Source organism: Malus domestica, chromosome 15 (genome assembly GCF_042453785.1).
Source record: "Malus domestica chromosome 15, GDT2T_hap1".
NCBI classification, from domain to species: Eukaryota; Viridiplantae; Streptophyta; class Magnoliopsida; order Rosales; family Rosaceae; genus Malus; species Malus domestica.
In genome coordinates this window covers 49,166,705-49,237,274 of record NC_091675.1, presented here as the reverse complement: position 1 = coordinate 49,237,274, position 70,570 = coordinate 49,166,705, and the positions used below count along the sequence as shown (strand labels likewise).

At 38.3% G+C, this 70,570-nt stretch overlaps 7 protein-coding genes and 1 pseudogene across 12 annotated transcripts; 4 read left to right on the top strand and 4 right to left on the bottom strand.

Moving 5' to 3' along the window:
* Positions 1-2,509, top strand: part of LOC103416266 (phosphoenolpyruvate carboxykinase (ATP) 1-like) — a 7,053-nt pseudogene extending 4,544 nt beyond the window's left edge.
* A 2,831-nt stretch (positions 2,510-5,340) lies between these two features.
* Positions 5,341-7,993, bottom strand: LOC103402071 (G-type lectin S-receptor-like serine/threonine-protein kinase LECRK3). The gene has a single exon (XM_070814825.1). The coding sequence runs from the start codon at positions 7,872-7,874 to the stop codon at positions 5,505-5,507; it is 2,370 nt and encodes a 789-aa protein (XP_070670926.1). The 5' UTR covers positions 7,875-7,993; the 3' UTR covers positions 5,341-5,504.
* A 25,681-nt stretch (positions 7,994-33,674) lies between these two features.
* Positions 33,675-36,275, bottom strand: LOC103402025 (G-type lectin S-receptor-like serine/threonine-protein kinase LECRK3). The gene has a single exon (XM_008340769.4). The coding sequence runs from the start codon at positions 36,145-36,147 to the stop codon at positions 33,817-33,819; it is 2,331 nt and encodes a 776-aa protein (XP_008338991.2). The 5' UTR covers positions 36,148-36,275; the 3' UTR covers positions 33,675-33,816.
* Positions 36,276-38,497: 2,222 nt separating this feature from the next.
* On the bottom strand, positions 38,498-44,052 carry LOC103402024 (pentatricopeptide repeat-containing protein At3g29230). 4 transcript variants are annotated; one of them, XR_524004.4, is made up of 5 exons: positions 41,840-43,980; positions 41,359-41,713; positions 39,468-39,530; positions 39,211-39,299; positions 38,498-38,802 (listed from the first exon to the last, which is right to left on the bottom strand). XR_524004.4 is itself a non-coding variant. In XM_008340768.4 (2 exons), exon 1 carries the CDS (start codon positions 43,680-43,682, stop codon positions 41,841-41,843), a length of 1,842 nt encoding a protein of 613 aa, XP_008338990.2. In that variant the 5' UTR covers positions 43,683-44,052; the 3' UTR covers positions 41,250-41,713; position 41,840. The 4 variants fall into 4 exon arrangements, 1 of the variants encoding a protein (XP_008338990.2); XR_524003.4 differs by lacking the exon at positions 39,468-39,530; XR_524005.4 differs by lacking the exons at positions 39,468-39,530; positions 41,359-41,713.
* A 5,417-nt stretch (positions 44,053-49,469) lies between these two features.
* Positions 49,470-55,077, top strand: LOC103416244 (CBL-interacting serine/threonine-protein kinase 8-like). Of its 3 annotated transcripts, none has more exons than XM_008354501.4 (14): positions 49,470-50,174; positions 50,396-50,458; positions 50,535-50,606; positions 50,710-50,817; positions 50,899-50,973; positions 51,220-51,273; positions 51,398-51,523; positions 51,923-52,012; positions 53,393-53,521; positions 53,608-53,727; positions 53,946-54,062; positions 54,292-54,348; positions 54,441-54,515; positions 54,639-55,077. In XM_008354501.4, exons 1-14 carry the CDS (start codon positions 50,016-50,018, stop codon positions 54,738-54,740), a joined length of 1,347 nt encoding a protein of 448 aa, XP_008352723.1. In that variant the 5' UTR covers positions 49,470-50,015; the 3' UTR covers positions 54,741-55,077.
* Positions 55,078-55,144: 67 nt separating this feature from the next.
* LOC103416243 (pentatricopeptide repeat-containing protein At3g24000, mitochondrial-like) lies at positions 55,145-58,142 on the bottom strand. Its single transcript, XM_008354499.4, has 2 exons — positions 57,950-58,142; positions 55,145-57,702 (listed from the first exon to the last, which is right to left on the bottom strand). The coding sequence occupies exons 1-2, from the start codon at positions 58,040-58,042 to the stop codon at positions 55,504-55,506; spliced, it is 2,292 nt and encodes a 763-aa protein (XP_008352721.2). The 5' UTR covers positions 58,043-58,142; the 3' UTR covers positions 55,145-55,503.
* Positions 58,143-59,595: 1,453 nt separating this feature from the next.
* Positions 59,596-60,520, top strand: LOC103402070 (disease resistance protein RPM1-like). Its single transcript, XM_008340819.1, has 2 exons — positions 59,596-59,795; positions 59,854-60,520. The coding sequence occupies exons 1-2, from the start codon at positions 59,596-59,598 to the stop codon at positions 60,518-60,520; spliced, it is 867 nt and encodes a 288-aa protein (XP_008339041.1).
* Positions 60,521-61,901: 1,381 nt separating this feature from the next.
* On the top strand, positions 61,902-67,958 carry LOC103402023 (serine hydroxymethyltransferase, mitochondrial). The gene is made up of 16 exons (XM_008340767.4): positions 61,902-62,232; positions 62,326-62,376; positions 62,486-62,572; positions 62,821-62,942; positions 63,223-63,299; positions 64,193-64,317; positions 64,774-64,866; positions 65,392-65,484; positions 65,602-65,799; positions 65,920-66,024; positions 66,146-66,211; positions 66,407-66,484; positions 66,965-67,076; positions 67,170-67,280; positions 67,392-67,569; positions 67,673-67,958. Exons 1-15 carry the CDS (start codon positions 62,149-62,151, stop codon positions 67,538-67,540), a joined length of 1,551 nt encoding a protein of 516 aa, XP_008338989.2. The 5' UTR covers positions 61,902-62,148; the 3' UTR covers positions 67,541-67,569; positions 67,673-67,958.
* The last annotated feature ends 2,612 nt before the right edge of the window (positions 67,959-70,570 follow it).

Genomic DNA, 70,570 nt, shown 5'->3' with positions numbered 1-70,570 from the left:
GAAGAGCTGGAGGATTTCGGTACTCCAGACTTCACAATATACAATGCCGGGCAGTTTCCATGTAACCGTTACACTCACTACATGACATCCTCTACAAGCGTAGACCTCAATCTCTCTAGGAGGGAAATGGTCATCCTTGGAACCCAGTATGCTGGGGAAATGAAGAAAGGCCTGTTCAGTGTCATGCACTATCTCATGCCTAAGCGTCAAATTCTCTCCCTCCACTCTGGATGCAATATGGGGAAAGACGGCGATGTTGCCCTTTTCTTTGGCTTATCTGGTACAGTTTTATTGCACTACCATAACAGTGTGTGCAATGATCAATTGGTGACGGATAAATCAATCTTTTGTGTTTCAATTTCTTTCATGTTTGTGTAACTGATCCTGGGATGTTTGTTGCAGGCACTGGGAAGACGACTCTGTCTACGGATCATAATCGGTATCTAATTGGAGATGATGAGCACTGCTGGAGCAACAATGGGGTGTCAAACATTGAAGGTGGTTGCTATGCCAAGTGCATTGATTTGTCAAGGGGCAAGGAACCAGATATTTGGAATGCTATCAAATTTGGGACTGGTACTTAACATCATAATTGAACATTCTACTTTAAAAATGACAGTTAGCGTGAAATGTTTATGTTCTGTGTCATGATTGGAGTGATATTTCAAATTCTTATCAAATATGTTTGCATGTGTATGGCAGTTTTGGAGAATGTTGTGCTCGATGACCATAATCGAGAAGTTGATTACTCAGAGAAATCTGTTACTGGTAAGTCTAACTGACTAATTTCGGTTTAAGCAAACTATCATTTTGAGAACTTTGAAAAAGTTGCTGTGAGTTGTTCGTTAATTCTTATTTTAGGTCCATGTAGCACAAGTAGTAGCAAGTGAATAAGATGTTACAGAGAATGATATGAATCATAGTCCATATAAAGAACATTTGCTTGGTCTTTACAACTATTTATTGTGTCCTGCTGATTTTTGGTTTGACCTTGGCAAACATTGTTACAGAAAACACCCGGGCAGCATATCCGATAGAGTATATACCGAATGCTAAAATACCGTGTGTTGGTCCCCATCCGAAAAATGTCATTCTCCTGGCATGTGATGCATTTGGTGTGCTTCCACCAGTGAGCAAGCTGAGCTTGGCTCAAACTATGTATCATTTCATCAGCGGTTACACTGCTTTGGTATTCATTTGATCTTCTTTCCAGTTTGTAGAAGTGCATGCATTGGATTTTGTTGATGGAACTTCGAATGAAAAAATAGGTAGCTGGAACAGAAGATGCTATTAAGGAGCCACAAGCTACATTCTCAGCATGCTTCGGTGCAGCGTTTATAATGATGCATCCGACAAGGTATGCAGCAATGTTGGCTGAAAAGATGCAGAAGCACGGGGCCACAGGGTGGCTTGTTAACACAGGCTGGTCTGCAGGAAGGTATAAAATCTATAGAAACAGAAATCAGTTGATGCATTTGTTGATGCTCGTTCGGCTTTGGAAAGAGAAATAAAACTAGACCAAGAGCTAGTCAGTGCGCCTTGATTATATAACATTTAGGGGTGGTTTGGGAGTGAAGTGCTTAAAAAAAAACACCCATGAAAAAAAGCTGTGAGGGTTTTAGGTGTTTGGTAAACTGAAAAAAATGGCTTATTTTGGAAGCTGCTGTGAGAATAAGTTGAAATCAAAGGAAAAAGCTGAAGCTGCTATTTGCAGCTTTGGAAAACTGGCTTTTTTTCAAAGCACACGGAGCTGCAGTGCTCCTTTAATGAAAAGACCTACTATCAAACTGTTTTTTTTTTTCAAAAGCACTTTTACAAAAAAGTTTACCATACACTCTGCTGATTTATTTCACAGCCGTTTATTCTCACAGCACAGCCGCTTATTCTCATAGCACAGCAATACCAAATCAGCCGTTAGTTCTTTTGCAGGTACGGAACAGGTAACCGTATCAAATTAGCTTACACCAGGAAGATTATCAATGCAATCCACTCAGGGGCCCTTTTGAATGCAACCTACACAAAGACTGAAATATTCGGTCTTGAGATTCCTGCTGATATTGAGGGTGTACCTTCAGAAATTCTGGACCCAATAAACACCGTAAGTTGCTCTTTTTTTTTGTCTACATATTCTATTGCTGTTTAAATTTTGGCATGCATTTTTTCATTTGTATTGACTAGGTCTGCGTGAATATTTCAACGGCAGTGGTCAGACAAGAAAACCTACAAAGACACACTACTTCATCTGGGTGGTCTGTTCAAGAAGAACATTGAGGTGTTCACAAATCAAAAGATCGGAAAGGATAACAAGCTGACGGATGAAATTCTTGCAGCGGGTCCAAATTTTTTATCAGGAAGCTGTGATTGATGAAAATGAAATGAAATAATGAACCTTTATATATATTTATAAATATATATATATATATTGCTTGTGAACTGATTGATATCCCAAAGTTAATGTATAAATTGCTATCAATAAACTCACCACCTTGTGTAAAAAAAGTGCCATTCGGCTTTCTGTTTTTTTGGTTGTGTTCCCGATTACTGTATGCAACTTTCTAAACCTTAAAAAGCATCAGTTTTCCCCTATACGTACGCTCTTTTCATGCTCGATATGATCAAATTAATGGCTTTACATTCCAAAGTTGACGCGGAAAAGCATTCATTCCAGTGAAGAGATTACAGCGAAACAATTCAATCCTTTCAAAAGAACAATGCATCCGAATCAATCTGAGAGAGGTTTTAAACTCAAAGACAAAGCATAGCTATGTATAAATCTCGGAGGCACATTCCTAAATGGTTATGTTTTTATCGTTAGGGATACCGTCAATATCTTGGAGGTCCATGATATAGACCTTAGTTGCGAAACCTTCGAATTGTTGCAAGCTTACTGCACCTCTCTACGCCACACATGAGAGATATGGTTGAGAGCTCATATTGAAAATACTCGAAGTACCTGCGGTTTTTCATCCATAGCTGAGTTCCAACTACAATTCCTGGAAACAATGTCGCATGTATCGACCAGACTAAGACACGATACATCAACAAAGTCAACACCAAGCATATTGCCTTCTTTTCACATCTGCAAAGCATCAAAAGAAGTCAAGCAAATCCTGTCTCTAGACAACTTTGTCGACCTCACGAAGTCGACTTTCCAGAAGCTTATTCAGGAATTTTCCGTATGCGAAACTATCCCATTTGCAATGCTTATATAGTTCTTATTTGGAAATTTTGTCAAACTTAGAGGAAGTATCCAAAAGTATATTCACTTGACCTTAATGTACACTTTTTCCCTTAGATTAGGAGTATTTTTCCCACTTGGTTTTTGCTACATGATGAGATTTTAACAAGGCATCTATCTTGGGCTGGTCATACCCTTGTGCGCGTTTTACTTGCATCCCAAAGGCGTTTAGCTATGACTTAATGCAACTTTTTACTTTTCTCTTTAGACTAAGGGTTTATCCTACCTTGGGTTCTACCAACCCCATGATTTGTGAGTTTTACTACTTATGCATTCTTCAATTTAAAAACACGATTTCAAAAGTTCGAAACTTTGTGCTAAACTTATAACTCTCGATTCTTCTGAGATTCAGCCGGTGGAAAGAGGGCCAGAGGGCTCTCTTTGGCCCTATAGCACTCCAAGAAATTAATATTTTAATGAACAGTGTCAGACCATTTTTCTTACCGTCTCCAACCGAGAGGCCAGAGGGCCATAGGCCAAACATAGTCATGTGACAAAAAACTATCTTCAACCGAAGGGGCCAAAGGGTCATCAGGCCTTTAACATAATTTATTAATTTAATTGAATTACTATGGTTACTTAAATTAAATTACCTCAATAATTTTACGTTATGGATTGTCAATAATTTTTCGAGACGGAATCTCAATAATTTTACGTCTCGGATTTTGAGTGTCATGTGTCGATCTATGAGTAACTTTGCAGATTTCTTGTCGCTAAGGAATCTCAATAATTTTATGTCTCGGATTTCGAGTGCCACGTGTAAATTTTTTTTAAAATGTTGTTTAAGTTTCTTGTTGTTAATTTTTTTTATGTTGTTTAATGTTACTTAACGTTGTTTAATATTGTTTAATGTTGTTTCATGTTACTTAATGTTATTTAATAATGTTTAATGACTTAGGAAGTTATAGAAAAAAAAAATTGAATTTAAAATTTTTTTTTAAATTCAAATATAACGGCTAGCTGACGTCAGCAAGTAGCGTTGGATTCAAACTGCTGGACTTGGGCTGGCTGGCTGGGTTAGGCCAGCCGGTTGGCCCTTTTCTCCTTTTTTGGCCCTATGGGGCCCAAGAGCCCTTTGGCCTAGCCCTCGGTTGGAGACAATTTTCATGTCATTTCGGGCTATTTTCGGCACTATGACCCTCTGGTTGGATCGGTTGCAGATGGCCTAACAAGGTCGTGATAGAAACTTTGTGCTAAACTTATAACTCTTCTAATTTGTAGTTTTGGCAATATTATCTTTCACTCTCCAGATGTTTTTAGGAGCTTATTTAAAGTACCAGCTTGAAATGTTATATCACCTCTTTCCGAATAAACCTCCTTCGATAGTAATGTGAATTCGTAGTGGTTTTGTGTGTAAGCATTTGATGATTTTTTGAAAATGAAAAGTAATTTGGAATTGAATGGAAGAGAAAGTGAAATCAGAGGTATTCTACATGATAGTATGTAGTTAAGTGCTTTGTTTTTTTTTTTTTTTTATCTGAAATAACCAGGTTAAGAGGGGAATGCAAGCAAATTAGTTTTACGATGATGCTGAACTTAAAGTGTGCTTCAAAAGTTAACATCTTACAACATTCAGAGGTCCAAAGGTTAGCAAAAACGTCAAAAATCTCAAGTTTATATGGTTCCTCGCGTGTTGGTAATCGCAGACAAACGAGGTTAATCCTTGAAAGTTGCTGTGTTACCAGTGAATTAAAGCTATGCATAAATGACTTTCGAGTTGCAACATTGTCTTTTCATGCCTTATGGGTGCTCGGGTAAGTAGATCAAGGCATAAAGGTTATCGCTAGTTATGGTTTACTGAAGCTGTCTGACTACTCTAAGGACTATTTTTTGGTTTTCGAAATGAAAAATGACTCCCGAGTACCCTGTGACTCTGTTGTCTGCGAAGTTTCATCCTGCTTTCTCATTTATGTAGAGTTATGCACTAAGCAGATGGATGGTATGCATGATAGAACTAAGTTGTTATTGATTTTGCATCATCTTTATATTTACGAGACATAACTAATGCACCTGACGTGTTCAAATTTTATAGTCTTGGCCTCCTCTCTAGTTTTAGAGGTTCATTTTCTTTTAGAAGCAGCCTATAAACGTACAATTAGTCATAGAACTGAAAACCTCATGCATATCATTCATGATGACGCAAACACTTACAGACAGTGAAGCTTGCGGTGAAAATCACCATGCTGCTTATTAGTTTTATTACATAAACTAAATGTAAGGTTTGATCAGTTTTCTGATCACTCAAGTACGTATCACTCACTCGACTTTAGATGGTGCTGAGAAAAGAAATAGGATTGGGAGGGATTGGGATGTCTACAGTTCCTTCAAGCATGAGTAAAACCTTCTTCATAGAAGGACGCAACGACGGTTCATCCTGGATGCACCAAAGTCCAACTTTAATCATCCTTTCAAATTGCCTTGTGTTTACCTCTTCTTCACCCACTAGTTTTCCAAGCTCACCCGTCTCGAAACAATGGTAGGCTAATTCATCCAAAATAGCCTCCTCGTCGGGAAGACTCCAATCCACATTCCTTCGACAACATATGATCTCCAACAACACAACTCCGAAGCTGTAAACATCAGCTTTAACTGTTATTGGCATTTTCCTATGCCACTCTGGTGCAACATATCCCCTGGTTCCTCTGAATCCAGTTGTGGTTCTAGTTTGGTCTGCCTTAAGCAGCTTTGCCAATCCAAAGTCGGCTATTTTCGGGCACATGTACTCATCCATCAAAATGTTTTGGGGCTTTATGTCACAATGAATAATCTGCGTATCACACTCTTCATGGAGGTAAAGAAATCCTCGCGCTATGTTGCAAGCTATTCTCATTCTTTCTTCCCAAGACGGCTTCCCATCAGGCGTGAAGAGTATATCTGCAAGTGAGCCATTGCTCATGTACTCGTATACCAAAAGCCTTTTTGGTCCATCAAGACAGTATCCAAGCAGACGGACTAAATTCTTGTGATGGGTTTTCCCAATGACTTTTAGTTCAGTCTGAAATTCTTTTTCGCCTTCAGCAGCAACTTTCTCTAGTCGTTTGACAGCAACTCGCTTTTGGCTGGCCAAGATCACTCCTTTATAAACTGTTCCCGACGCGCCTCTACCAACCTCTTCTGTAAAATTGTTGGTAATCTTCTCTAACTCTTCATAAGTATATGGTCGCAGAGCGATGTCCTCATTCAATTCAGAGTCAAGAATGGGAATATTCACTCTTCCATATGACCACGCATTATGTTTGCAAAACGTAACTACAGAAATCGCCACCAAAATAGATCCGAAAGCAGTAAGTGAGAGACCAATAATCAGGATGTCAGTTCTACCTTTTCTTTTGCTTCCTTTTTCTGTGTCTGGAGCAGTCGTACATGTAGCTACCTTGATGAGCTCTAAGTTTGGAGTACTAACCTCTCTTCTTCCATATCTCAAAGGAAGCCTCTGCTTTCTGCAGCTTGTACCATTGAAAATCGCGGCTTCACAATTACAGTCCTCCAAACAGGCTCCTTTGCAAGCTTCTTTGTCTGATAATGGCAAATCCACATACGAACTGTCTTCCCATATTGTGCTTTGCAGTTCTTCCATGGTGTACGGGAAAGTTTCGTTTTTGTATTCGCAAACATCTGCAACTATCCTCCTACAGCTTGAAGTCTTATTTCCCAGGTTGGCAAATACGAATCCAGGAAGACATTTACACTTCGCGTCAAGATCCATTGAGACACAATAACTATTTAATCCGCATACGCCTTTAGGGTCACACTTATCCTTGGAAGATTCCCATACAATTGACTTACTACCGTTGTGATTCAAATCATGCGAATACAATCTAAATATTCCATCTGCATCAATTCTCATGAGATAAATTGTTGCTTGATCAGCAGGAAGACCTCCATCTGTTATATTCCTGATATTCGAACCGGTATCATTTAGCAAGTAGAGATGGCCATCAGCACCAAAATTAAGTGTCACGTTCTTTCTGCCATACGTTCCAGATGAATAGTAGGCATATGGAGCTGTGTCTGGAGTATTTACAGGGTATTGGACAAGGTTTCCATCGGCTTGCATTTTCAGACGGAAAATGCCAGTTGAGTGATCAGATTCTGACTTAGCAGAGAACAGCTCGTCCCCAGGAGACAGGCTCTGAACCGGCAAAAGGGTGTCAGTCGGGTGCTTAAAACTTTGCCATACTATGTCTTGACGAGCATTGTATATCACAAAATTGCCGGAATCAAGCATGGAAGCCGAAGAACCAGAGGTATACTCTATCACGAAACTTTGGCCTGGTGTTGATGTCAAGGAAAACCCATCACTTGTGAAGTCCAAAGTAACATTGCTGGAGAGCGGAGGGTCGTCTCGGTTTGCAGTCCACACTATAGTTGTTTGGGGGATTCCAGCAAGAAATATCCCCACAGCATAGCCATTTCCTTGCTTGTAAAATCCAAAGGCGTATACACCAGAACGTGACAACCACGAGGAGTTGGTAGTCGGCGTTAAGGAAGATCCGTGGCTGATATTTGACTGCATTTGTTGTGCTTGAGCAACAACAAATGCCATGGCAAGAACAAAGCAAACCATAAAAGGCATTGAATAAGATCTGATCAACGTGAGTTGAGAAAATTGTGGTTGCAGTATGAAGTTTCCCATTTTTGAGTTGCTTTAATATTAGAAAGATCAATGCTTGAAATGATTGATCTGTAGAAGTCAGTTTTTCCTAATGGAATTATACCTGCCAAGTCAAGTCGTTTCGTTTGGAGTACTCCCAGACTTTTCCAGGCTCCCGTCTTTGAAGGGATGTCCAACTGGGGCCCCTAATAGAGGAGAGTAAATTGCACGGAATAAGTTCACTGTCATGTGACATTTCAATTCAATAATATCATATTATGTGGAAAAAAATATACATACAGCATGACATTAATGTATTGAGATGCATGGCAATGAACAGCTTACAAGTTTTTCTCCTAAAGGAGCCCACCACCTTATACTTGAGTTTCATTCGTCTTCACTCTAGGGTAGAAAATGTGGGCAACAATCAAGTTTATTTAAGTTACGGTGTGCTTCTTCGTGGGAATTACAAAAGCGTAATTAGCGCAGATAATTGCTCCATTCATTCACATACTCGCAGACACCATCAGGAAATGGCAAGCTAAAATCAAGAAACTACGTAACTATGTAAAAAAAAATTAAATTAAATTTTTTTTTCTCTTTGATTAGTCAAAAAAGTTAACATCAGCAAAGTGGTCAATAATTAACATAGTTGAGGTACTAAATTTTCGTTGGAAATTGGGATTTGGTTGACAAAAGTTTGATTTTTGGTTGACAAAAAGGGATTTGGATCCTCTCCTAAGCAAAGGAGACAAAGCCTCCTGACCTAAATACACGGACTGTTAGATTTTGATCAAACGGCTACAATTATTATAACTTTTAGAAGTCTCCTATTTGTAGCCGTTAGATCAAAATCCAACGGCCCGTGTGTTTGGGTTAGGAGGATCCGTCTCCCTTGCTCAGGAGAGGATCCAAATCCAACAATATGTAGGCTTTTAGCATCTATGCATGGAAGTTAGTAGTATAGTGGTATTCTCTACACTTATTAGTGAGAAGTTTTAAGTTTAATTTATGTTAATGACAAGTTCTATTCCAAATTATTATTACTAATACCGCAATATGCAGTATGAAGTTTCCCATTTTGAGTTGCTTTAATATTAGAAAGATCAATGCTTCAAATGATTGATTTGTAGAAGTCAGTTTTTTCCTATGGAATTATACCCACCAAGTCAAGTTGTTTCGTTCGAAGTACTCCCAGACTTTTCCAGGCTCCCGTCTTTGAAGGGATCTCCAACTAGGACCCTTAATGGAGGAGAGTAATTTGCACTGAATAAATTCACTGTCATGTGACATATTAATCAAATAATATCACACAATGTGAAGAAAAACGTAGATACGACATGACATTATAGTATCGAGACGTCACGTTGACGATGAACAATATTGCATTTAAGTCGTTCTCCTAAAGGAGACCACCACCTTGTGAACTTCAAATGCGTGTGTTTTTTCAATCATACGACTATTCTTATACTCGAGATTCATTCATCTTCACTCTAGAGAAAATTTACTAATACATTGTTAAGCATCTTCGACATGTTGATAGTTAACAAACCTTCAGAAGGTCTAATCGAATAAACAGCCATCATGGTGATAGTGTAGTCGGAAGGTAGCACATGTAGTAAAAAAAATCAATTTAAACTCTTGTGATAAAGTTCGTTTGGAAATAAACCTAAACTCAAAATTTCTATTTTTCTCCATTAGTCAGTGACTCAAAATGAAAAATGGAAAATGAAAAATTAGGAGTAATACCGTAGAAAATGTGAGCAACAATCAAGTTGATTCTAAGCTACGGTGTGCTTCTTCTTGTGAATTACAAAAGCGTAATTAGCGCAAATAATTGCTCCATTCAGGCACATACTCGCAGACCCCATCTGGAACAATCGAGAATCAAGTTGAGGGACACTACTACAAAAATACCTATAACTGGCGGTTTAAAAACCGACAAGAAATGTATATTACTATCGGATTTTGCTTAAAATCCGATAGAAAATGGATGTAGTGACGGATATAATAAGTGACAAAATTGCTAGCATCAAGAAATGAATAAATAATGAATAAATAAGAGCATTCTTTGTCGGATAAAACCGACAGAGAATATATTAATAATGAATAAATAAGAGCATTCTTTGTCGGATAAAACCGACAGAAAATACTCTAAAACCTACAGAACTTGTGTTGGATATAACCAACATAAAATTTATTAATAATGAATAAATAAGAACATTCTCTGTCGGATAAAATCGACAGAAAATATATTAATAATAAAAAAAATATGTAAACCACTTGGAAGGTTTCCCTGCATATCGGTTTAAGCCAAATATAGTCTGCCTAATAGGTATCTTGCTTGAAACAACACCATCTTTCAACGATACAGAAACCTCTCCTGCTAATCCTGATACTCCTCCGTGTCCTTCCAAACCTTTCGTATCATGAGATCGAGCAAAGGATGTAATTTCTTTAGAGCAAGTCCACCGGGGAACTGATAGGCCAGCACCCAACCAAACAATCAGCTCGGCACCCAGGCTATCCATTTCAGCGGTGCATTTTGACCAGCACCCAGCCCAAGCCAGGCAAGAGACCGGCCTAAAATCGACAAACACACATGCCGGGCCATCTGACGTCAGCCGGCCTTCACGGGCGCCGCTTCCGGATTTCCTGATTTCCTGATTTCCCGTGCGCCTTCACGGCCATCGATCGATTTTCCGTGAGGTTGATTCCGGGTTCCCGTACGCCTTCTTCATTTGCACCCCATCTTAAATCCCTCCTTCCTCTTCCCGATTTCCTGATTTCCCGTATGCCTCACTTCCCCAAGTTCGGATTTTGAAGCCGAACCCATCAACAATGCCTCAATTGCATGTTAAATGCTCTGTTTAATCTGCCCATTTGATTAGAATTTTGGAAATTTTGAGAAGATATATGCTATGTGCTCGGACCTTGGCAGTTTCTTCCCCAGGTGCATAATCAGCTTCCTCATTTGAAGAAGAAAACATGGAGAAAAAAGGGAGGGGAGAGGGACGGTTGGTCGGAGAAATAAGGGGAGAAAGGACCGGAGAGGGAATGGAAGCAATGGGAAGGAAACAGAAAGACCTTTCGAGAGAAAGGAAGAAAAAAGAGAAAATAAATTAAATGATAAAATATTAATTGATATGAATAAAATAATATAATATTATATGGGCTGAGTGCTAGCGTATTTTTAGGGGTGGAGATGCTTTTGCCTATTACTGTTCAATGAGGTCTATTACTGTTCATTTGAGTAGATAAATGTGCTGGGTGCTAGCACAAAATTCTTAAGGGGGACTTGCTCTTAGGATCAATGCCAAAACCAGCATCTTTTACTTCTTTGGAAAGATTATATTCCCCACGATTGCCAGCTGAATTGTACAAAAAATTATACATGACTAAAAAAGGAATCAGAAGTTTGACGCGTATCTTTTCCTGACAAGAATCAACAAATGCATAGCGAAAATAGTAGATTAAGAAAATAATTAAAAATCAGAAAATAGGGCAAAGCACTTAGACACAATGCAAATTAAAAAAACCCACATAAAATCGAAGCAATTAGCAGCATAAGCCGCCAAGAATCCGAAATTTCACAACCAAACACAAATAGGGCATTTCCAGAACACCCGCCCATAACCATGTGGGACCCATCGTGGAGTGTGTGTTGGGAAAGAACCCATTGGTCGGAGAGGGGGTGGTCGTGGCAGCAGCGCCGGTGGCGGTGGTGAGGTGTTGGAAGTAGGAGAAGGGGAGAAGAGAAGGAGGGGGAATGGAGAAGGCACCGACGCAAGGAAGAAATTTAGAGGTTTTAATCTGAAAAATTTCATTGCTATCGGTTAAAACCTACAGAAACATTTCTTAACCGACAGAAAATTTATTACTGTTAGTTAGATAGGAAAAAAATAGCGCCATAAGTCCCCCAAAATTTTAAATTTCCTCCCGAATTTTTAATTCCCCCCTAAATTTTGTAACGATTTAAAAAAATAAAATAATAATTATTTGGTTTAATAAATAAATAAATAATACGTATTTAAATAGAATACATTTTTAAAAATTAAATAAATAATTGTTTGATTAATAGATAATAATCCATGTAAAATATGCAATAAAGAAACAAAAAGATAATTGTACAATGAAAATGTCATCACAGAAACTAAATATTGTCTAATCAATACTTTAAAAACATAAATAAAAATTTAGCACAAATTACTTTTCGCACTTAAAAATTTAGGCAAATTTAACAGAAATATGCATTCTACGAAAATAGTTTCAATGATCTAACCGTCAAACTTGTTTGTAGATAATACAAGATCGCATACGTAAAAAATCACAAAAAGAATAATTCAAACATTAGGTAACGGAAAAAAAGTTTTCGACAGTTATAAACGAAAAATCACAATTTAACGGTTATTTTAGCTCTGATTTTGATGATTTTTCACAGCTACACTTCTCGACCCTATAAGAATGCATTGAACGAATTCAATCTTCAATTGAAAATATTTACACTAGTAGATACCACAAAATCTTATTTTATACTTGATGGAAGTATAATATTAACTCTAAGTGTTTGTTTAACCTACCGTTTTGATGCGATATGCATTTTACGAAACTTTTTTCAATGATCCAACTGTCAAACTTATTTGTACACACTCCGAGATTGCATATGTAAAAAATCGTAAAAAAAAAAACATTCAGAGATTACGTAACGGAACAAAAAATTTCGACGGTTATAAACGAAAATTCACAATTTAACGGTTATTTTAGCTCCAATTTTAATGATTTTTTACAGCTACACTCCTTGACCCTATAAGAATGTAATGAATAAATTTGATTTTCAATTTAAAATATTTACACTAGTTTATACTTAATATAAGTATAACATTAACTCTTAAATGTTTATTTAATCTACCGTTTTGATGCGATACATATTCTACGAAACTTTTATAAATGATCTAACCGTCAAACTTGTTTGTACACACTCCGAGATCGCATATGTAAAAAATCACAAAAAACAAACATTCAAAGATTAGGTAACAAAACAAAAGTTTTCGACGGTTATAAACAACAAATCACAAATTAACGGTTATTTTAGCTCTGATTTTGATGATTTTTTATAGCTACACTCCTCAACCCTATAAGAATGCATTGAACGAATTCGATCTTCAATTTAAAATATTTACACTAGTGGATACCACAAAATCTTATTTTATACTTGATGGGGAAGTATAACATTAACTTTAAGTGTTGGTTTAATCTACCGTTTTGATGCGATACGCATTCTACGAAACGTTTTTCAATGATCCAACCGTCAAACTTGTTTGTACACACTTCGAGATCGCATACGTAAAAAATCGCAAAAAATAAACATTCAGATATTAGGTAACGGGACAAAAGTTTTTTATGGTTCTAAACGAAAAATCACAATTTAACGGTTATTTTAGCTCCAATTTTGATGATTTTTTGCAGCTACACTCCTCAATCCTATAAGAATGCAATGAATGAATTCGATCTTCAATTTAAAATATTTACACTAGTGGATAAATCTTATTTTATACTTAATGGAAGTATAACATTAACTCATAAGTGTTTGTTAAATCTATCAATTTGATAGGATATGCATTCTACGAAACTAGTTTCAACAATCCAACTGTCAAATATGTTTGTATAAACTCCAAGATAGCATGTGTAAAAAATCACAAACAGAAAAAAAAAAACATTCAGAGATTATTCTAGCGGCCATCCAAAATTTTGTTTTGTTCATGTTGGTTATATTTGACAGGGCCATGAGTGAAAAAAATATTTAAAACATGTGTTTATTTATTTATTTTAATCAATATAACATTTTAAAATAAGAAAATCAGACATGATAGAGTACACCAGATGTTCATTTGTGTTTATGTGCCAGACAATGTGCTTTGTGACACATTGAAAAAAATTGTTTGAATTTCTTTGTATCTTGTTGCTTGCCTGTGAGGGAGCATAATCCTTATTACAAAAATGATAGAGCTTAAGATTGTAGTATGTTGTTATTATTCTCTCAGAAAATTTATGGCTTGTGAGAATTGGGTTCATTAGACTTTAGGGTCATGAGTGAAAAAAAATAATTTAATATGGGTTTATTTATTTATTTTTAATCAATATAACATTTTACAATAATAAAATTTTCATTTCTGTCGGTTATAACCGCCAGAATACTAAAATAATAACCGCCAGAAAGTAAAATAATAAAATAATTAATTTCTGTCAATTATAACCGTCACCATTAACTTAAAACCCGCCAAAATCTGTCAAAAATATTTAAAAAAAAGATTCAAAAATACTATCGGTTATAACCGACAGTATTTTTTTATATCCGCCAGAACTTTATGTCAGATATAACCAACATAATTTTTCTAATATCTGCCACTAATTAAATGATGTCTGGATATAATTTATCCAATAGGATTTTTCTAATATCCGCCACCTAAAGCCAACATTGTAGTAGTGGGACTAAGTTTTTGTTGGGCAAAAACCTTTTAAAAAGGTCTAAAGTTTGATTTTTGGTTGACAAAATTAGGCTTTAGCATCTATAGTATAGTGGTATTCTCTACACTTATTAATGAAAGGTTTTAGTTTTAATTTATGTTAATGACAAATTTAATACCAAATTATTATTACTAATACCGCAATATGTGGTTTAGCCTAATCAAACGAAAACAATAGACATAATTAAACAAGAGTGTAAGTGAAGAAAATTTTTCATACGTAGATTGTTCTGACAAAAAAAAGGTGGTTTTTTTTTGTTCCAAAGGAAATGCCAAAATTCTACATAAATTGTCATTCTCCACTTTGCTTCCAATTTTGAAGCCAACAACACAACTTTTTTTTTTATTCTTGAGATTCCTCATCATTCATCTGAGCCTCGAGCACACAATCCATCAAAATTGGTCAAACTCAAAAACTTGCAAGTAATGCTACTTCCCGATCTTCCACTCCCAAATCAACGCCAATAGATCTTAATTATGTGAGAAGAGGGACACGACAAGCATGAAAAGCATTAATTTGGTCGTGTGATTTTCTACTAAGTGCGTCTGCTTCACACGACCAGGGTGATACTCAATTGTGCAATCATAATCACTGAGAAGTTCTATTCACCTCTGATGCCGAAGGTTAAGAACCTTCTGGGTGAAAAGGTACTTGAGGCTTTTATGATCTGTGAAAATCTTGCACTTTTCCCCATAAAGATAATGCTTCCAAATTTTCAAAGCAAAAACAATGGCCGCCAACTCAAGATCATGAGTAGGAAAATTCATCTCGTGGGGCTTCAATTGTCGCGAAGCATAAGCAATCACCCTGCCATGCTGCATTAACACACAACCCAATCCATTCAAGGAAGCATCACTATAAATCTCAAAATTTCCACTTTTGTCTGGAAGTGCCAAAACAGGTGCGTGAGTGAGACAATACTTTAGCTACTGGAAACTCCACTCACAATCATCTTCTACTCGAATTTAACTTCCTTCCTAGTTAACCTTGTCATTGGCAGAGCTATGGTCGAAAAATCTTTAACAAACTGTCGGTAATAACCTGCTAAACCGAGAAAACTCTGTACCTCGATGACAGTTCATGGCTGCTCCTAATTTTCAACTGCAGCTACTTTCTGTGGATCCACCAGAATACCCTGAGCTAATATTACATGCCTCAGAAATGCCACTTGATCTAACCAAAACTAGCATTTGCTGAACTTAGCATATAACTGGTGTTGCCTCAATTTCTTCAAAACCAGAGTGAGATGTCGAGTGTATTCTGCCTTACACTTAGAATATACCAAAATATCATCGATAAGGACAATAACGAACCTGTTGAGGTATGGCTTAAATACTTGATTCATCAGGTCCATAAAAGTTACGGGTGCATTCGTTAACCCGAATGGCATCACAAGGAACTCGTAATGACCATATCGAGTCCTAAAAGCCGTCTGAGGGACATCTTCACTTCTTATCTTTAATTGATAATACCCAGACCTCAAATAAATCTTGGAAAACACGCAGGCACCTCGAAGCTGGTCAAATAAATCAGCTATCAATAATTGATACACAACCTCAAAGTCCTGTCCTTCTTCCATACAAATAATACTGGAGCTCCCCAAGGTGAAGTACTAGGCTGAATGAAACCCTTATCAACCAATTCCTGCAACTGGGTTTTCAATTCCCTCAACTCAGCAGGAGTCATTCGATAAGGAGTTAAGGAAATAGGATATGTACCTGGAAGTAAATCAATAGTAAACTTTACTTCTCTATCTGGTGGTAATCCAGGTAAATCATCAGGGAAAACATCAGATAAGTGCCTAACTACCCGTACATCCTCCACACAGATAGGAGTATCCTCATTCAATACCACGTGAGCCAATAACCTTGAAAACCCTTCCTCAATAGCCACTTAGCCCTCATGGTAGAAATAACGTCGTGTTTCAGTCCACTACACACACCCATAAAGGTAACCACATGCAAGCCCGGGCGATGGAAAGTGAATGTCTTCTCGTAACAATCCAATTTGGCATGATTGTAATGTAACCAATCCATGCCCAGAATAACATCAAAATCAACAATATCTAATGGAACAAGATTAACTGGCATAACGATGCCCTTCACCAGAACAGGACATCCTTGATATGCCCAGCTAACATAACATGTCTCACCCCTAGGCAAAGAAAACTCTAATTCATAACCAATAGGTGTAGGGTAGGGTTGTGTCTTATGGGCTAACGTATGAGAAATAACAGAGTGTGTGGCACCAAAATCAATTAATACTCTAGCAAAATGGCCAAGAGTATTCAATGTACCCATAATAAGATCAGGATTACTCTGCGCATCCTGCAAAGTAATGTGGTGAGCATGGCCCTGTGGCTGCTACCATCCTCCACAACCTCTGGTAGCTTGATTTCCATGTCCCTGCAAACCACATCCCTAACCAAGCTGATTAGGCTACCTCGATGATCCTGCACTACTAGAAGCAACCTTCACATTCTGGGACTGCCCACTTGGATACCAATGTGATCCACCACTTGGATATGGTGGATATGGCATGTAACCTCCTGGATACTGAGAGTAACCACTCTGATGATATGGATCATGTGGATATTGATACGATCCTTTAGAATATAGAGCTATATATCCTTAATAATGATATGCACCCCCATAACCTGTCGGGTATAATCACTAGGCCCTAGAACTTGCTGAATAGGAACTGGTGGTGGAAAAGCAGGTGGCTGAGGCTTCTGCTGGCTTTATGGGCACTGATTAGCCCAGTGTCCCTTCTGACCACAAACAAAACATCCTTTGTTGCCTTGTCTACATTTTCCAAAATGTCGATTATTACATCTACGGCAAAATGGACCACCAGAACCACTAAAATCTCTCTGTCTCTAGAAGCGGAATCCTTCTAAACTGCTACCCCTCTGCGTCACAGTGGAACTCGAGCCCCCACTAGAAGAACTGGAACTAGTACTACTTCTCTTAAAACTCTACGTCTTGCGAGGTCCCTATGATGACTGGCATTTATCTTTATTATCATTCTTCTTCTTATTATTATCTTTTTCTTTTTCCTCATCACTGTCATCTGGAGCATTATCAGAGTCCTCAACCTAAAGTAGAACTTCATAAAACTCCTGATATGTAGAGCAGGGAGTCGTAGTCGCCATAGAACGCCACTTCTTTCGAGTAACCCACTTAAAACGTCAAAGCATCTCTGCAGGATTGGCAGCAATCTCCGGACAATATCGAGACAAATCAGTAAATCTCTGATGATAATCAGTAGTTGAAATTTTCCCTTGCTTCAAACGCGAGAATTCTTCCCTCTAACGATCCAAATACTTCGGAGGTATAAATATATTCTGAAATAAATGCTTAAAAATCTCCCAATTTGCAGCTTCTTCCGGTGTCAATTGAAAAGATTCTTGCCTCCACCATGATGCAGTCTCTTCACCCAAAAACCAAATGGCCATCTCGACCCATCTGTTCTTAGGAAGATTTCCCTGTCGCTGCATCACTCGGAAAGTTTTCTCAACATGATTGATCCAATGCTCAGCTCCCTCGGACCCCTTAGTACCGTCAAAATTATCCAACTTTAAGTGATATACAGTCTCCAAGAGGATTCTCTGGGAAGGATGTAGCGATGACTGAATAGCATTAGCAATAGCTTCACCTAGTTGGGCAATATCTAGGAAATTAGACTCAAAAGAAGTATGTGGCTCTCTACGAGGCGGCATGGTTCTGATATAAGACATCAAAATGATTAGAATACTCACAAAATATGTAGGATTGCCAAACCTAAGCTCTGATACCAAATGGACACACCTCGACTGGGATCGAGGCATGCTGGCCATCACGTAAGGGTGACGTAGCCATGAGTGCAAAGCAAAAGTGATAATGATATGAACATGTGAGTAATTAAAAACCAAAACTAACTAATTTACACTAAGATAACTATAAAAGTGTGCAGAGGTGTTTAAAGTAGTAATGCAAGTACTCAGAGCGTAGGTAACCTAGATGCAGTCCATCCAGCTAAATATTAATTATACAAGACATGAAGGAAATTCCTAAATTATTTGAAGTCTATCAGAACCGTCGTAGAGTCCTTGTAGACCACCAACACATATGTCTAACTAGAACATGGAGAGGCGCAAAACAGAAAACGTGAGTAGGCAAAAACAAAGCTTTTTAAAACCATTTCTCTTTCCAAAAATAATAACCCCTCATCATAAAATCCGTATAATTTCCCAGAAAATAATAATACATACGTATGTAGAAATCATGCTCGAGAGTAGTGAAAACCAAGTATATGCCATGTCAAGTATCTCATTAATGAAATAAGTAAGCCAGGTGAAATAAGTCAATGTAAACTGATATGTTAGTTAGAGTCACCCAACATGACCTGTATAGCTGAGCCTATAGCTCATCCACCAATTCCTACACACGAGTAGGAACCACCTAATGTGGTATGTACGATAGGCTGAGTGTAAATAGATACGCTCAAGTGCTATGATCACGTGAAGGTTGTGAGAAGTATCGCAAGTCACTTACGAGTCGGAACCACCTAATGTGGTATGTACAACAGGCTGGGGGTAAATAGATACGCTCAAGTGCTACGATCACGTGAAGGCTGTGCGAAGTATCACAAGTTACCTACGAGTCAGAACCACCTAATGTGGTATGTATGATAGGCTGGTACATACCTTGGATCCAAGGTGAACGTGTGGTGCGAGAGGTGAACAATCACATGAAGGCTAGGCCCTAGCCTCGGGAAGAGCATTAACACCAAGGTGCAGGATAATAAGCGCTAAATGCATCTAAACATAACCATACACATTGCAATCACTATCATCAATATGCACTCACCTAAAGCTTACATGGGCGTTCGCAGCATCATGCAATAATATGCATATCTATACTAATGCATATACTAAAATGTAATGCAATTGACATGGCATTTAAAAAAACGTAAATCCATTTAAAACAATTTCTGGGAAAATGGAAAACACATATACGTATATATAGAAAACCAAAAGCCCACTCGCTAGTATGTAGCAGGGTCGTAACCCACGAGTTTCGCCTGGTTATGCTCGTCCTCCGGAAACATCTCACCTATATGCGAAACAACTAATTCAACGTTAATTTTAAGCACATAACCAAAACTATTTAATAACTTCTCATATGTTGCTCAATTGGGGTGTTTGAATATACCATTGTGGCCTACTCAACACCATGAGCATCCCCATATTTTTAGAAAAATTTTCCGATGTCCCACGCGCTCTCACATGACTGCCACTCGCAGGCATGCGCCTGACACGCTGATGGAATCTCTAATGGCGTTAGGGAATATTCCGTTAAATTCCTAGAATATTATATTAAAATTACCTGACGCCGTCAGTATATTTCATCAAAGTTGACGGAATATTCCCCTTTCTTCTCTAGTGACTCGCCGGAAACCGACGCCGACCGCCGTCTGTGTCACCTGTTTCTGGAAAAATTTCTAAAGCTTATAACTACTTCATTTCTCAACCAAATTTCATGAATTTTATATAGACTTGAAGCTCTTGAAGAATATAACACAACCATACTTATTTGAGGTCCTCAAGCCAACGAAAAAGGGTTAGAATAATCCTTGGAAAATCTGGCCACCCTTGCAACTTCTCAAAACCACGAGTCCCGACGTCAACTCTGTCCCAAAGCTAGTCTAGCATCTTTAAAGAGTTGAATAAAATCTTCCTTGAGCCTTAAAACCTTGTGAATTGCCCACGATTCACGAGTCTCAAATTCCCACCGTGCTGGAGTTTGTGGAATAACAGCTAAATCTCACCCAAAACTAGAACCTATAGGTATGGTTAGGTTCGAGAGTTTGAGAGGAGTGTGATGATGGTTTCCAAAAGCTCAATCCGTGACATTTTTGTTATGATTGGGTGTATGGGTGCTATGGTGTACGGACGAGGAAAAGTCGAGAAGGTGAGGGAGAGAAGAATGATGCGTACGTGTGTGGGTGTATGTGTGTGTGTGCATGGGATTGGTCAGAAGAAAAATAAACAAGGCCCTAATTGGGCTGCCATGAGAAAGGGAAAGAGAGAGAGAGTTATGTTAAGTGGCCCAAAATAAATAAAACCAATCCAATTTTGATTGGATTCAAGATTGTAGGAGCTAAGGTGACTGGTGAGTAAGGTATAGCCAACCCAAAAACATATTTCTACCCAATCTCAATCTTTAATTGTCATAACTTTTTCGTTAGAAAATTGATTCAACCCTAACTAGCATCAACGCTCTCGTGGCGTCGAGTACAATTTGATCACAATAGAGAGAAAAATAATTTAAAACTATATACGTACATCCATGTCTCCAAGCCAACGAGGGCATAATCATCATTTTCACACATTTTATTCGGGACGGGTCGTCACAAACTGTAGAAGTTAAATTTAATATTTTAATTTGGCATCTTACTCGAAGATGGTCTAACATATTTCGGTTGGCTAAACTACCAATTTCCCCCTGAACTATCATTTAACTTTCGAATTTGTCTCTGAAATTTTTAATTGGAAAATTAAGGGCTTAAACTAAATTTTTTGGTCGATTCCCCCTACTGTTAGTTTTTCATAGATTTCATACAAATTAATGTTAACTCTTATCACGTGCACACCACATGACTCTCCTTTGTGAACAAAAGCGTCACTTTGCTAGACCTTTAGACACAAAAGATTTAGAATCACACATATTTGCATAGGTTTATATTTTAGAAATATAAGGTTTTCGATTATTTTAAAGAATGAAGCGACCGAACTATTCTCACATGTTGTGCATGAATGAAAAATTAACAGCAGGGGCAAATTGGCCAATTTACTCTATTTTGGTTTTTTAGCAATTAATGGACCGCCTTGGAGCGCCAACTGTTGAAATTTCGGAAACCCATTTGACGTGCGCTCTCTCTCTAGAAACCCTACCCATTTCACAAGCCCACGACTCATAATGGTCGAAAAATTTGTGATCGCTGTTTGCAATTCGGATCGCTCTTTGTCTCTCATTTGAAATATGATCGTTATTTGCAATTCGGATCTCTATCTCCCCCTTTCTCTCCAATTGCTCGGAGAATACCCATTTTTCTTCCAAGTAATTTTTGTATCACTTTGTTTAATGTGCAATCTTAACCGATATATGTTGTGCAGGAAAAGGAAGGATCATTCCCAGTGGCGATTTCTAGGGATTCTGAGTTTGGTGATTTGATTTCTAGTGTTTGAGGTGGCCTGTCGGTAGCTTTGCAATCTTTCATATTACATCCAATTTTCTTTGTTTGTTTTTTAGGGTTCCTTGAGTTGGATCGTACAAACTCTCGTTTGCAGGCTTCGGTTTTCTACTCTCTCTGAATCGCTAATTAATTTCAATTTGCAGTAAGTTTCTGTTCGTCTAGAGGAATTTTCGATAAGGACGTTTCCTGGCCAACGAGCACATAGCTCGCCAAGAGGTTGGCACCGGTTGATATTATCTATTTGGCTTCTGCTTATTGGCGAGCTGTAAGAGAATGACAGAGTTAATTCTGAAAGGTGCCTTTGTGGGGCCTTAGGTATAGGCCTTAAGACTCATAATCAAAATTAACTTTAGGTGTTCAAGCGTAATATAACACAAGTACAACTGAGAAATAGGATGATTACTTGCACCCCAAGTAACTTCGGACTTCTTGTTATCAAGGACTGTTGTGGATGGGTTAAGTCCACATAATGTTCTTTTTTATGCCTTGAGACCAAGGACTTTTAATTGAACAATCTTGTATGCCCGAAAGGTTAGAACTTAGAAGTCTTTTAATCATAAACTTGCTAGAAATAACTTGGATGTAGATGGAAGTATACATCATATTACTAGATTTATGAATGAAAAGACAAAACAAAGAGGGTCGGGCAAGGTTTTCACCTTGTCAGGCGAGGCTGATTGTCTTGCAACTTCCTCTCTTTGTAATTTGCAAATGATTTGAGTGCTAGAAGGGGAGATTTGGGAATGAGTTTACATGAGGGAATCGATACTACAACAAGATTTAAACAGGGTAGCAGAGCTTTTACAAAGGTTTTTTGGTGAAGGTTGATCCCGATAAGGATGAAGGCTTGGTGCTGACTACAGCTTCGTATGCAAATCTGGCTTGAGCAGAGTTTATGTATTTGTTTGTTTTTTTTAGTGTCCTTATCTTTGATTTCTCTTTCCCCTTTTATAGACGATTTGGCTTGATTGTCTGCAGCATTAATCTTGCCCGAATTTAGCTGAAAGGTAGTGACTCAATAACTTTTTACTTGCATTGCCATTATAAAGTACTTTTGAGCTGATTAACTGGCTAGTCTACACCACTTGATCTCTAGGTAGGTGAGCAAGTGGCTTAAGTGATCTGCACTTAGTCGGGAAAATGGCTTCTTCCTTCTTTTGGGCTTCGGCTGGGCTCCAGCTTCCTTCCTTCTGGATCTTCTTTTGGGCTAACCCCCTTTTGAGCCCAAAGTTCAAGTTTTAACCTAAGCAGTGCCCCCTTCAATTAATATTCAGGCTGGAATTCCAGGCGCCAATATTGATTGAATAGCCGCCCTTCATACCCACGTCTTTACTTGGGACTTGTACCCTTTTCAAAAATAACCGTCACTTACCTGCGATCTCTCTACTGACCCACGAATCATCAGATATCCCTAATACGAAATCCCCTCTTTTTCGACTTCCTTTTGCTCTTCACCCCATATCTTCTTCCTTCATCACCTTCTTGTCACACCTCTTCCAAACTTATCAAATGGCTTCAGGATCCGGCCAAGTCCAGCTATCATACGAATCTGGTGAAGGCATCACTACTTTACGCTGCTTACTCAACGGATTGCATCACCCTTGGGCAGGTTTGTGCTCTTAACTTTTTTTTAAGCACACAGGGTACAATCATTGGGTCCTGCATGGATTTCTCGTGTCCCTGCTGTGATAGAGAGTAATATGCCCAGGGGTAACTAGTTTACCCCAAATCCTTTCTTGGCCAAGTCGGGCATCTCTTCATCTAAGTGGTCATCATATCGTCGTGGCTTTCCTCTAATGAACGACCCAGCTTGGACTCAATGGATTGATGAACTAGAACATACCTTCAACAAGAAGTGGATGAACAATGGTATTTATGACTAATAATGCTTTCAAAAACTACCATTATTCCCAAGCTCGAACTGCTTGCTACTTTTCTTCTTTTCTAGAACTCAGGCACAAATACTTTTGATTTTCACATGGGTCCCATGTTTCCAACTATTCTAGATATGGCCCAAGTCTTCGGGCTAAGACCATCGGGCAGGATTGTAGATGTTACTCAAGACTGGGTTCCCTCTTCCTTTTCAATTACTGAAAGCTCCAGTTCCTCCGCCTCTTTTCTCCGATTAGAATATAACTCTTTGACTTTTAAGAGTTACGGGACCTCTTTCAAGGGATTCATCCCCTTTGTAAAGGTGAATTTTGGTACATATTCCTCTCATGCCAATAAAGATCAAGAACATATGTACTTCCTTTTATATTGGCTTAACAAGCATGTTTTCCAAAATAAATCTAAAAGGGTGAAGGTTGAATGGATCCCCTTAGTGGAAGCCCTCCACAACTTTGATGATGTAGCCACATGTCCATTTCTTCTTTCTCATCTTTATCATCTCCTCTTTGAAATGACTCGAGGTGAGCCATTTGAAACCAATCTGAATGGACCCATATGGATGATCCAAATATGGCTACAATGGTATTTCCCACAAATTCGGGCTGTTAACTTAGAATTCCCAGAAGGTGTGGCCCCTGCCCGAATATTAGCTGAAGCCGTTTCTACAGATCACTCTACTTTCACCTGTTTTTATTTCTTCAAAGTGTGTAGAACCCGATCATACTTGGAGTGAGGCACTTCAGTTTTGAGGAGATATCCTTGGTTCTCCAACCAAGCCTTCCAAGACGCTCCCGGGGAAGATGCCACCTCATTTTATAGGGAGAAATTTATCAATTGTATTCAACCAAGAGACATAGCCTGGGGAGTTCGTGGCAATCGCTATGATTGTGGGTTGGAAGTATATCACCCTAATTTTTGTAGCAGGCAATTAGGCTTTAGGCAAGCCATTCCCATCCCATTCTTTGATTCTATTCACTGTGGCACTTCCTTTCGGTCCTTATCCCCTTCAGATGTGACCTTTCGAGCGGCCCAACGAAGTCTTGAGGTTATGAATCAGGCTACCCGAAAGTCTATTGTTCTTAACTTCGAATGTACTTCACTATTCTCCACCTGATGGGAAGCCAAATGGACTAAGAAATATGGAGGAGATTTATGAGAAACTCATGACCGTCTTTTTAGCTAACTTTCCCTCAAATTGTACCCAAGTTCGAGCGAACTTGAAAACTGGAAGGAAATAATTCAGCAGAAGAACCGATTACTCTTGATAAGATTTCTCTCCCTGACTCGACACTGCCTTCCTTCGAAGTTTTTTCTCTCCTTGAACCCTAAACCTTATTTAAGTCTCATTTTTCTTGATCATGCAGCTCAAGTAGATGTTGAATTAGCATCCATTGAATCAGATGATGATTCAGCGGATGCAACAGTTTTTTAAGAAGCCGCAGTAGAGGCTCAAAGATGAGAAACTGGATAAGGTGGAGATGTTTCAGAATCTTTTGAAGATTCAGAAGCTGAAGACGTACCCGAGGTAAACATCAGAGCGCCTAAGCGGAGAAAAGTAGTTGTTGTCGAGACCTTAGAATCTAAACCTGCATCACCACCCAAACCTAAACGGTCAATCCCCACCAGAAAGAGTAAGAGATCAAGGACTATTCAGGCTTCCAAGTCTTCAGCCTCGTTGATTCCAGTTTCTAAGGCAGTCATAAAGAAGCAAAAGTCTTCAAGTAAGTTTTTTGCTTTCCTTTATCAGACTGCCACCCTTCTTCTTTATTTAATTGTCCATGTTTTCTTTGAAATCAGAGCCTCAGGCCTCCAAGAAACCAACTACTGCATTTAGGAAGGATCCACTAGGAGCTGAAATGCATCAAAAAGCTGAAGATCTGCAGAATGTCACCCTCAGGGAGCTTGAGGTAATTGCTTGTACTTTGAACATGATTGCTTGATTTAGGTCGTAAGGGAAGAAAAGATTCTTCCGCCCGAGGCCTCTTTATCATTTGCTCAAAAAACAAGTGTTTCTCCTCCTCAGGCTAATCCTTTAGAAGTGCATTTCCCTCATTCTTGAATCTTGAATGATATAGTCTCTCGAACAGATGACCAAACTTTCTTTTCCTCTCTTTTATCCAGGTTGGGGTATCTGCCCCATTGCCTAGCCAAGGTTCACCTCCAAAGTCTTCTATTTCTCCTTCTGCCCCAGAGGCAACTCCAGCTTCTCAATTTAATCGAGCAACATGGGTCATGTTGCATTTTGTGGATGAAGACAGTAGTTTGGTGAGCAGTTATCCTGACATTGAACTTCTATACATTGTGCCCATATTAACTTTCTATGTATCCTTTCTCTAGCCATCTCTAATACATGAATCACAACGACCATCAGTGGTGACATTTGAAGAACCCGTAGCCCCTGAGATTCCTATGACCCCAAGGGTAACTATCTTGTAGGTGCTTCCATGCTCGATAGCTACTACCGATGAACCTCATTCTTCTCCTTATACTCAGGTATAAAGGCATTTTCTCTTTCTGTTTTCTTCTCATAACCTATTTACTAACAATTGCTACAATCTCTAGATGCTCTTAGGGCATTGGTGAAGGTTCGGGCACAACTTTTTCATCCCTGCTGGTGGTAGTGATCCTCTTCCTTTTAAAATCCCAAGACCCATTCATGTATATTTCTTCTTCCTAAAGCTTCTCTCTACCTTAAAATGTCTTTCTTGTTTTAAGTTGCTCTTCTTTGGTTCTTGCAGCAGGCCCTATGAGAGGCTTCCGGTAAATCTCCCACACGTTTGGTGCATAAGATGGAGTTCCCCCGACCTTTTTCAACTTCTAGAGGTACAGGGATTTCCCTTCCTGGAATTGAGAGGACCGGGACCGAAACTGGAGATCTGGCCTCATCAGTGGTCACTACATCATTAGAAGAAACTAGAGTACGAACCCCTTCCCCTTCTTTTTCATTTTCGACAACTACTAACTTGCCCGAAATTTTTGAAGAATTCGGGCAACTTGAGACAAGGTTGAAATCTTCAAAGCGTTCTTCTGAATCTTCCGTATTTCAAGAGCAACGCCGAGCTTTCCAAGAATGGGTGAGGAAGGACTTTTCAGCTTCATTCAGCCTTAAGGCTCTTCATGACATAGAAAAGGTTACGATAGAGCTTTTTAAAGCCGACCAGCTATCCAAAACCCAACATGATTCCTTCCTCTCTTTCTTTGAGAACTTGAGGGCTCTCAGGGATCAACATCAGAGAGCTGAGAGACAAGCCAATCGTGTAAGATGCTTCAAGGAGAAAGAATCAAGTACTTCTACTCAGGTTGAACAGTTGATGGATGAGGGCTTGCTGACAAAAGAAAGGATTGGAATGGTAACTTCTGAAATCCAAAAGCTAGAAGAACAACTCGTTGCTCTTAAAGCTGAGCAAACAACTCTTCTTGGCACCCTTAAACATCAAATTGAAGAAGTGAAGAAGTCAAACTTAGAGTTATAGCACACTAGGTCTTAACTTGTTAATAACAACACTGTTCTGGCCGAACCTAGTAGAATTTTTGCAATCATGCAGACTTATCATTCCCGAATAATTACTCTGAGTGAAGATGTAAATCTATTAGACTATGATCACTTGTAACCCTTCTTTTTATCAGAATGAACATGTGTTTTACCTCTGCTTGCCTTGCTCATGGAACTGTCTGAAAAACCCCATGTTTATATATTCGGGCGACTCCCTGCCTCCTCTTTACTTTCTTTTCTACTTCCCTTACTAATACCAATTTCAGGACCTGATCATGATCACTTGGTCCCTCTTCTGGTGCTATTATTATTGTCGTAGGGGTGTTGGAGCAACAAATGATGACCCCCAAATCAGGTTGATCGCGTTGATAAGGGCTTCCGAGAAAGGGTTTGTATCAACCATCATACTGGCTCGGGGTTTGTCAAGCAACAGCTTTCCCTTCACTATAAGGTTTTGTATCCAATCTCTGAATTGGACACAATTGGCTATGGAATGGTTGAAGGTATAGTGCAACTTGCAATATTTCTTCCCCCTTAGCTCTTCTGGTTTAGGCATCTTTTTAGTACTATCGGGCAAAATTGCTCTTGCCCGCACCAGTTCTTCATAGATCTCAGGTGCTTTGGCCAAATCAAATGAATAACTCTGGTACTTGGGAGGTTTCATAGGGACGAGCCCTCCATCGTTAATTATGATTTTCTAGTCTTTGATGGGTTGAACCAACCTTTTCACTGTCAATGGTTTGAAAGGCGTGGTCATTTCAGCAGCACAAACATCAATTTCCTCTCTATCATGGCCATCTTCATGCTCTGGCCTCGTTTCTTCCACCTCCACATGATGAATTGCGGCTTTGTTTTTGTAAAAGGGAGGAACCTTGGAAGTATGCTTCACTTGCTGTTCTTCTAGTATAAACCTTTCATACTTGGTGGCGGCGATTACCAACTCCTGTAACTCGTTGAATTGCGTATCATAGAACCTTTTCCTCAAAGGTAGTCTCAAAGCCCTTTGAGCAATTGATATAAGCTGAGCTTGGTTAACAAGGAATTGGCATCTCATTCTTGTCTTTCTGAACCTCATCATGAAATCCTCTGTGGACTTATGGTCGTATTGTTTGACTTCAACCAGGTCATTGATAGTCATTTATGGCTCTATTTTGTAAAGTTGTTCATGGAAGGCCATCTCCATCTGCCCTCAATTGGCAATAGAGTTAGGGGGCAATAGAGAGTACCACTGAGATGCTAGCCTCTCCAATGAATTTCCAAACAACCTCAACTTGTAGTTCGGGTTGTCTTCATATGCCACACAATGATTGGAGAATTTGAAAATGTGATCTCTAGATGATACATTGCCATCTTCTCCTGTGAATGTTGGGAATGCAGGCATTTTGAAGTTGAGAGGAAATGGGTTTTGCTCATCAATGTATTCAGGATAAGGTTTTTTATAGGTAACCTTGAATACTGGGCGAGCTCATGGTTGAGCATTATGAGCCACTGTCCTCCTTAATTTAGCCAACTCCTCCCTCAGTTACTGAGTAACTGTATTATCAAGGAAGATAAAAGCAGACTCATTCTTTGGGCTTCGGTCAGTGCCCGCACCTGCTTCCTTCTTTGATTCGAACTTTCTCCAGTTGACTATTCCTCCTTCCTTATTAGCCAACGGGGGTGGCTTATAAGGAAGAGGCTTATCTGAAGTTGCAAAGCTTTCTTTTCCGCTGGATTTTCCGATCATTATGGGCATTCCATACTTTGGTCTTTGTTCACTCTGCTTCCTATTATTAAATGATAATAATGGGAAGCTAGGGAATTCTTTCTCTAGAACCGGTTCAATCATGGGTTGACTTCCTTCCAGAACTTCCTTTTTCTTTCCCCTATCATTTTCTTCTTCAAATAACGGAAATAAGGGAATAACTGGTTCACTTCCGGAGGTAGCCTGGCTTATCACACCTCTTTGAGCACCTTTTGGGGTAGAGAACTCCAGATCTAGTCTTTTCTATAGATTTCCTGTTAAGGAACAAAGTCTACTTACTTCTCCCTTGGTTTCCAAAGAAATCCTTTCCATTCTCTTCAATACTTGTATCATAGTAGCCTGCAGTTCTTCATTACTTCCTTTTCCTTTAGACCTTCCAGATGAAGTTGAGCTTTCCAGGACCACCAATCCTGATGAAGAAGAGGATTTCCTAGTTGATCTGTCATCTTTAGCGAAGGTTGAGATGATTCGTACTTTGTACTCTTTCTGAAAGGTTTATGGCTTCTCTTCTTTGACATACAAGATTGAAATGAGGTCCCACTGGGCGTGCCAAAACTATGTTCGTCTGGAGAAATTTCATCAAAGTTGACGAAATATTCCCCTTCCTTCTTTGGTGACTCACCGGAAACCGCCGCCGACCGCGGTCTGTGTCGCCGATTTCTGGAAAAATTTCTAAAGCTTATAACTACTTCATTTTTCAACCAAATTTCACGAATTTTATATGGACTTGAAGCTCTTGAAGAATATAACATAACCATACTTATTTGAGGTCTTAAAGCCAATGAAAAAGGGTCAGAATAATCATTGGAAAATCTGGCCACCCTTGCAACTTCTCGAAACCACTAGTCCCGATGTCAACCATGTCCCAAAGCTAGTCTAGCATCTTTAAGGAGTTGAATAAAAGCTTCCTTGAGCCTTAAAACCTTGTGAATTGCCCACGATTCGCGAGTCTCAAATTCCCACCGAGCCGGAGTTCGTGGAACAATAGTTAAATCTCACCAAAACTAGAACCTATAGGTATGGTTAGGTTCGAGAGCTTGAGAGGAGTGTGATGATGATTTCCAAAAGCTCGATCCGTGACGTTTTTGTTATGATTGGGTGTATGGGTGCTATGGTGTACGGATGAGGAAAAGTCGAGAAGGTGAGGGAGAGAAGAAGGAAGCGTACATGTGTGGGTGTATGTGTGTGTGTGCGCACGAGATTGCTCATAAGAAAAAGAAACAAGGCCCTAATTGAGCTGCCATGAGAAAGGGAAAGAGAGAGAGTTATGTTAAGTGGCCCAAAGTAAATAAAACCAATCCAATTTTGATTGGATTCAAGATTGTTGGAGCTAAGGTGACTGGTGAGTAAGGTATAGCCAACCCAAAAACATATTTCTACCCAATCTCAATCTTTAATTGTCATAACTTTTTCGTTAGAAAACCGATTCGACCCTAACTAGCGTCAACGCTCTCGTGGCGTTGAGTACAATTTGATCACATTAGAGAGAAAAATAATTTAAAACTATATACGTACATCCATGTCTCCAAGCCAACGGGGCATAATCATCATTTTCACACATTCGGGGAGAAATATATATTTATTTGGGACGGGTTGTCACAAACTGTAGAAGTTAAATTTAATATTTTAATTTGGCATCTTACTCGGAGATGGTCTAACATATTTTGGTTGGCTAAACTACCAATTTCCCCCTGAACTATCATTTAACTACCGAATTTCTCCCTGAAATTTTTAATTGGAAAATTAAGGGCTTAAACTAATTTTTTTGGCCGACTCCCCCTACCGTTTGTTTTTCATAGATTTCATACATATTAATGTTAACTCTTATCACGTGCACACCACGTGACTCTCCTTTGTGAACAAAAGCGTCACTTTGCTAGACCTTTAGACACAAAAGATTTAGAATCACACATATTTGCATAGGTTTATATTTTAGAAATCTAAGGTTTTCAATTATTTTAAAGAATGAAGCGACCGAACTACTCTCACATGTTGTGCATGAATGAAAAACTAATAGCAGGGGCAAATCGGCCAAAAAAATTAGTTTAAGTTCTTAATTTTCTAATTAAAAAGTTCAGGTGAAAATCAAAAATTAGGTGATGGTTCAGGAGGCAAATCGGCAATTTACTCTATTTTGGTTTTTTAGCAATTAATGGACCGCCTTGGAGCACCAACTGTTGAAATTTCGGAAACCCATTTGATGCGCTCTCTCTCTCTAGAAACCCTACCCATTTCACAAGCCCATGACTCCTAACAGTCGAAAAATTTGTGATCACTGTTTGCAATTCGGATCGCTTTTTGTCTCTCATTTGAAATCTGATCGTTATTTGCAATTTGGATCTCTATCTCTCTCTCTCTCCAATTGCTCGAAGAATACCCTTTTTTCTTCCAAGTAATTTTTGTATCACTTTGTTTAATGTGCAATCTTAACTGCTATATGATGTGCAGGAAAAGGAAGGATCATTGCCAGTGGCGATTTCTAGGGATTTTGAGTTTGGTGATTTGATTTCTAGTGTTTGAGGTGGCCTGTCGGTAACTTTGCAATCTTTCATATTACATCTAATTTTCTTTGTTTGTTTGTTTAGGTTCCTTGAGTTGGATCGTACTAACTCTCGTTTGCAGGCTTCGGTTTTCTACTCTCTCTAAATCGCAATTTTCTTTGTTTGTTTGTTTAGGTTCCTTGAGTTGGATCGTACTAACTCTCGTTTGCAGGCTTCGGTTTTCTACTCTCTCTGAATCGCTAATTAATTTCAATTTGCTGCAAGTTTCTGTTCGTCTGGAGGAATTTTCAATGGGGACGTTTCCTGGCCAACGAGCACACAGCTCCCCGAGAGGTTGGCACCGATTGATATTATATGTTTGGCTTCTGCTTATTGGCGAGCTGTAAAAGAATGATAGGGTTAATTCTGAAAAGTGCCTTTGTGGGGCCTTAGGTGTAGGCCTTGAGGCTCATAATCAAAATTAACTTTAGGTGTTCAGGCGTGCCACTGTCATCTTTAGCATGACAGATGTAAAACATATGTTATATATACCCAAAAGACCAAATTAGCTATGAAAGGTGCCTTTGTAGGGCCTTAGGTGTAGGCCTTGAGGCTTTCAATCAAAACTAACTAAGTACTCGAATATATATTGGTTGTTTCATTATTACAGAAGTATCACAACTGTTATCCTTTAATTCCCTGTGCCCGAAGAGCAAAACGAACCCAAATAGATGCCTTTGTAGGGCCTTAAGTATAGGCTTTGAGGCTTCCCATCAGAGTTAATTCTATACTCACGTGTTCTATGACAATCATAATATAACAGAAGTAAAACGAGAAATAGGCTGATTACTTGCACGCTAAGTAACTTCGGACTTCTTGTTATCAAGGACTGTCATGGATAGGTTAAGTCCACATAATGATCTTTTTTATGCCTTGAGACCAAGGACATTTAATTGATCAATCTTGTATGCCCGAAAGGTTAGAACTTAGAAGTCTTTTAATCATAAACTTGCTAGAAATAACTTGGATGCAGATGGAAGTATACATCATATTACTAGATTTATGAATGAAAGACAAAACAAAGAGGGTTGGGCAATGTTTTCACCTTGTCGGGCAAGGCTGATTGTCTTGCAACTTCCTCTCTTTGTAATTTACAAAGGATTTGAGTGCTAGAAGGGGAGATTGGGGGATGAGTTTACAGGAGGGAATCGATACTACAACAAGATTTAGACAGGGTAGCAGAGCTTTTACAAAGGTTTTTTGGTGAAGGTTGATCCTGAAAAGGATGAAGGTTTGGTGCTGACTACAGCTTCGTATGCAAATCTGGCCTGAGCAGAGTTTATGTATTTGTTTGTTTCTTTGAGTGTCATTATCTTTGATTTCTCTTTCCCCTTTTATAGACAATTTGGCTTGACTGTCTGCAGCATTAATCTTGCCCGAATGCAGCTAAAGGGTAGTGACTCATCAGCTTTTTACTTGTACTGCTATTATAAAGTTCTTTTGGGCTAATTAGCTGGCTAGTCTACACCACTTGATCTCTAGGTAGGTGAGCAACTGGCTTAGTGATCTGCACTTAGTCGGGAAAATGGCTTCTTCCTTCTTCTGGGCTTCGGCTGGGCTCCAGTTTCCTTCCTTCTGGATCTTCTTTTGGGCTAACCCCTTTTGAGCCCAAAGTTCAAGTTTTAACCCAAAAAGTTTCATCTTTGCTTTGTTATTTAGGATTTTAATTGTTACACTCTGGTACTTACAATTACAGTTCAGTTGTCCTTACTCTCTGTTCTCCCACTGCCCTTTCCCTAAAGCCCATTCGCATTACTGTCCCCAAAACACAAACTCCCGGCCGCAGTCAAAAGAGGAAACATGAAGCAGCCCCACAAAAGCAAGGATGTCAAAAGAAGCGCAGGTCGAAGAAGATGGTTGCTGAAAAGCAGGAGGAGGATCCTTACAAGGAGCTGGGTCCAATTCCCGACCTTGACCAGTTGTTGTGCGACTTGGCCGGTAATAATCATCTTTGGTTTAATTTGGATGATGGAATGTTGGGGGATAATTTCTTTGATGCACTACCAGGGGATAACTTCTCCGATGGATTACCGGAGCAATGAGGAGGACCATCGTTTGATGATGAATGTTTTTGTTTATTGGTGATTTTGTTAGTGCACTCTTTTACGCAGATTCTTTGGGTTTCTTGTTTGGGAAACCAGTTTCATAATCAATATATCTAGTTGATTGAGAATTGTAAAATTGTTGCACTTCTCTTCAAAGGAATGAAATGAAATGAAATAAACATTTTATCTTCTCAAGTTGTGATCCTCTTTCTGATTTTCAGTTCGATTCATTCAATTTTCTCCGTTTGTGTTGTCACGCAACAATCTCAAATCCTATTCTTTCTACAATTTCCCTGAATAAGGATTGATGAAAAATATGAAATACTTATAATGATTTCGTTATTTGCATCCTATAACGCAGCAGGCTACATAGAACTGAAAACCATACGCATATCATTCACGATGACACAGACACTTGTAGACAGTGAAGCTTGCGGTGAAACTCAACACGTTGCTCATTTGTTTTATTACATAAACTAAATGTAAGGTTTGATCAACTCACTTGACTTTAGATGGTGCTGAGAATAGAGTTAGGACTGGGAGGGATTGGGATTTCTACAGTTCCTTCAAGCATGAGTAAAACCTTCTTCATACAAGGACGCAACGACGGTTCATCCTGGATGCACCAAAGTGCCACTTTAATCATCCGTTCAAATTGCCTTGTGTCGACCTCTTGTTCGCCCACTAGTTTTCCATGCTCACCACTCTCAAAACAAGGGTAGGCTAATTCATCCAAAATAGCCTCCTCCTCTGGAAGACTCCAATCCACATTCCTTCGACAACATATGATCTCCAACAAAACAACTCCGAAGCTGTAAACATCAGCTTTAACTGTTATTGGCATTTTCCTATGCCACTCTGGTGCAACATATCCCTTGGTTCCTCTGATGCCAGTTGTGGTTCTTGTTTGGTCTGCCTTAAGCAGCTTTGCCAATCCAAAGTCGGCTATTTTCGGGCACATGTACTCATCCATCAGAATGTTTTGGGGCTTTATATCACAATGAATAATCTGTGTATCACACTCTTCATGGAGGTAAAGAAATCCTCGTGCTATGTTGCGAGCAATTCTCATTCTTTCTTCCCAACAAGGCTGTCTGTCAGGTGCGAAGAGTACATCTGCAAGTGAGCCATTGCTCATGTACTCGTATACCAAAAGCCTTTTTGGTCCATCAAGACAGTATCCAAGCAGACGGACTAAATTCTTGTGATGGGTTTTCCCAATGACTTTCAGTTCAGTCTGAAATTCTTTTTCGCCTTCAGCAGTAACTTTCTGTAGTCGTTTGACAGCAACTCGCTTTTGGCTGGCCAAGATCACTCCTTTATAAACTGTTCCCGACGCGCCTCTACCAATCTCTTCTCCAAAATTGTTGGTAATCTTCTCTAACTCTTCATAAGTATATGGTCGCAGAGCGATGTCCTCATTCAATTCAGAGTCAAGAATGGGAATATTCACTCTTCCATATGACCACACATTATGTTTGCAAAGCACAACTACAGAAATCGCAAACAAAATAGATCCGAATGCAGCAAGTGAGATACTAATAATCAGGATGTCGGTTCTTCCTTTTCTTTTGCTTCTTTTTTCTGTGTCTGGAGCAGTCGTAGATGTAGCTACCTTGATGAGCTCTAAGTTTGGAGTACTAACCTCTCTTCTTCCATATCTCAAAGGAAGCCTCTGCTTTCTGCAGCTTGTACCATTGAAAATCGCGGCTTCACAATTACAGTCCTCCAAACAAGCTCCTTTGCAAGCTTCTTTGTCTGATAATGGCAAATCCACATACGAACTGTCTTCCCATATTGTGCTTTGCAGTTCTTCCATGGTGTACGGGAAAGTTTCGTTTTTGTATTCGCAAACATCTGCAACTATCCTCCTACAGCTTGAAGTCTTATTTCCCAGGTTGGCAAATACGAATCCAGGAAGACATTTACACTTCGCGTCAAGATCCATTGAGACACAATAACTATTTAATCCGCATACGCCTTTAGGGTCACACTTATCCTTGGAAGATTCCCATACAATTGACTTACTACCGTTGTGATTCAAATCATGCGAATACAATCTAAATATTCCATCTGCATCAATTCTCATGAGATAAATTGTTGCTTGATCAGCAGGAAGACCTCCATCTGTTATATTCCTGATATTCGAACCGGTATCATTTAGCAAGTAGAGATGGCCATCAGCACCAAAATTAAGTGTCACGTTCTTTCTGCCATACGTTCTAGATGAATAGTAGGCATATGGAGCTGTGTCTGGAGTATTTACAGGGTATTGGACAAGGTTTCCATCGGCTTGCATTTTCAGACGGAAAATGCCAGTTGAGTGATCAGATTCTGACTTAGCAGAGAACAGCTCGTCCCCAGCAAACAGGCTCTGACCCGGCAAAAGGGTGTCCGTTGGGTGCTCAAAACTCTGCCATACTATGTCTTGACGAGCATTGTATATCACAAAATTGCCCGAATCAAGCATGGAAGCCGAAGAAGCAGAGGTATACTCTATCACGAAACTTTGGCCTTGTGTTGATATCAATCCAAACCCATCACTTGTGAAGTTCAAAGTAACATTGCTGGAGAGTGGAGGGTCGTCTCGCTTCGCAGTCCACACTATAGTTGTTTGGGGGATTCCAGCAAGAAATATCCCCACAGCATAGCCATTTCCTTGCTTGTAAAATCCAAAGGCGTATACACCAGAACGTGACAACCACGAGGAGTTGGTAGTTGGCGTTAAGGAAGATCCGCGGCTGATATTCGACTGCATTCGTTGTGCTTGAGCAACAACAAATGCCATGGCAAGAACAAAGCCTACCGTAAAAGGCATTGAGTAGGATCTGATCAACATGACTTGAGAAAGTTGTGGTTGCAGTATGAAGTTTCCCGCTTGTTAGTTGCTTTATAATACAGGTGACCCGCCAAGTCAAGTCGTTTCGTTTGTATGAAGTTTCCAAGTAAATTGCACGCCGCGTGACATTCCCATCCAACAATATCATATACAAGTCAAGTCTACGATGGATTTTCCAGGCCCCCTGAAGGGAGGAGACTATTCTTCTTTTTCTTCTTCTCTGAATTGACAGGACTATAATTATCAAACCGAGTTTGGAAAAGAAAAACTTGCTTTTGATAGGAGAAATTACACATTTATTCAAATTCTAAGACTATTCAATTGGAAATTTATGAATTTATAAATTCATAGATTTTTATAGAGTAAATTACAAGTCAAGTCGTTTCGTTTGTAGCAGTTCCAGACTTTTTCAGCCCCCAAAAGGAGGAGAGTAAATTGTACGTGACATTCCCATCCAACAATATCATATACAAGTCAAGTCTACGATAGACTTTTCCAGGCCCCCTAAAGGGGGGAGACTATTCTTCTTCTTCTCTGAATTGGCAGGACGATAATTATCAAACCGAGTTTGGAAAAGAAAAACTTGCTTTTGATAGGAGAAATTACACATTTATTCAAATTATAAGATTATTCAATTGGGAATTTGAGAGATTTTCATAGATTTTTATGGAGTTTAACTGATTTGTAGAGATTCCATGTAAAATTTTGATTCAATTCCCTCGAAATCTCATGTGGAAATGTGAGATTTGTGCATGCTTAAAATACATTACAAAATCTCTCCAATTCCCTCTAAATCCTCAACTTTTCCAAATTCTTTAAATTCAAACTCTAATTGAATACACCTAAAATGTTATAAACTTCTTTAAAATTCTAATTAAATACACCCGGATTTCTAAGGATTCTAATAAACTATCTTAAAATCCTGATTGAATACACATTGAATTTCAGATAGTCACTTAAAATCCTGATTGAATATCCCTAGATTCATTACAAGAATTAAAATCCTTCAAAATCCCAATTGAATACATCCCCTAAGTTTTTTATTTATTTAAGAGAGGGACATAACTTTTGGCGGATTCCCTGAGAGGTTCTAGAACATGGAACTAGGTGATCTTTGTCGTTCTAACCCTATTACTTTTGGACGCATGAAACTGATGATTGGATGCATATGCGGATGCAATCGAGATTTATGAGTGATGATTATTATTTTATATATATAAAGGATTGTGAAATATGGTTTAAATCACATATGTCGTATTATTGTCATTCACATGAGCTTCGCAGCTTATCCGGATTTTGCTTTGTCCGGTGCGCTATTCCTCGGTGCAGGGTTGTTTTGCAAATACAGGTAGCGGTTAGAGAAGTTCTCATGGGTGTAGGTGTGTGCAGTGCACTAGAGACTAGGGTTTGTTTCCCTTTTCTTTGTGATTTTGTTTTCGATGTTCATTTGATGTATTATGTATGAGCCCCAATTAACTGTTATGTATTATGGTATCGCTACTTTCAGCTACCATGTGCGATCCCTGGCATATCTCGGGATCGGGGCAGGACAATTCCCTTCCAAGCTTAGACAGGAAAATGAGAGAGAAAATAGAGGAGACCGTGGCCAAAGATGGAGTCTATGGAACCTAGTGCTGGAAGAAGACCATCTGACCAGTGTGTTCAACACGAACGTTATAGAAATACAATTCTATGTCGGAGAAAGAGATAGCAAAGACTATTGAACGTTATAGAAATACAATTCTAAGTCGGAGAAAGAGATAGCAAAGACTATTCTTCTTCTTCTTCTTCTTTTTGTCGGAGAAAGAGATAGCAAAGACTATTGAATTGACAGGACTAATTATGTATCAAGATTAGTAAACGAATACAAGTATTTATGTCTTTAAGAACTTTTGATAACTACTTCGTTTCCAATTTTTATTTTCTACTTTTCTGAAAAATTGAAAAACTTAATACTTGTTTGTTAAAAAACTTCAAGTTTTCAAAAAAAAAAAAACAAGAAGAAGAAAACTTAAAAGCGAAATTTTGGTTACTACTTTCAGTTTTATTTTTATTTTTCATCTCGGTTTTAAACTAAAAACTGAAAGTAGTTACCAATCGAGTTTTCCATTTTCGAAAAAAATTAAACCAGTTGAGCGAAAGTACAATCGCAAAACAATATTCGGAGCGAATTTCGTAATCCGAATTGCAAAGGGGGGAAACCCCATACGTAGATAACGGCAAAACACACCCGAGTGTTAATGTCTTTGTTCGCGTAATAATGATTCAAAAACCTTGATTTAGGAGGAAACTTGAAAGTTGCTGCGTTCACGCTTGTTTAGGAGATGAAAGAGAGAGAAAGAGAGAGAAAGAGAGAAAAAAAAAATCTCCGATTGAAGGACGATAAATGTAGCATGGAAACAGTTCATTATTCACGTTAACATGTAAAAACATGCATTTATAAACAACTTATGTGCATGCAAAATTGGGAAACGATGTCAGTTTTTAAGTACCTGAAACATGAGCAAAGAAAAATTCCCATCGACACAAACAGCTTTGTCCAAAACTGTCAAAGACGCGTTGTATGGTCATGTGCTCTCCTCCAATATAAAAACCTTGTCCCTTGTTTCAGAGCAAGACCTAATCGAAACCTGCCTTCTTTGTACCCTTCAAAACCTGTCATTTTGGGAGAATGGCAATGTGAAGTTTCCCAGTGCAAATACTAACAGTTTAGCATATAAAATGAGGAATCGGAAGGTCAGAAGAAAATTGATAAAGTTGGTGCGTCCAGCTTAAATATAAATGGGGAACTTTAACGAAAAGCTCTCGGCACTGTTCACTTTAACGAAAAACCACATTTTTACTCTAAAAGTTAATCCTGGTACTATTCACTTACAACACCTTTTTGTCATTTTCGTTAAAACTCAAAATTTTCAAGCCTTTTTCACTAGTTTTCCTTAAATATTAACGGTTGAGTAGAACAATATACAGGCTTGCTACTTCCTAGATCCACACATACAATTTACTACTTTAAAAAGATCACAACCGATAGACCAGCACAAAGCATAAGATTGACAATGATACCTTCTTTATTGCTTGTCAAGCACGACTCCACCTTCATCGCCAGGAAAAGGTATTCTGGAACTTCTCATTTTGCCGTTAAGCGTAAGAATCTACTCAAGGGTTGCAATAAATGGGTGATTAATGCAGGTTGAAGCATGATTTCAAATATACTCAGTAAAACACTATCACCCACTTAAATGGTAAAGGCTAAAAGAGACATACATTACCAAAGAAACAACAGCTCTAGTAATATACATATAAGAACAATGAACTGATACCGTTTACTTGTCTGAACAAAGAGCAACAAGGTTGCCATTTACTTGCTGATCACGGCTGGTAGGCTAATCAAGAAACAAGATTCAAATGTTTCAATCAGTAATTTTCTAAGTCGGAATTTAGGACTAAACGTTGAGTGATGATTACAGAGAGATGAACACAAGACTAGATGAAAGAGAGTAAAGAAGATATAGGATGATACAACTCGTACCAAGTCACTAATGGATTTTCAAAATTTATCCATTAATCCAATATTAGACCAAGTTTTTCCAAGCCAATCATATGTTTGGACCAAGAATAATTCCAAAAGATGGACAAACTCACCCTGGCTGAGATATCAAACCCGAACTGCATAAACCTCTGGAATAGCTGAGCGAACAGCTATTGAGAAAATATGAGCTCACTGACCCCTAATTTGACTAAAACCCAAAACATAAGTCTAAGAATTTACAGCATTTTTAAGAAAGATCTGGCCAAAATATGTATCAACACTTCTATTTCTCTTGTAAAGTAATTAAATGCTAGGCTTTATGTGCAGATATGAGAAGTCGTATTACTTGCTTCCTCACGAGAAAAACTTGCATAGTGGTCTGCAACCAAAGACTTTCTCTCCTTCCTCACACATTGTAGAAGGTCATTCGACACATTGTGTGATTTGATCTACTCAGAAAATTGCATCTGTCCAGTTTGGTATATTAGATGCTGTGTCTACTTCCTAAACATTGAAGATCAGAGATCTGTGTTCAGGTCGTACCCAGTGCACAAGGCTCCCGCTTTACGCAGGGTCTGGGAGAGGTGAATGTCGGCTAGCCTTACCCCCATTTATGGAGAGGCTGCTCCCAAGTCTCGAACCCGAGACCTACCGCTCATGGGCGAAGGCACTTGCCATCGCACCAAGTGCGACCTCTATTCCTAAACCACCTTAGGTGGCATCTAATGTGGACAACCACATCATTTGAAAAATTTGCAAAACCCAAGGAAATGAAGGAGAAAGACTCCTCATATACCACAATCATCATTTAATTAACTAGTTTTTCTTAATTATTAGTTTATTAAATAATGAACTGAATTTAAAAATCTGATTAATTCAGATGATGTGGCTGTCCACATCAAATGCCATCTAAGGTGGTATGAAAATGTGGTACAAAAACATGGTATGAATAGTATTACTCATTCCTACTGCATAAATGCAGTGTCAAGATATGATCTGTGCCAAAAACAATATATGCCATAGCGCGTCATTAAACGACAGTAGACTACTACTGCGAGGCAGGCGCAACTTGACCAGAACTAAAAGCCAACTAGTCATTAAGTCCAAATCACACCCATCAAATTACTTCACTAATAAATCCACATGCATGACAAAAGAGCAGATAAACCAGATTATGAAACAACAAGAAATGCAAATGCAAATTAGTGACCCAGTTATACTAATTTTATTCCGTGAACGATGTGGATTAGGCTTTTTTTATTACACAAACTTTCTTAGAGTATATCCTCCACTTGGCTTAATCACTTGATTACGTTGCATTTATTGGTCATCTAGACATCTAAGATTAATAACCACCGTACTTACCATGACTAAGCGTTCTCCCTTGTTTTATTTAGAGATGACTAGATCATTAAGTCATTGTTTAGAGGTGAACACAATATGTACAAAGCATGTAAATGTTGGTGTATGGAGTTCAGAAGATGAGTTTCGTTTAACGTTTATATTGACATATTTGGCAACAACCTAGGTTTTCATTTGAAGAGCTGTTGAAATGGAACCTATAAGCGTCAAATGGAAAATGGCTTTTCAATTTAAGAGTGCCTCTATTTCTAGACACCAATTAACTGTTCAATCACAAATCTATACATCTATAAACTGGCAGAAAAAGGGTGTCCAAGTACCTAAAAATATTTTGTTACTTGTTATTACCCATTGGGGTTTGACTTGACCAGTAGATTGTAGCCCAATCAGCTACCGAATGCCAAAGTTCGTAAATGAGTCTGTTCCAGTTTAACCCGCTTATATTTAGGGTCAAACTCGGCCCACATTTTAGTTCAAGCCTATCCTGTAGGTTGGCCAATTGCTGCTTTAGCCTGTCTCCAAGACATGGTGAGCAATGCAAGCAAAAGAAAAATTGCACCCCAGACCTGTTATTGCCTCTAACTTCCTTGCATGGTGACCATACTCTAAGAAGCTCACCACGGATGGTCACCTCTGGTCCTCCGCATAGCTAGTTAGCAGGCGGATTGACCCTCTCTACAAAATTACAAATTGCTGTCAGCATTGTGCCACTTCAAGTAATTTTCGATGATTTAATTTCTTCTAAGCCAACAACTGCGAATGACAAAAAGTAGTTCCTCCACATAAATTAAGAGATAATACCTCAGTCGTGATAGGCTCCCTGCCCAAGCTCCAGAATGTTTGGTACATATCCAGATGATCTTAGCAGTTTCGTCAACCCCATCAAGGCACCATATATTTCCTCAGTCTCAGGATGTCTCTTATCCAAGGAATAAAACTCAACCACACCATCATTCACCTCTATAAGGCTAACACCAGGGAATTTTTTATGTCCTGTATCCCTCATTGAAACTTTTAGTCTTGCAACATCTTTCCACCTCCCAAGATCACCATATATGTTTGAAAGCATGACATAATTTGCAGGGTTTTTTGGTTCGAGTTCGATTAGCCTTTCAAGTGCCAACTCTGCCAAGTCAATTTTCTTGTAAATCCGACATGCACCAAGTAAGGCAGCCCAAATAACAGCATCTGCTTCCATTGGCATCTTCCTCACAAAGTTCATAGCCTGGTCCAAAAGACCAGAGCGTCCAAGCAGATCAACCATACAGCCATAATGCTCAATCTGAGGCACAATGGAATAGTCATCAACCATTGACTGGAAATACAAAAGGCCATCTTCGACTAATCCAAGATGCGTACAAGAGCACAAAATGCCTACGAAGGTGATGGCATCTGGCTTTCCTCCACAATTCATCATCTGGCTAAACAAATTTAAGGCATCAGCTCCACGACCGTGCATTGCCAAGCCACAAATGATTGTGTTCCAACTGATTAAATCTTTCTTATCCATGCTCATGAACACATCTAGTGCGTTATCAATAATCCCACATTTTGCATACATGTCAATTAAAGCATTCCCAACATAGACATTTCTTTTGTACCCAATGCTCTCTGCGTATACATGTAGCCACTTACCCAAATCAAGAGCTCCTAGTCTTGCACAGGCTGACAAAACAGTCACTAAGGTGGCATCATTAGGAAGCAAATCACTCTCACTTAGCATCCGCTTGAAAGATCCCAGAGTTTCAAAGAACCGTCCATTACGCGCATACCCTCCAATCAACCCATTCCAAGAGAAAACATTCCTCTCAGGCATCTCCTCAAACAACCTCTCACAAGCCTCAATGTCCCCATTACTTGCATAACCATTCAAAACCGTATTCCAACACATAACATCTTGTCTTGGCATTTCATCAAAAAGTTTTCTAGCCGCCACCATATCACTCAGCTCAATGTAACCTGAAATCATAGTGTTCCACAACACAATATCACGTTCCGGAGCCAAATCAAAAAGGCGCTGAGCAGAAACCATATCACCACACAAAATGTACCCATTAATCATGGAAGTCCACGCAACCACATTCCTCTCAAACATCTCACCAAACACCTTGTAAGCAGCTCCAATCAGTCCCCCAGCTGCATACATTTCAATCAGTGTCGTTCCCACATATGGGTTTGCTCCAAACCCACATTTTATCACTACACAATGCACCATCTCACCTTCTACCAGCCGTTTCATTTTTCCGCAAGATTTAATCACGACAGGGAATGTGAAGCAATTGGGCAATATATCCATGCTCTTCATTCTACTAAACAATACTATAACTTCTCTATGACTCTCATTCTTCCCATACCCTCTGAACATTGCGTTCCATAGAGCAACATTTGGATCAGGTATTTCATCAAACACCTTGTGGGCATACGCCATTTGCTTCAGTTCGGCGCATGCTGAGACTATTTTCGGGGCAATGTACTCGTTGTGTGAGAAACCGTGGGCGATTATCTGGGTCTGAATTTGGTGAAGTTGCTTCATGGCCTTACAGGACTGCAAGAGTGCGATGAATTTTTCTGCAAGGAGTCTGTGAGGGGGCTTTTGGGCCAGTTCATGCAAAACCATTGCTACTCTTACTGTTTTACATTGCATGGCCAGCTAGAAGAGAATCAAGCGGAAAGTATCTGTTCTGCCATGAAACAAGAAACAAAAAAGCAAAAGGCGACGACAAATACTCACATCTTCAACTCCATATAGAACTCCACCTTCAATCCTACTACCCAAGCTTGACGAATCTACATCGCTCTTGATGTTGGGGGTGGTCGGAGTTGGCCGGAATCATGAAAAACCGCCGGAAAACGTTGATGTGTGTGGGCGTTCGATTCCTTGTACAATCAGTCAGTATCAGCTTATGGATATGGTACTAGAAGAAAGAGAGCTTCGGAAGGAATGCTTCCATGGCTTTTGACATTGCGGGAGCGAGAAGGGTGCTGTTTTAGTTTTTGGAATTACCATTTTACCCTCTAACTCCTTTTTTTTTAATTTTATTTTTAGGAACTCCGTTTTTTTGCCTACCACTTGGTCGTTTCCACTTTGTTTTTATAAACCGTATGCGCCCAGCATGTGAACTTCTGATCGGAATTGTTCGTATTATAACTTACCTATTTATATCATTCTTTGAATTAAATCTTGTTGGTTTTCAGTTTTTATTGAAGATCCTGAAATTAATGCAATAATACATTTTTATGTAGGTTATTATAATTTTTAAATTAAAATTTAATATTTGTAGTTATTTATATTAATGAGATTTTAAATAAATTTCATAATTGGTTGAAAATATTAAAAAATAAATTATACCAAAATAAAACCCATGATTTGTCATTAATTATATTAATGACATTTTACATACAAAAAGTTGGTACATTTTACACAAAAAAAGTGATACGTTTTATATAAAAAATAGGTACATGTTATATAAAAAAAAAATGGGTACATTTTATATAAATAAAAAATGGGTGCATTTTATATATAAAAAAATTGGGTACATTTTATATAAAAAAAATGGGTACATTTTAGATTAAAAGAATGGTACTTACAAAAAAAAAAAGGTACATTTTACATATAACAAAATGGTACATTTTTAAGACAAAATGGGTACATTATTAATAAATTATGGATACAAATAAAAGGTTAAAAAAATATGAGTACAAATAAAAGTTTGAAATATATGGACACAAAAAGAAATTAGTATATGAGTACAAACTAAAACTGAAAAGAAAATTGGTACAATTTAAAAAAAAAAAAGAGTTGCAAATTAAAATGGGTACAAACTAAAAATAAAAATATATGATACAAAATTTAGTCATAAATATAAATATATTAAATGTAACATTTTTTACACTAAACGAATATATTTAGAAATAAAATTTAATTATCTATTTCATTATTGAAATAATTAATGACGTTTATTAAAACAAAGGGACCTTGAAAAAAATTGAAAAATAATAAGGTTTCAATTAATGGAGTTGAAAAAAGAGGGATGAGAACCTAATTTCTTTCTTAACTTGCCGTTTATTGTAGGAAGAGATTAACTATGAATTTCACAAAATTAAATTCCTTTTTTTTAATTAACGATATTATTTACACTAAGGGGAGAGGGTGGGTTTAGCCTCACAATGGGCTAGTAATAACGTGGTTCAAATTTGCCTTTTGCGAGAATCGAACATAAGACTTCTTACTTACAAGTGAAGAGGAATACCACTAAACCATATTATTAAGTGGCCACAAAATTATTTTTCTATTATAAACTTGTATTTAAGTGTGATTGTGTAAATCTCATATTAGATTTGATACTAGTTACTCTTCTCTATTAGGACTTGTATTCCTTGGAGAAGAATGATTCTTCCCTTTCTTATTACTATAAATAAAGGCAATGCATAGAGGGAAAAACACATCTTTTACACAACCCTACAAACACATCTCTCTCTGCAGCGCACCCCATCTCCCCTGTCAGATTAAACTAAGTCACAACACGTTATCAGCACGCTCCTACCGCTGCACTTAGGAATCTAACTTGGAAGTTTTCTGCATTAAACCAGTTCATCAATATCATCACGCAATTATGTTCCCCTTAAACAACGGTTTTTATCTTGATATTTTTGCAGCTTTGATAACATGAACATTCACCATAATGCATGACCCAACTTTACATTTTTCGAATTTTAGATTCTACATAAAGTGTGTACGCATTATATCCATAATTGTTGAATTCTTGATATTGCCATGAATTGTATCAAATATTTGCTCATGTATTTAATTATATGTGTGAATATGCATGCAATTGAATTAATTTATAATCTGGAAATTAAGAAAAAAATAAAAATTAGGGTTTATCAAAACTCATCCCGTCACCATCCCACGCCGCGAGCTGTTGGCTTGTTACATCCACCCCTAATTTAAATTGTATTTTCACTAAGTTTGAGATTATCTTGCTTTTAATATGGTTTTTGAGTCTTAAATGGTGTGCCCAAGGGGCCCACCCCCTGTTTTGTCCCCCGGTTCCCTTTCCATTTTCTTTTATTTTTCTGAAAGTCTTCCTCTTTTCTCTCATCTCCCTCAGTCTCTCTTTCTTCTTCTCATTCACCATGCCACACCCATAACCCAAATCCTAAAATCATCATCAAATCACAATTCCAACATCACCATCGTCTTTATCTCGTTGCTACGAACTCAACCATAGTCTTGGCATCTTGGAAGTCGAACCATAAAGCCCCGTACACGAGCTCCGACGCAGACCGCCCCTTTCGAGGCAAATTCCAGCCAAACCACAGAGAGTTGGCCGGCGTGCAAGGTATCAATCTCTTTTTCTCGCTGAGAACTATAACTTTCCTTTTTGTTTCACCTAATTTCGTTAAGTATTGAAGAAGTTATACTCATTTGAATCTTACCCAGTTTCTAGCGACCTCCGAGGCTTTCAAGGCATTTTTCGGTCAAACCAGGGCGAGTTAGACGTTGTGTGAGGTACCATTCTTTTCGTCTCTTCGAGGGCTACAGTTTCTATTTTTAAATCACCTGATTTCGTTAAGTATTGACAAAGTTATGGGCGTATAAAGTTAGAGAACTTTCCGGCCAAATTCGGGCCTTCTTCTTCCTTGGGTCCGACGACCCACCAAACCCAGGCCCTTTAGGTCGTTCCTGCTAAGCCCAAAACCCTGGGCAGCCCAACCCTAACCCTTTTATTTTTCTTATTTTAATTTCTACAATCCAAAAGGCCCTTTGGGCCATTCCTTTTTAAAACCCAAGCCTTTAAAGGCGTAAAGCCTTCGGGCCGTTTCCCCTTAGGCCCTTGGCCTTGGGGCCGAGTCCCTAAACCCCATTCCCTTAAAACTCCTAAGCCCAAATCCTAAACCCAATTCCCTGAAGCCCTAAATCCTTTTAGTTTAAAAACACTAAACCCAATTATTTACCCTAGGTCTTTTATCAACCTAATTCCCTAACCCATTAACCTAAACCCATTAACCATTTATCCTAAACCTAAACCTAACCCAAGTCCTAACCCTAAACCCTAGTCGGCCCAAAACCCTTTATGGAGAATATCCGTTAGGGAATATTCAAGGAATATTCTATTGACGTTTATGAAATTTATCCGGGACCCTTCTTAGGATAATTCAATGTTCTGAATTCGTTTCCAATGTCCGTTTTCCCAAATTCAATTGCTATTATATAGTTTTATTAATTGAGCCCTTTATGTGCTTAGGGGCAATTATAATGGCGTTTCTGTCTTCGCTAGCTGCATGACTTTTTTACGGCGAAGTACTGTGAGTGAACCCCTTTTCAAAATTCATGTTTTAATAGTAGAAATGCATACATGAAAAGCATGATTTGATGATTACGTTTTATGAAACGTTTTGTGAGATAACATGCTTACTAAGGCTAGTTTGAATTATTATTATTTTTCTTATAACCCATGTTCTTATAGAATATCCGATGGATGACGATATGATATTTAGAACATGTTTCGAACACCTCTTTATAGTATAGATGATGGATGACTTTATACTATGAAGTTATCTTTCAATATATATATGTTCAATGGATTTGTATTTACCTAGTGGTCCTTTTCCGTCCCGAGCAACGGTTTAGTGTTGGCATAGGGCTTGGAATGTGTTTCCTTTGGCTATTTAGCACAGGAACGAGGAGCCAGCATGGGGCCTGAAGTGTATTTTCCTTTAACTATCTGCTTAGAGACGGGGAGCCGGCATGGGGCCTGGGGGTTATCGGACAATTCACTAGTGATTATTATATATACAAGTTATGGTTTGAGACATTGCACGTCATGCTAGGTTTCGGAAAACCTATGTTTATTATGATATATATGTGTTTTCATAAAACCTGGGGGTTAGTACGTTGATAACTGTTTTATTATATATATCAAATTGGTCCACTTATGTTTGTTTTGCGCCCCCTTCAGGACTTAGAATCGAGACATACAATCCCGGCATCCAGGCACTTCTGCATCGGTATCTTCGAGTCCTCTCGGTGTAGGACCCACTCATGTGTTCATTCAATTTTTATATTAATTCTTTTAGTGTTCTAGGTAAATATGTGCTCTGAACACGTTCCTTAAATGCATATTTCTTATTATTTATCATTTATAAGTTTTATCTATCCCTTGTTTTCAGCATTTGCACTCAATAAATGGCTTTCGTCACCCTCGGGTGTCGGCCAACACATGCCTATCCTGGTATTCGGGGAATATAGGGGTCGGGGCGTGTCAGATTCCAAGTCGAGTCGCGTCGCATCGAGCCATCAGCACCAGGCTTGCAGCCTGTGTGGCTGATGTGAATGCAAATTTTTTCCTCCTTGTTATTGGACAAAATTGCAACTACAAAACAAATAACACCTTAGGTCAAGGCCAAAAGCGTCACGTGCCCACGATGAATTTAGCAAAGTTAGAATTTTTGAGGGAAAAATGTTTGGAGAATTTAGCAAGAGAAGTGGAATTTAGTTTTGGAGAGAATGAGGGTGTTTATATAAGGGTGTGGTGGCCCATTTGGGTGGAGATGGACTGGGCACTTGGATGGCCTTGTGGGTGAAGTTCATGATTTGTGTTTAATTATCAAATTAATTGAATAATAAATCAATTAAGTAGCTAATTAATATAATAAAAAAGGAATGATTTGAGAGTTACTTTGGGAAGAAGATTTGATGAGAATGGATGAAATAGGTTATAAATAAATACCTATTTTGGGTACTTTTGACTTGATTGAGGGATGACTGTTCATTGCTTGCGTGTAGAAGTTTCGGTGTTCCTTAAGGGTAATTTTGTCATTTTTACCCTAGAATCCACGTGTCGCCTTCATATTTTTCTCGATTATTTTTGGTTCCACAATTGCCCCCACACTTGTTGAGCTACTCGCAGGAAATGGCACATGGTGTAGAAATCTTCTTGCTTTGGTAAACATAAGATTGTTTCCTATTTTGATGTAGATTCCCTCTTTAATGGGAAATTAAATCATTGTACGAAAGAGAAATAAATTTCTCTCAAAGCCTATTTAAGTCCACCTTAAGTGGATTATTAAATCAACATCAGAGAGTGATTTATTCTACCATACAAGATAGAGAAAGCTTAGATGATATTTGTTCCCCCTCCTCTAGCAATCTTTTACATCTTGCCCGTGCAAAGGATCTTCTTTTATTGCTTGCTTCGTCTTCTCGTTGCTTCAAGGTAAGAAAAAATTAATTTTCTTGTCTTCTTAATTTTTTTGGGAGCTTTTAGGGCTTGAAATTTGGCTCGACGGGGTCGAGGAGGTATGAAAACAGGGAACCGAGCAGAAACCGAGGGCATTTCTGCTCCTTCATTGTTAATGAACAGTGTCATAAAACTGAATTGTAGTGTATGTATAATTTTAAACAAAATTTCAAGACACCGTAAATGTTAATATAAGAAAGAAAGATTTGAAGCAACTAAATCTAAAGCCTCTTTATTTATTGAGGCCGAAAAGCAAAAAAGGAAGAACAAAAAGCCCGAAATCCAGGCCGGAGAATAATGGTCGATGTCATAAGGAGGACAAAGGCATCAACGAGAGAGAGAGAGAGAGAGAGTGTCGGTGATCGTCAGCAGCAAAAACTCACCTCTTATTTCGTTTCATAGAATTCTTCTTGATTTTGTTTATCCTCGTCTAAAACCAAGTCAATCTCAAAACCCCAAATCACTAATTTGAATAAAGCTGCTCAATTTCTGACACCCTCATCGTTTTCACCGGGATTTAATATTAATCTGCTGTTTTGTGATGTCCAATCAGAACCCAAAGCCGATTAGAACCCATTCAAATATTCGGCAGAAAGTTGTTGGCTTTTGCTTGCTTGCGTTGTTCAAATTTTGAAACCGTCAGCTGCTGCTTTTGCTTTCTGTTCTTTTCTTTTTCTCAGAGAGAGAGAGAGAGAGAGAGAGAGAGAGAGAGAGAGAGAGAGAGAGAGAGAGAGATGGTGGTGAGGAAAGTGGGAAAGTATGAGGTTGGGAGGACGATCGGCGAAGGGACCTTCGCCAAGGTGAAGTTTGCCCAGAACACTGAGACGGGTGAGAGTGTCGCCATGAAAGTGCTGGATCGCACTACCATCATTAAGCACAAGATGGTCGACCAGGTTTTCTCTAATTTCCCAATAACTTACCCAATTTACCTCTTTTCCATGTTTTAATTTTGAATTTCAATACGTTTCCAATTTACCCACTTTCTGGTTTAGCTTGGTTTTTTTTATTTTTACTGTCCAAATTATCTTGTATTTAGGATTACAGCGTGCCCCAGTTTCCAGTTTGAGATTTTTTTTTAATTTTTTTTTTGAAAGAAATTTGATGTGTGGTGCAGATCAAGAGGGAAATATCGATAATGAAGCTTGTCAGGCACCCCTACGTTGTTCGTCTGCATGAGGCACGTCATATCTCTATTTTTAGAAATTGTTTGATTTCTGCAGTCAGTCACTGAGGATGAATGTTGTTTTCCGTAGGTTCTAGCAAGCCGTACTAAGATTTATATAATCTTGGAGTTCATTACTGGTGGAGAATTGTTTGATAAAATCGTGAGTATTCTCACTTTTCAAATACCACAACCCAATTTGGAATTTTGGACCATTAGTTCTTTGAGAAAGTGGTGATGTTAACACTGAAGCCGCCTGTTTTTAGGTTCATCATGGGCGACTTAGTGAAGGCGAATCGAGGAGATACTTCCAACAGCTTATTGATGGGGTGGATTATTGCCACAGCAAGGGAGTTTATCATAGAGACTTAAAGGTGTTCCTTTTATAGCGTTTAGCTTGCTATTATGATCGCTTCATTTTCTATCATGAGATTCTTATTGTTGTTCTTTTGCAGCCGGAGAACCTGTTGCTTGATTCTCTAGGAAATTTAAAAATTTCCGATTTTGGTCTTAGTGCTTTGCCCGAACAAGTAAGATTCTATCCGAATCATTCTTGTTTCATTGTTTGACATTTTAACGGTTTGAGAGATTTGATATTTTTCGGGATTGCTGACATTATATTGGTTGTGAGATTTAATATCTGTCAAGACTCATTTTTGTGATGCCTCATTGTTTTGACATTTTTTGAGAGATGTGATATTGTCGGTATTGTTGACGTTATATTGGTTGTGGGATTTAATATTGTCGGGACTCATTCTTTTGATGTCTGCACATAGGGAGTCAGCCTCCTTCGGACAACCTGTGGCACCCCTAACTATGTAGCACCTGAGGTAACGACAAATTCTAGCTTCTGCGTTAAATGTTGACTATATCTCAACTGCTGATTCTCTTAGTTTCAGTAGTTGTCGTGTAATGCGCTAATTTTCTTTTCTTATACGCTATTCTGTGCTCTAGGTACTCAGTCACAAGGGTTATGATGGTGCCGTGGCAGATGTTTGGTCCTGCGGGGTTATCCTTTATGTCCTGTTGGCAGGTTATCTTCCGTTTGATGAGCTTGACCTAACCACACTATATAGTAAGGCATGAACCTCTTTCATGTTTACTATTCTCTGCTTATTTTGCCATTGATCAATAAGATAAATGATATTTTGGATCAATATTTGAAAACTATGAGAGATATTATGATTAGTGAATAATTACCTCAGCTAAACTGATAACATTGAAGGGGTGATCAAGTGTATTTGGTTGTGATGGAATGTAGAAATGATGTCTCTGTTCTTTCACATGCTAGATCTCGTTTGACATTATTTTTAGGTGCAGTTTCTAGTGGATGCTAGGTTTGATTCTTTAATCATCTAATTTCTGTTGCAACTCAACCCAATGCTTTTCCTTCTCTGTTGTCTAGTTTTCCACAAGGATGTTAAAGTAGGATGTTAATACCATTGTTAATATTAAGTCATTATCGTTTATTTTCTGCAGATTGAGAAAGCAGACTTCACATGCCCATCTTGGTTTCCAGTGGGAGCAAAATCCTTGATTCACAGAATTTTAGAGACAAACCCAGAAAAGGCAAGTATTGGCTAAGTTATATGACATTGTTCAGTTTTTGTATGCATAAAGTGCACATTTTAAGGTTTCATTACTATTTCAATATCTAACAAAGACACGATCACAAAATGTTGGTGTCAGTCTTTTATGATAATTCATATTGTTTTATAATGGACATCTTAAAGTGTTGGAATGAGATGATGCATGTAACTAACCAAGTAAGGGTGAGGTATTTAATAAAAAAATGTTAGAAGAGAAGTATTTGATTAGCAGTACCAAGGCTTATGCTTCATTTGATAGGAAAACCGGAATGTGTCTGTTTAGCATTTGACCCAACATTAAGCCTTTGCTGAGAATTTTGACTTTTCTTGAGTTTGTCACCTTTTTCTTATCTCTGTATTGTTGTTTTTCTTCCCTTATTTGGTGTTTTCTTCATGTTTGGTATTGCTTTACTAAAGATTATAAGATCTTCCACTGCTATCTAACTTTATAGGTTTCCTCGAGCACCAAAGTTACTATGTCCTCAGATTTCTTTCATCATTAAATGATTTATTTCCAATGCATGTTAAACTGTCAAGTAAAACTAAGTTTTTCAGAACGTGGTGTGCTAATGATTGCTAAAGAACTAATGTTTTATGTACTTTCTGAACACTTTCCTCCAGCTATCACCAACCTTGGATTGGGCCATGATAATCTTCTTTCCGTAACCAATCCAAGTACGGGTGTGACTGTTAAAGGTATCATCAATTGGTCTGAAGAAAAACATTCTTTACTGGAATATGACTGATATAAAGTCAGTACTTTTACATGCGTCATATCTGCACTTGTAATGCAAGAGAAATCTAATTATAGATTAGCTGGAATGACTGTAATAAAGTTGGTACTTTTAAGTTTCTATTTAATAAATTAACAATAAAAGTACACCGTGGAAATTTTTTTGGACAGCAGTTAAGATCCTAAGTTGGAATGGTTCATATTAAAAGTAGAAGCCTTGTTGTTACCAACAATAATTATTTTTTCCTTTACTGAGAATTATGAGTGCTGGCTTGTGCCATTTACAGTGGGGTATGCCCCCTAATTATTCTTCAACCGACATAGCCTCTCATTTTTTCTTTTTAACGTTGTTAGGATTCAGGACCCACTCATGGCATACATTTGCGTTCTTGGTTATGTTTTTGCTATTTTTGAAAGTTTATTTCCCACTCCATTACATTATTCATCCCCCTGAGTGGTTTAATTCAAAAGTGGGAACAAACATCAAGTACTTTGAAGGAAGTGGAATGAACTCTATGTAATTATGTAACAAGTGTTCTTGGATTTACAGTTCTTGGTTCTCTACTTGACTGAGTTATTTTGGTTGTTGTTTCTGAAATGTTTGTGTGTGTGATTGTGTCAATGCAGCGTATTGCAATTGAACAGATAAGAAATGATGAGTGGTTTCAGAAGAATTACATTCCTGCCCGACTACTTGAATATGAAGATGTAAATCTGGATGATGTAAATGCTGTTTTTGACGAAGCCGACTCTGAGGTTGTCAAAGACTTAGAGAAGCTGCATTTTATTTTGTTGAGATTGACAACACAAGTAACTCTCTTGTTATATATGGTTTATAGCAGGAACAAAGGGTTATCGAGCACCATGGAAATGAAGACATGGGTCCTTTAGTTCTTAATGCATTTGACTTGATAATTCTATCTCAAGGCTTAAACCTCGCAACAATGTTTGACCGTGGAAAGGTAAGATACTATCTTACTGGTTAACTTCCTTTATTTTTATCCTTTAGCTACTCAGTAAATCATACTTCCAGTTTTACAATTTGGTGTTTAGTACCGTGTGTTACCCTCTCACCCTTTGAGCATCATGGCCTTTGCTTATAAATACAAGTTTGCACGAGACAGTTTATATATGCCGGTTTTCTAGTTATCTGATACATCAATTGCTTCCCCAATTGTAGGATTCTATGAAATATCAGACACGCTTTGTTTCACAAAAGCCAGCAAAGGTTGTATTATCCAGTATGGAAGTTGTTGCCCAATCAATGGGTTTCAAGACACACATTCGCAACTATAAGGTAAATCAGGCCAGATCTATACTAATCTTTATTTTGGGTGCTTCATTTTACTTCCCCTTTATTTTGTTTACCAATATCATGATATATACAAGTCTCATTACTTCTATTTTGCTTGCTGTTTAATATGCGTGTGCAAGCACATGCCTGTTTATAATTCTGGCAGGACGATCCTGGATAGAAGTACTTGAAAACTCACTCCTAAACATGTATATTTCTGTTTTTTTTCCAGATGAGAGTGGAGGGTCTTTCAGCAAATAAAACTTCTCATTTCTCCATTATCCTTGAAGTAAGCCTTTACTCCTGATGCCACACTGAACCGAAGTCACCCCTACCATTTTAGTAGACTGATTATTTTTAATTTTTTACTATTGCCCGCAGATTTTTGAAGTTGCTCCGACCTATTACATGGTAGACATTCAGAAAGCCGCTGGAGATGCTAGTGAATTCCTCAAGGTTAGTTTTCAGTTTGCTTCTAACTATTTTTGTTTGATATCGATGACATGGAAGCTTGTATCACCTGCATGTGCATGCATGTTGGTTGCGTCTGAATGGAATAGATGTGCTTCTGTTATACAGTTCTACAAGAACTTCTGTAGCAATCTTGAGGATATCATCTGGAAACCTCCTACTGAAACTAGCAAATCGAGGATCGGCAAAAGCAAAAGTAAAAAGCGCTGATTTCTGACATGTGTATCATCTACTTTCGGTTATCAGTGCTAGACATGTACTTTGCAATGGTTTTGACCTTTGGGCGCATCGCATGGGGTGTTCAAGTTGTGATTGCAGTTTACCGAACCCTATCAGGAATCTCCTTCCCCGTGACACTACAGCACCTGAAGAAGAGGGAAGAAAAGAATCCAGAAGGAAAGAGATGTATTTCGTTTTTGTTTTTTCGTGTAAAACTTTGTAACTTTGTATAAACCGAGTTGTTTAGCGTAAATGATTGTATAAACTGAGTCTTAGTCCGGATGTAAATAATGTTATAGATATGAGCACAGCCTCTTATTTATCTCCAGTTCACTCTCTCTCCTCTCTCTCCTCTCTCTCTCTCTCTCTCTCTCTCTCATAGACACTATCCCACGTACTATAAACTCGTAGCATAAAATCTTGGATACAACCAGTTGTTCAACGCCATCGCCACGATGTTATACAGCAAATCAATTATGAAATAAGGAGCTATTGGTGACAATCTGATTTCCCGGTGAAATTTTGTAGTATCAAATGAGTCATTTTGTTTCGTTCAACATTTTGTCGTTCATGAGATTTGAATTCGGTACTTCTTCCCTCTAAGTAGGCTAAATGGTCACTACACCAGCTCCTACAGCATGCCTTATCACTCGCCATAAGAACCAAGGCTCAGCTGTGCCATGATATCTACTCCAACATTAATGATAGATCAAAATGCAACACGAGCTTTTCGACATGTTTTTTCTAGCCTGAATCAAATAGCACCTCCGAAGTCCCCACATGAACATGTTCCGTTCACAAATCTGTGGAGGCGCTTGCTGTCTCGAATGATCATCTCCCTACCAGTCAGTAATGACACAAACTTAACAAAACTATGGCAATCTCTGCACATAACGATGCTCTTGATGACCCGAATTGGTGCAGCATTTGGCATGTTCAACAATCCAAAAGCAATCGCTAATTTTTCGCTATGATAAGCGGTTGGAATCAAAGTCTGCTCTTCATGCTCCTCATCGGTTACTTCCAAAATTTCTAGTGACTGATATCCAAGACTCTTGACTCGATCAATCAAACTTTGTACGAATTTTTGTGTATCTGCGCTGTAAGGATGTAAATTATCGTTCTGTTGAAACGAATAGATCTTGTCTCTAATGCTAATCCAGCTCCAGTCCCTTAATTTTTCAAGCTTCTCCTCTTTCATCTTCTTTCTCACCTTAGCAACGTCCTTCAATCTTCCTGCAGAGTGGTACAAATTCAACAACAATGTGTAAGTCTCGGTATCTTTTGGTTTTAGCTTGAGCAACCTTTCAGCAGCATAAAATCCCAATTCTAAATTCCCATGTCTTCTACACCCTGCAACCAAGATCGACCATATAAACTCGTTCGCTTGAGGATCCATTTTCTTTGCCAGATCAATCGCTTCCTCTAACCGACCCTTCCTCACGTACATATCAATCAAGCAGGCAAAATGATCCAGCACAGGCTTAATCTTATAGTCTTTTTTCATCATCTCAAAGTAACCGAGAGCTTCGTTGACCATCCCAGCATGGCTACAAGCCGAGAGAACACTCACGAAAGTAATCTGATTCGGCCTTACTCCTGCAATTCTCATATCCTCGAAGAGCTGCAGTGCTTGCTGAGTCCGGCCATGCTGCGCAAAACCTGCAATCATAGTTGTCCACGATATCAAAGTTCTCGTAGACATCTCCACAAAAGCTTTACTTGCTTTCTCAATACTTCCACATTTGTTGTACATATTGACTAGGGCAGTGCCTACTACCATATCTTCGAGAAACCCCGTCTTAATGGTCTGAGCATGAATCTGTTCTCCCTGTTCTAAGGCCACTAAACCACTACATATAGCTAAGATACTCGAGAAGGTGAACAAATCCGGTTGCAAGCCTGAACGGTTCAGTTTCAAGAAAATGTTGAGTGCTTCAGTTCCGCTTTGGTACGCTGAAACATCATCCTGTGCAAGATCCATAATTTGTGCATGGCCTGCAATCATTGCATTCCATGTAACCAAGCTGATAGCTTCCATCCCATTAAACAACTTTCGAGCCTCATTAATCTGTCCACATTTGAGGTATAAATACATGATAGAGTTTTTTATTGGTAGGTTCGATTCGTAGCCAAGTTTTATGCTTAACGAATGAACCTGTTGCCCCACACCCAAAGACAGCATTAAACAACACAAGCTCAAGACATTGGTTAGGGTATACTCATTAGGTCCAACGCCCTCGGAAAGCATCTCAGCGAAAAATCTCAAACCCCTTGCAGCTTCACCGTTATCACTACAAGCAGATATGGTTGCAGTCCACGAGATAACATTTTTTTCCTCGATTTTCTTGAACGCTTTAATACCGGACTCCAAGCTTCCACATTTCGAGTATAAACTGCAGAGACAGTTGCCGATACTAGTGTCAAAATCGATCTGGTATTTGATTATATAGCCATGCAACTGCTTCCCTAATTTTAAGGACTGCAAAGAAGAACAAGCGTTCAAAACAATTCCTAGAGTGTAATTCGTAGGATAAGCCCCGGCTTCCAGCATTTCTTTGAAAACCCGAATGGCAACTTCTGGCTGCGAATTGTGAACATAGCCCGTTATCAAACTTGTCCACGAAACAACGTTCCTCCCAGGCAGATTGTCAAAAACTTTACGTGCACTTTCCATGATTCTACATTTTGCATAAACATTGACAAGGAATGTTGTGACAAACAAATCTTGGTGGGTTCCGGTCTTTATGATGTGGGCATGCACAACTTCCGCTTCTGAAGCCGAATTCCTGTGTATACATTCTTGCAAGACAGGAACGTAGTGAGATGACTCAACCTTATCCCCCTCTCTAATCATCAAAAGCGCTTCTCGAAAGTCTAGAGACTTGGGGAGTTCTGAACTTCGATCTGAATTGGTGATTGTCTGACTTTTCGGATACGAAACATTTACGCTCTGCGATACCAAAGGAAGGAGTATGGTAAAAACATTAACAACAAACAGTGTAATTTAAAGTTGTGCTACTTTTCACTTCAACTATGTACAGAGTACAGAGTAGTACTAGTTTTCATGCTTTCAGAAAGAACATACTGCATGGATTTAGCTTTTCTTTTACTCGAGCGATATTCTAATTTAATCCAAACTACAGAATGCAGAGGGAGAACAAAACACACAAATAACAGAAACAAAAGACTTCGAGTACCTTTTCGGAAGGAAGAAAATTTGTGGGGTGTTTTCGGAATTCTTGGTCTAGTTTGAGAGTGCCACTGAGAGTAACTGAGGGCAAAGAAGCCATAGAAAGGCTTGGGGAGGTTTTCTTCAAAGAAATTGCATGCTGCTGGAGGTGCAGAGGGAGGGAGAGAGGGAGAGAGTGTTTATTATCCACTCTATCTGTTTCAGGTAAAGTTTTGTGGAGGGAAGTAATGCTCAACCAAATAGAGTCCTGGAATTGAACCAAATTACACTATTGCCCCACCATTGGTGTAAATAAGGAAATTGTTTCTCTTTTTTGGCTAATTTAAATATACAATTTTCTTTACCTTAAAATACAAATATAGAATTGGTGAAGGTTTGAAGTACGCCATACAAAAAGGAATAACTAACATTATGGTGGAGGGCGATTCTTGGCTTACTATCTCGGCGGTCCAAGGTCTATGTGGTGTCCTTTGAAATCTTTTATTCATCATCGATGATATCAGGTGGTTGGCTTCACAGTTTACTAGTATTAAGTGGAACCATATCTTTAGTGAGGCAAATTTTGTTGCTGATGTTTTTGGTCATCATGGCCTTACTATTTCTGTTAGTTATATTTGGGAGTACCGAATTCCGTTTTTTGTTCGAATTGCTTATTTTCTTTATTGTACTAGGAACAGTTGTATTCGCAATTTCCCCTTTGAATGAAGTTTTTTCTTTATCACAAAAAAAAAAAAAGCAAAAAACAAAAAAAGGATTATAAGATCTTTTTGGTCAGCAAACCTTTTATTTTCCATATCCACGGGAGATTGGCGGTCAAAGGTCTGTGTGGTATCTCCTGAAATCTTTTATCCATCATCAATGATATCAGGTGGTTGGCTTCACAGTTTACTAATATCAAGTGGAACCATATCTTTAGTGAGACAAATTTTGTTGCGGATGCTTTTGGTCATCATGGTCTTACTGTTTCTGTTAGTTAAATTTGGAAGTACTGTATTCCGTATTTTGCTCAAACTGCTTATTTTCTTTATTGTACTGGGAACGGTTGTATTCGCGTTTTCTCCCTTTGAATGAAGTTTTTTCTTTATCAAAAAAAAAAAAAAATTGGATTATAAGATCTTTTTTGTCAGCAAACTTTTTTTTCTTTTCCATATCCATGAGAGATTGAGGATTCAAACTTTGTACATAAACATCCTGAAAATAAACAACACTAAACTAAGAGTTCAATTTTGGTCATCAAACTTGATATTAACTAATCAAAGAAAGTTGACATTATTACATTAATGTTATGGATTTTGATCAAAAATTAAAAATTAACAAAGTTTCAGTCAAAGAACATTAACAACTTAGAATCACGTCCAAAGTTTTCCTCTTTTTCCCATATCCACGAGAGATTGTGGATTCAAATTTGTACATTACTCGTCCCGAAAATAAACACTACTAAATTAAGAGTTAAAATTTTGGTCACCAAACGTGATATGAATTAATCAAAGAAAGTTGACATTTTATATCTGTGATGGCATGTACCACATGTATGGAGATGGTTTGACTTTCTCCATCTGCGAACGGAAGGCCACTACTATACATGATAGTTAGCATATTTGTAGTTCAAAACTCGAAATTTCTGAGTTTACTGAGCAAAAGAAACAAGAAGAAATGGCTTCACCTCCAACAGGTTTTTTGATTGGAAAAATTGTATCATTTGTTGAAAGTAAAGTGTCTCTGTTAGAAGGAGTTCATGACGAACTTGAAGATCTCGGGCTTGAGTTGCTGACCATGAAAGCGTTCTTGGCGGATGCAGAAAGGAAGGGAGAAGCTCTTTCTGAAGTAGAGAAAACATGGGTGGCAAATGTAAGGTACGTATCCCTCGACGTTGAAGGCATCCTCGATGAGTTTACCTATCGCATAAACAAGCAAACAAGTTGAAGATCTACTAAGTACCATGATCCAAGAACTTTTTAGAGCAACAATGCAAGCTATTCCTCTAGACTTTAGCAATATGAGCTATGTACATTTGGTAGAAGTGCTCGTCGACTATTTGGAGCCAAAGCGTTATTTGATTGTCTTAGATGATGTGTGGGATATAAATCTTTGGAGACAAATAAATGTAGCACTTCCAAATGGAACACATGGAAGTCGAGTCATGCTTACAACTCGGAATGAAGGCATTGCTTCTTTTTCATTTCGAGTTGGAAGTCGCATGCACCATGTTCAGCCTCTTACTGACGATGAGGCTTGGGATCTTTTTTCCATGAAAGCTTTCTCTAGCTGGGATGACAGTAGTTGTCCAACAGAATTTAAACTCATAGCCGGGGATCTTGTTAGAAAATGCCAAGGCCTACCTCTAGGAATTGTAGCTTTGGGTGCTCTCATGTCAACTAAAAGATTTGTTCCCGAGTGGACGAAAGTATATAATAGCTTGAATTGGGAGCTAAGCAACAACCCCACACTTGAAGTAGTGAAGAGCATCTTATTACTAAGCTTCAATGATTTATCATATCAACTCAATAATTGCTTCTTATATTTTTGCATTTTCCCAGAAGATTATGTAGTTCAATGTAAGAGGCTTATCAGATTGTGAATGGCAGAAGGGTTTGTGGAACAATTTCGAGCGGCTAAGCCAGAAGACAGTGCAGAAAGTTACATAGCAGAGCTCACTTGTCGTTGCATGCTCCAAGTTGTTAAGAGGGAACCATCTGGAAGGGCAAAAACATTCAAGATGCATGACCTTCTACGAGAACTTGCTCTTTCGATTTCAGAGACAGAAATTTTGTACAAATTCTATGGAGCAAGAAGAAACAAATGAAGAACGTAGAGCTCCCCGTCGCCTAACAGTACAAGTAAACTACGGAGAACTACGAATGAAAAAGAACATGTCAAAAGTTCGCACATTCTTTACTTTTTCTCATGGCCAATACTTGCCCCACACTTGAAAACTTGCCTTCAGGTTTTGAATTGTTGAGGGTTTTGGATGTTAAGGATGCCCCTATAAGCCGACTGCCACATGAAATGGTAAGCTTTAGCTTTTTAACTTAAAGTATTTAAATCTAAGAGGAACAAACGTGGCAGAGCTTCCAGAAGGCATAGGAAACCTACATAATTTGGAGCCGCTGGACATCAGGAATTCCACAATTTTGGTGCTTCCAGTTGGAACTGCGAAGTTAATAAACTTACGGCATCTTTTGATGTACCATCATCAAAAGTATGATCCTAAGTCTTTAATTTGTTGAATGGCGCACAAGTCCCTTTCGACATAAGTAAGTTGAAGAGCTTACAAGTTTTAGATGGCATGGAGGGAGGAGGCATGTTAATCAAACAACTTGGACACATGACCCAACTCACAAGACTCATCTTAACAAATGTGAGAGACATCGACGAGGAGGACTTGTGCATGTCAATCGAAAGAACGAAACTCCTCCAATTGTTACTTGTTAAGACAAGTAACGAGGATGAAGTGCTACGCTTGGATGCATTGCCTGCATCTCCTCCAATTGTACTTTGAATGTGTTCCCAACACGCTCATAGAAGGAATACGAACAAAAGGAAGCTCGGATCACTCAAAGGTTAAGCATGTCTCCGACATCGTCTATCTCTGCGGAACTGATTCTGGATGGTCTAGTGAAAGGCTGTGAATTGTGATCCTCTGTAAATACTAAATCTGGTGAGATCTCCCACCTTGATCTGGTAAATTTGAAGTGTTTTTTAAGCTAATGAGAACAATTAATGGAAAGACAAATGTTCCTTTGAACGTTCCGACAAACATAGCCCAAGTGAACTTTTTTTTGCCCCTTGATTTTGGTGTGCCATTACCCCATCCTCCAATTGAAGCAATAATCCTTTTTTTTTGTATACGTTACTGGTTGCGCGTCTTAATTGAATTAATGACATGGCATGGAATCCCTTGCCTACAATCTATTGATATTACGTGTTTTATTAATGAAAATCACAGTTTAACATATGTAAAAATCAACGGTCTGATTTGTCTAATAATGGCCAATTTTTTAGTTTTTTTGATAGACATGGGCCAAATATTTTGGTTGGATAAATTGATAAGTTGATTCCACCGGCACAGTGACACACATCCCGCTTCCCGATCTGCGGGACCTACATTCTTACGGTCACCAACCCCACCAACCAACACCCACCGCACTCCCCGACTCTCTCTGTCACCCCCCAAAAGTACTCACAAATCTTCAAAGCTCGTCGGCAATGGCGCTTCTCAGGCTCTCGAGCTCCATCAACAAGAAGCTGCCCTTTCAACCTTTCTTCAATGGCGGCACCATATACCACATGGTACGTCACTTCTTCAATCAATCAAATCCATGCTTGTGTAGTTTCGATTTCCACCCGCCCAATTTTTGATATCCGTCGTCGTTTTGATTGCAGTCCTCTCTGGCCAGCCAGGCTGCTCAAGACAAAGGGAAAGCTCGCACCACTGTATGTCCTTTCCTATTCACAATTCTATAATTTATTGGCTTCTTTTGGATCTGGATTTGTGTTGTGTTTGATTGTATTGATTCTGTGGAAAAATATCATTTGGATTCAGTGGATTAAGCAGTTGAATGAGCCGCTTGAGGCTGTCGATTCTGAGATTGCCGATATCATCGAGCTCGAAAAAGCTCGGCAATGGAAGGTATATTTGATTTGATTTGATTTGATTTGTGGGAATATAATTGTAATAGAATGTAAAATTTTCGTTTGCTTGCGTGGTGATGAATGTGATATGCCTCAAGTTAAATCGGGTTAAGTCTGGCAAGAAAAGATTACTCACAATGCAATGTTGAGCATGAGAGTTTAGTAAATGATCAGGGAGTTCATGTTTCTTTAATTTCTGTTTTTATTGTTTTTAGAATTTGTTTCTTAATTTTTAGTTTATCGTAGGGGCTTGAGCTTATACCATCAGAAAATTTCACGTCACTTTCGGTGATGCAAGCTGTTGGGTCCGTCATGACCAACAAGTACAGTGAAGGGTATCCTGGTGCTAGATACTATGGAGGAAATGAGTAAGTAGTTCCCCAGTGAATATTATGAGCATTTTTGCATTCCTATATTTCCAACTATTAAGTTGAAATGTAGTTTTTCTTCAGTTTTATCTTTTCTAAAATGTTATTTGGGGGATGGATGGTTTGGGTAAAACCCTGCTCTGGTGAAAACCCTGCCATTTGGGGGCTGTGAGGTGGTTATGAGCTTTATAAAACATGTTCTTGCCTTTTTTTCACATTCGTCTAGTACTTTTGTTTTAAGGAATTATGCGTGATTGATATTTTTCTTTAATAAATGTAGATACATCGACATGGCTGAGTCCCTGTGTCAAAAACGTGCATTAGAAGCCTTCCAGTTAGATCCTGCAAAATGGGGAGGTAATAGAACTAAATGTATAGCTTATACATGTGGCATTCCCAACTATTTCCATCAGTTCAATGTAGGATTTCACATTTGTGTTTGTGTTCATTTACATTGTACAAGTTATGAATGATGTCTAGCACCCAACAAGTTCAGACTTTCAAATTATTTGGTAGGGAGGGTTTTGCTGTTAAATATTTGCTATAAAGAAAAATGATTGGTCACACTTGGAGTTAATTCTATCCACTGAGTGATTTTCATTGTACACAATACCCTTTCAACAATATGGTACAATATATTTCATGTTGAAGTATAATTTTTTTTTCTTTTGTGAATTGCAATTGCATAGCGTAGTGAATATTTTTTTTCTTTTGTGAATTGCATCGCGTAGGAGGCATAAAGGCAGCATGCTATTTCAGATTAAGTTATTTTCTTCAAGATTTTGAATTTGAAATGTAATGTTTTGTAAAATCTGGCTTTGGGATTAGACGGCATTAGAATAGCATTGTTATACTTAATTAGATTGTTGAAAATGGGACTCAAAGAATTAAAAATCTTTTATATTGTGTAAACATGTCAACCATTGATTTATAAATGCGTGGTTCAAAGAGTATTTGTGTCAAAGTAAAGTTTTATTCTCGGCTTCATCTCTTGCTTTTGTAACTCATGTTCATTCTATTATTGAACTATTCATGTATTTAGTAATATATATCTTACATAGTTTGGGGTCCTGCTACAATGGTACGTACCACTCAGTGGTACGAGTTTTATGCAAGACCTAACCGTTGCAAAGATCCATTAGATCCCTTTATGGAAGATCTAACTGCTGGTTTTCCAGACCACTCAGTGGTACGTACCATGGAAGAAGAATTGCTTATTTTATTAATGATACTCTACTGTATTCTTTCAGTGAATGTGCAGCCACTATCTGGATCCCCTGCAAACTTCCAAGCTTATACTGCATTGTTGAAACCTCATGAAAGAATCATGGCACTTGATCTACCTCACGGCGGACATCTTTCTCATGGTTATCAGGTGTCGACCTCGCTGTTGATTGTTTTTTCCAGATTATACTTGGCTATACTTTTGTGCTTTTTGTGGTTAACAGCGACAGCCTGTGTAGCTCTCAGTTAGTCTAGTGCCTCTGGGTTGTTTTGTTTTTCTTCCGTTTCTCGTTTCCTGTTATGTGTAATTAAACCTAGTACTGTCTTTACAGAATAATTTCTCTGAAAATCCAGTGAGTACATAAACTGGAACCCCTTTCTATGTATATTTATGTAATATTAATTATTTTGAGAATGAAATTGTGTTGCGTATTTCAAGCAATCTAGTTATTCAAAACTACACAGAACAAGTGAACCTATATTTTGTTATGGTGATTTTACATGCTTCTGATGTCTGGATGTCGCATATCATTTTGGGTTGTAAAAACATAAATGTAATGCTGCCTGTCTGTATACTAAATGACACAAACATTTCACCATTTTGCAGACTGACACCAAAAAGATATCTGCTGTGTCGATATTTTTTGAGACAATGCCATACAGATTGAATGAGAGCACTGGCTACATTGATTATGATCAGGTGACTTGCTCATCCCCATCTTCACTGTTCTGAATTCTCATATTTGTAAGCATATTTAAGAGTCCGTCTTACATGTGTCCTGCAAACATTATTAGAAAAACATTATTATTTTATTTCAGCCTCAGAAATAGGATGAAATGGGGCGCAATGAGGTTCTGTCTTACTTGTTTCCTGCAGATATTATTAGCAAAACTGCAAAAATAATGTTTTAAGTGAATAATTCTGATGACTGTAACATGAAAGATAACCATGCAAAGAAACTTCCCACAGGGCTGCAGTTTAGTTATCATCAAATGGATAACAGTTGACATTATTTGAAATCAGAAAGTGTATCCCTGACTCGTCCTGGGAAGTACAGAACTTTGTTAGCCTAAAGTCACTGTATGTCTTGAATTGGGATATTTTTTGGCATGACTTCTTAATTGTTTTGAAGTTTGAGTTTCTATAGTTCTAAGCAAATACCATATTTTATCTGTCATTCTTTGTTAATTAAAGGCTGACCTATGTGAATAAATATGTCCACAGATGGAGAAAAGTGCCACACTTTTCAGGCCAAAGCTAATAGTTGCTGGTGCAAGTGCTTATGCACGCCTGTACGATTATGAGCGTATCCGCAAGGTAAATTTTGGCTTGAGTTGTGTGATTACGATAATCAGCTTCATGCATCTCTGAAATTCTTATGGTACTCAATCATTAAGTGAGATGTTATTCTTTGTGGTGTCATGGTGTCGTCAGGTCTGTGATAAGCAGAAAGCAATTCTGTTGGCTGATATGGCACACATCAGTGGATTGGTTGCTGCCGATGTTATTCCATCTCCTTTTGAGTATGCAGATATTGTTACAACCACAACTCATAAGTCACTTCGTGGACCTCGTGGGGCTATGATCTTCTTCAGGAAGGGTGTCAAGCATATAAACAAGCAAGGGCAAGAAGTAAGTTCTGATGATAAATTTCAGAAAATAAATAAACGAAGGAAAATGGGGGAGAATATGTAGAAGTCTCAAGTGAAGCAACTTGGATGAAATATTAAATGCTTGAATTTCCTTCTACAGGTTATGTATGATTATGAAGACAAAATCAATCAGGCTGTCTTTCCTGGACTCCAGGGTGGTCCGCACAACCACACCATAGCAGGGCTAGCAGTTGCACTGAAGCAGGTTCCTTTGTTTCTTCTGTTCTTTCCTTTTATTTTGTGTGTTTAACCAAAATACCCACTACATGTTGATCGGATTTTTGCATCTTCTTGTTATTGGACTGCTGACTATATTATGGTTCTAGGTCAAAACTCCGGAGTACAAAGCTTATCAGGAACAAGTTCTCAGTAATTGCTCAAAATTTGCAGAGGTCTGATGAACGCTGCTTTCTAAAATATTAATGCAAAATCTGAAAGTTATTCTCTCTTTTTTAATTGGGTTCTCGTTAAAGCAATTTGGAGTAATTTCTATATGACTAAGGCACACGATGTTTTATTTCCTTTATTTGGTTGTTTCATCTGTCTCAGTAATTTCTTCTTATAGTTTTTGCCCTTTGAACATGCAGAGCTTGCTAGAGAAGGGCTATGATCTTGTTTCCGGTGGAACAGAGAACCATTTAGTGTTGGTGAATTTAAGAGACAAGGTAATAGCAGATTGATTTTTCCTCTGACGGGAAGATTGCAAACAGGAGATTGATTCTCCCTTTGATTGAAGGATTTATTCCGACTTAAAGTTTTCAGCATGTTAGATTGGAGGTTCAAGATGCCATATGATTACTGAAAGATATATTACTAGATGAACAACTAGGCCTGGTAACCAAAAAGTGAGTGATAAAATATCGTTATTCTGTGATTAAACCCTCCGAAATAGATTTGAATAGTGAATTATGTTAGAGACGAATGAAATGAGAAGGGAAACTTTAAAACCTTAAGCTCTGAAAGCTGGGTTATTACGAATCCATGGATTTCTAATGCTTTAGAAAACACTAGTGAGAAAATCATAGAATTTCCCTCATTTCTCGTACACTAGAGGGTTTGATGTTTAATTCATTGATGTATACTGCTGTGCTGCAAATGGGTTATAGCATGAGAAAACTAATGAAGATGGAATCTTTTTCTGGCAGGGCATTGATGGCTCTAGAGTTGAAAAAGTTTTGGAATCAGCACATATTGCAGCAAATAAAAATACTGTTCCTGGGGACGTGTCTGCCATGGTCCCTGGTGGCATACGCATGGGTAAGGCCATCCATCCGCATTTAACCATTTTGCACCTCCTGGCAATTGGCTAAGTACTTTTGCTGACAAACTCCATGTTTTCCGGTTCCTCAGGAACCCCAGCTCTTACGTCTAGGGGGTTTTTGGAGGAGGATTTTGTGAAAGTAGCTGAGTATTTTGATGCAGCTGTAAAGTTGGCCTTGAAGATCAAGGCTGCTGCCAAAGGTTTACTCTCCCACTGTCCCCTGTATATAAATTGTTTTAGGGTTTGTAAAGCTTAGCTTAGTCACATGTTTCACTACCATGGTTACATGCTCATGCACATCTGGATTACAGGTACGAAGTTGAAGGATTTCGTGGCAGTTCTGGAATCAGACGGTGAAGTTCAGTCTGAGATTACAAAGCTTCGCCACGAGGTTGAGCAGTACGCTAAACAGTTTCCAACCATTGGATTCGAGAAAGAAACAATGAGATACAGAGAATAAAGCCATAATCTCACAGATCATTGTCACAGGTCAACATCCTATCTTCACCTATGACGAGTGGGTGACCACAATGCTTTAATATTTTATAGGGAACTGCAGTTTTATTCATTTCTAGTAAAAACTATTTTGCAGATAACTCAAAAGATTTCCAATACGAGGGCCACATTGGACTTTCGTCGACACAGCACAACAGCGACGGATTTCATTATAAATTGCAGTATCTTTTTCGGTAATATCATTTTTCGATTTTGCCAGTTGTCATTCTTGATTATTGAATCTTGGTGTCCACATCGCAACTGTTATTTCAGATAAGCTTCTCAATAATTGATGCTACTTGTCTGTTGATTGAGATGTCAATGGACAGCAATTTAGCAATTATAGAAGGAATAAAACCAGTGGAAGGAAGGTAGTGTGGAAACAGAGCATGATGCCTACTGCTGATTTTTATATTATATATATGCTTGGTGTAGTTTAACATGGATACAATGTTACGAGGCAGGCTGGTGATCTTTCTGAGAAACAGTCAACCGGAGGGAAAACCAACAAGTCCTTCGTAGGGTACGTGCCGGACACGTAAAGTTTATTTTTCTATTACTATTGTTTTTGGCTCCAAAAAATTTGGATTGAGAAGGTTGTGAAGAGTTTTGTTTTGTTTTGTTTTTATTTTTTATTTTTAATTTAATGACGATGATGAAGGATTAGGCGAGTCAAACTACTCTTAAGGCTTGGTCATCGAACTACAAAGGTAGCCTTACTTTCTAGCATGCACAAGGCGGTAAAAAAGAACCATGACCCGGGATTTGGTCATCAATCACAAAAATAGGCTACTTTCTTCCCGCTCAGAGCAATTAGAAAGGACTAACTTCCTGATAGAACGACCCCCTTGTCCCCCATCACTGAAATTTTATTTAAAGGAAAAAACAAAACAAAGGGATTTAGCCATCAACTACAAGAGTTGGTTTATGAGCAGAACCTTTCTGTTATTATTTTTTGGCCGCAGTGGTATTTTGGTTGAGAAGTTGTGAAGAGTAGCTTTCTGTAAGAATGTCCCCTTTTATTGTCAAGGATTCTGATTCCTTTGAAATTGGGGATAAAGGGTATCCATCTCGTTTTTCAAAGGATGAACGAGATTCCAATACAATTTTCTAATTAAGTTAGGATTTGTTTGGAAATGTTTTTAAAATGACTGGAAGCGTTTTTGGAACCAACTTTTAGTAAAAATACAGTTAATCTTGAAAAAGCACTTTAAGTCACTTCAAAGCACCATTAAACTATTCAATAATGTGCAAATCACTTGTGTGGGTACAATTCATTAGAGGGAGGGGGAGTTCGGCTAATTATACAATGGGCAACCTAATTTGATATCGAATTTGTCATCCACGAGATTTGAACCTAAGACATCTCATTTCTAAGTGAAAAGGAATCCACTAACCATACTAACTTATTAACTAGTTAGTTAGACATGTAACACTACCATTAATTGATCACTTTGATGAATTTGGTTCAAATAGTAGACGTGACGAGGCCTTGTTACTAGAATTGGCATTCGTGTCATTTTCGTGACATGCTCGATATTTTAACGGGTTGTGTTGTGTAACACCTGTTAAAATGAAGAGGTAATATAGCCGGACTTGAACTCGATCCATTAATATTAACAAGTAATACGACTCAATTTGTTACATGTTAAGGAAAATATATTTTAAATCAATAAATAATCAAATGAAAGATGTAATACCAAAAACGTAAATGTGACCAAAGAATCCAATGGTAAGGATTAAATCCTAAGGCTATTATTGTAGTGAGGTTTTTTAATTAATATAGAAGAGTGAAAAATAAGAAAAATAAAATATACAAATGCTCTTAAGAACAAGATCAATTGTTGTGATAATGTCAACTCCAAAATTCGCCACCATAATCCCATAAACCATAAATTTAAATTTAAACATTCATTGTCGTTTACGTTTTTGCTCCATTCTTTTCACCATATTTTGCTTTTTAAAATTTTATTTTTCGAAAACATTATCTTTTAGTGGATGCAGAAAGATGAATAGTTTGGATCGTTGATATGACGTTCAAATTTTTACAGTTAATATAAACATTGTTAGGAGTTTATAAAATTTCTGCAAACTATATAACATCAACTCATATTCAATTAACCGTAAACATCATAACATGATATCAACTATCCGAACTGTCATTTTTCTGTATCTGCTAAAAGATCATGTTTTCAGAATTCCGCCCCTTGTATCTCTGTTAGTTTACAACAACAAGTGTCTCATCCGCCACAATGATCTTGACCAATGAAGCCCACAACGTGGCCCCGGTCATAGCCCTCCGAATACTTTCGAGTCGACGCTACTTCAAACAATGAACGGACTTCTGCCAACCCTGCTCATTGTCATCCAAGACCTAATGAAAGGCTTCAATATGTGACGTTTTCTTCAATTCCGCCTCTTACTGGGTTTCGTCTACGTTCAATTGAAGGATGCCTTGATCAGCATCCCATGAGCTCTGCCCCGCATCATCGTTGGCTCTCAACAACTATGAATACTTGGCGACATCAAGTCGGGTCATTTATGCAACCAAGTCGTTAGCCTTTTTTCTTCATGGCACAGTCGCTCAATCAAGTCATCATGCTCGCTTTACCAGGAATGCTTTACCTCCATCTGTTTTGCTAGACGTTTTCTAAATCTGAATTCCTTTCTTGCAGCTACCTTTCCAATTGGATTCAATGACCTAGTTCGCCTTTGTAAGTAGCCTCCGTTTTGGAGATTTTGTATGTCTGACTTCAAAGTGGGGCCTATGCACAACATTAGCCTAGTGTGAGATTTTCTTGGCATATAATTAGATATGGGAATTTGAGGCTATGCACAATATTTAAAGAATACATTTTAGAATCATCATACCGATGAATACGGATCGTCACATCTCGAGATCAACAAATTTGACGGCTGAATTTAACTGGAGAAAGCAATGGACTGAGCTTTATCTTATGCGTACACACAGAAAGACAATCCTCATCATTGTGAT

What these genes read in the sequence shown, in the direction of transcription:
- LOC103402071 (XM_070814825.1), bottom strand. Translation starts at nt 7,874, where the DNA reads ATGGGAAACTTCATACTGCAACCACAATTTTCTCAACTCACGTTGATC.
- LOC103402025 (XM_008340769.4), bottom strand. Translation starts at nt 36,147, where the DNA reads ATGTTGATCAGATCCTACTCAATGCCTTTTACGGTAGGCTTTGTTCTT.
- LOC103402024 (XM_008340768.4), bottom strand. Translation starts at nt 43,682, where the DNA reads ATGCAATGTAAAACAGTAAGAGTAGCAATGGTTTTGCATGAACTGGCC.
- LOC103416244 (XM_008354500.4), top strand. Translation starts at nt 50,016, where the DNA reads ATGGTGGTGAGGAAAGTGGGAAAGTATGAGGTTGGGAGGACGATCGGC. An exon ending in TTAGTGCTTTGCCCGAACAA is followed by an intron (nt 50,974 to 51,219) that starts GTAAGATTCTAT and finishes GTCTGCACATAG; the next exon opens with GGAGTCAGCCTCCTTCGGAC. An exon ending in CAATGTTTGACCGTGGAAAG is followed by an intron (nt 53,728 to 53,945) that starts GTAAGATACTAT and finishes CCCCAATTGTAG; the next exon opens with GATTCTATGAAATATCAGAC.
- LOC103416243 (XM_008354499.4), bottom strand. Translation starts at nt 58,042, where the DNA reads ATGGCTTCTTTGCCCTCAGTTACTCTCAGTGGCACTCTCAAACTAGAC. An exon ending in ATTTTCTTCCTTCCGAAAAG is followed by an intron (nt 57,703 to 57,949) that starts GTACTCGAAGTC and finishes TTGGTATCGCAG; the next exon opens with AGCGTAAATGTTTCGTATCC.
- LOC103402070 (XM_008340819.1), top strand. Translation starts at nt 59,596, where the DNA reads ATGGCTTCACCTCCAACAGGTTTTTTGATTGGAAAAATTGTATCATTT. An exon ending in ACATGGGTGGCAAATGTAAG is followed by an intron (nt 59,796 to 59,853) that starts GTACGTATCCCT and finishes CGCATAAACAAG; the next exon opens with CAAACAAGTTGAAGATCTAC.
- LOC103402023 (XM_008340767.4), top strand. Translation starts at nt 62,149, where the DNA reads ATGGCGCTTCTCAGGCTCTCGAGCTCCATCAACAAGAAGCTGCCCTTT. An exon ending in GCGGCACCATATACCACATG is followed by an intron (nt 62,233 to 62,325) that starts GTACGTCACTTC and finishes TTTTGATTGCAG; the next exon opens with TCCTCTCTGGCCAGCCAGGC. An exon ending in GATCAAGGCTGCTGCCAAAG is followed by an intron (nt 67,281 to 67,391) that starts GTTTACTCTCCC and finishes TCTGGATTACAG; the next exon opens with GTACGAAGTTGAAGGATTTC.